General features: G+C 38.6%; 1 protein-coding gene across 3 annotated transcripts; it reads right to left on the bottom strand.

Moving 5' to 3' along the window:
• Positions 1–27,605: 27,605 nt before the first annotated feature.
• SLC5A7 (solute carrier family 5 member 7) lies at positions 27,606–49,752 on the bottom strand. 3 transcript variants are annotated; one of them, XM_072326622.1, is made up of 9 exons: positions 49,565–49,752; positions 48,453–48,675; positions 42,616–42,729; positions 39,516–39,671; positions 37,146–37,294; positions 33,037–33,180; positions 30,505–30,658; positions 29,830–30,047; positions 27,606–29,162 (listed from the first exon to the last, which is right to left on the bottom strand). In XM_072326622.1, exons 2-9 carry the CDS (start codon positions 48,628–48,630, stop codon positions 28,539–28,541), a joined length of 1,737 nt encoding a protein of 578 aa, XP_072182723.1. In that variant the 5' UTR covers positions 48,631–48,675; positions 49,565–49,752; the 3' UTR covers positions 27,606–28,538. The 3 variants fall into 3 exon arrangements, with proteins under 3 accessions (XP_072182723.1, XP_072182725.1, XP_072182724.1); XM_072326624.1 differs by having other exon boundaries at positions 48,453–48,672; positions 49,565–49,703; XM_072326623.1 differs by lacking the exon at positions 49,565–49,752 and adding an exon at positions 49,325–49,460.
• Positions 49,753–72,089: the final 22,337 nt, after the last annotated feature.

Here is a 72,089-nt window from a genome sequence, read left to right as displayed (position 1 = left end):
ACCTAAAAATTGTTTAGTCTAGAGGAGAGGAGGCTCAGGGGAGACCTTATTGCTCTCTACAAATCCCTGAAAGGAGGTTGTGGTAAGTTATGGGATTGGTCTCATCTTCAACGTAATTAGTGATAGGATAAGAGGGAATGGCCTCAAGTTGCACCAGGAGAGGATCAGGTTGGATGTTAGAAAAAGTTTGTCCTCAGAGTGGTGAGGCACTGGCACAGGCTGCTCAGGGAGGCAGTGAAGTCACTGTCCCGAGAGATGTTGAAGAAACATTTAGATGTGGTACTAAGGCACATGGTGCATTGGGCAACACTGGTGGTAGGTGGGTGATTGGACTAGATAATCTTAATGGTATTTTCCAGCCTAAATGACCCCATGATTCTAAGATAGACTAGCGTGATTAGAATAGGAGAAGAAAGTATTAACGATAGCTGTGGGACTGAAGCCAGGACTAGTACTCAAGGGATCTCAGTTCAGCTCCCAGCTATGATAATGCTTAGGAAGACTGCCTAAGATTTTGCCTACTGTGTAGTTCCTCATCATATCACTTCACACTGACACTGTCATATACAGCAGAACATTCCCTGGTCTGAAGGTTTTAACGCTCAGTGGAAGCCTTGGGTATCAACAGCAGTAAATACCCAGCTAAAAGAAAAAAATGTTTCTGTTTCTTGACATTCAGACCTTGATCATTCTATCTGCTGACCAAGACTGCCTTCTTCAGGGAGCCAAAGACTTTGGTTCTCCTGTCCAGTGAGGTCACACTAACATGAAACTGTGCAGTGAGTTTATGTTATACAAGCAAGGGACAACAGCTGTCTTCACAGACAAGAATCTAGAATTTAAGTTACAGAAGAAGGCCTTCTAGAAGCACAGGGCTTCTGCTAAAGACCATTAACTCTAATGAAAATGCACATTTTTCATTAGGCTCTAATAGCGTGCTGCAAAGTGGGGCAACTGCTGTGCAGTCTTTGTAGAAACAAATTGCTAATCAGTCAATAAAGACCTTTACCGTGCACTCCACTACAGCCAGCTTTTAAGCATTTTCAGCTACACGGAATTATTTTAACTCATTGAATTGCTAATCAGTGAAAAAGAAAATATGCTTAATTTATGGAGTATTCAACATGGCAATGCATAGTGAATTTTGCATCTTGAGTCCATTTTCTTAATGTTTATACAGGTTGCTTATCATTACTTTTATTAGCAGTATGGCTTTTTTTTTTTTTTATAGGGTTTGAAAAGTTTTTATTTTATACTGAAAGATGGTAATGAATAGAATCAATCATTCTTTTATAAATAGATATTATAATTCCATTACAAGTACACCATGCGCCCTAAATCTTAATGACAAGAGCTGCTGCTACTGGAGCACAAAATACTGCTGATCAGTGTTGAGCGAATTACTCACATACAAAATGTTTTCAGGATTAGAATTACCACATGTGTAAGTGTGTGTGTATATGGACACATCTATATATCATACTACATAGATGTTTGTGTTGTTGTTTGTTTGCTACTGCTAAAATTGTTTACTTTCTACTGAAGGTCTGACTCATCTGATTCACTCACGTAAATTTTATTAGGCACAGAAAACAGAACTGGATGGTGCTTTTCCCATCTAGAATATGAAACGGTTTCCACACACACACACACATATATATAGATATATATTTTGGAGGAGGAGGATAGAACAGAATGAGTCATTACTGAGTATGAATCAGTGATGCTTCACCATTTCATAGAATCATAGAATTGCTCAGGTTGGAAAAGACCTTAAAGATCAAGTCCAACCACAGCCTAACCATACTACCCTAACAAACCCCATTAAATCATGTCCCTGAGCACCACATCCAAACAGTTTTTAAGCACATCCAGGGATGGTGACTCAGCCACCTCCCTTGGGAGCCTGTTGCAGTGCTTAACAACCCTTTCTGTAAAGAAGTTTTTCCTGACATCCAACCTAAACGTACGTTGGTGCAACTTGAGGCCATTTACCCTCATCCTGTCACGTGTTACCAGTGAGAAGAGACCAACCCCATTCTCACTGTAAGCACCTTTCAGATATTGGAAGAGAGCAAATATGACATACTACATAACTGTATTTTTCGTGAAAGGAATATGAAGGAATTATTTACAACTAAGGTTAATCTTAAAGAAACACTGTGACTTTTTGAGGGAAGAAGTGAGGTTTCTAGTGCTGAATTTAAGGCAAATGTAGAGTTAAATGTCTGTGGCTTGGAAACTGAAGCTGGTTTGTGGAAAAATATATTAATTGTCCACAGATACTTGAATTTTTTCAAGATAAAGAATTAGTTTTATTCTAATCTTTTTGCCTTCAGATAGGCTTACATGAGAGAAAAATTGTGTAGGACATGGCAAAAACACTGAACATGAAGAATAACCCAGCAAGAAATCTTAGAACTCTGTATTTTCAAGGAAAGCTCTGAGCTGGATACATTTGATACTAAGGAAAAAGAAAAGCTACATATATATTTGGGATAAACTGATAAAATAATTACATCATTATGTCTACATAGCAACCTGATAAGCTTTAGAAATATTTGATTCTCCACATTATGATCATGTTTTATGTTGGTGTTTTGTATTGGATTAGACTATTCATTACAAAGACGTGTTCTACATGGTTCTCTGTAAAAGAGGGTATAAACTATAGAATAAACCAGATGGAGACCAAATTGCACAAGCTTGAGGGAAAATACTTTTAACTTTTTCTCTGTGAGACGTGACTGTATTTTGAAGTATTTGGGGAGTTTTTTATTACAGAATGATGGATGGCATTATTATGTTGGCTGGATGAATGCTATCAAATCAGTGTATCCAATATTTTCTGTTTAATTCGGCAGAGCTACAGGATGTATATTAACCCCATTTAGTAAAGGTGGATTCTATGACAGGCTTTTGGAAAAGAGTCTGACTTCTGAACACTGGCAGTGAAGTTAACCCTTCCATTTTGAGAAGCACACATGTCAAAAGGAATTGTGAAATATGCCCCCAGTTTTGAAATGAATGGTGAAAGCAGACTACTTAATGTATTAGGAGCCCTACCTGAGTTTAAGACTACAGGATAGCAAGGCAAGACAAAGTAAAAGCCTTGTACCTTCTGCTTCCTTGTTTTAAGGAGTCTGGAGAAGATTTACTAACACATGGTATTATAAACTAACTCCCTTTACCCTTCTTCGTCTTAGTCAAATTCAAGAGCAGCCTCAGCAAAAGGAAATCAGTCCAAGAAGAAACAAATCAGAGATTACTTTGACTCTTGCTGAGCCCCATTTAATGTGTTTAAGAACAGTATCTGCTTTAAATGACCCTTGGACCTCTCAGATCCATATTCTTTCAGTCAGCTTTGTGTGTCCATTGCAGTGGCTTTGTCCATTGGGACTGTAAATAAATTTAGTCTGATGAACTACAAATACCACATGTGAGGATGAGAGTTATCTTCATATCTTAAGCTAATACAAGCACACTTGTTTCAGCAAAAACATTTCCACCGACTTATTAGTTATAATCAAATCTTTCTGTTTTCCGAAATATGTTTACTAAAATGTAAACATGAGCTCAGTTTCATCATAATAACCTGTTCATAAAGACGGCTTGTTTTCACTTTAACTTTTCATCCTCTGAGTGGTTTTTTTTTGAGCTGTTGATCCTGAGGAGGTAGCACTATGTCTGTGCAATGAGTGATGTGTTGTGTTCAATGGAAGAAATAGGAGAATAACATTATAAGAAACAGTTGGAATTCCAGCCCTTGGAGATATGAGACTTAATGTGTTGAAGTTAACACTTACCTTATAGGAACAACTTCTCCCTCAACTGAATATGACAGAGACCTGAGGAACCTGACCAATAGCTATACGTCTTATGTCTCAATGCTGCAGAGAGACATTTGGAGCTCCCATGAGGCATTTTTTGTCTGCTGGACATGTGGAAGGTCTATGGTTCCCCTCAGCCATCTGGATTTCTCTATCTCAGTTTTCTTCATGGATTTTTGTTCTTCTGCCTAATAACACTCATGCTTCTTGGGTAACAAGTCTTGCTCTAGCTCTGGGCAGAACAAAAGGAAAATTAATTTACAGGTAAATGACTCCTGAAAGCAACTTTATCCAACAACAAGTGACATTATCTTGGGCAGTGTGCTCTCCAGGACTGCCCTTTGGGTTGCTTCTGTTGCCAGAGTCATTTGTTCAGGCTATAAGAAGCATCTCAAAATATCATCATATTATTCAAAATAGGGTTATTCAAAGAGGTAGGTATTGGTAAAGGTGTGCTAAAGCTTGTGTGCCCCCAGTGGCGCAGTGGTTAAAGCTGCTGCCTGTGGCACTGGAGGGCCCGGGTTCGAATCCCCCCCCTGTGGCGCAGTGGTAGAAGTGCCGCTTCGCTACACAGGGGGCTCGAAACCCGGGAGTTGGACTCGATGATCTCTAAGGTCCCTTCCAACTCGCACGATACTATGATACTATGATAAAGCTCTGAATGCATGTGATCGCATCTCCCAGTAATATAGTATGAACAAAAAGTTACTACTTAGCCCCTTGGAAGTGATACTAGCAGTTTAGATGAAAAGTCAAATTTTGCCTGGGAATATAGTTCTTTTTGTTTATTTGAGTCGGACATAAAAAAAAAAAAGCTCCAGTGTTTTACTTGCTCACAGATATGTGACAAGCATAAATTCAGTCATAGAAATGCAACTACTAGAAGACAGCTACCCTTCTGTACCTCATTCTTCCCATATGTCTCACCTGATGGAGATGCACTGTAGGGTCCACACTTTTCTCAGAGCTGATCATGTTATTGCTGGGAGCTTAGGCAAAACACATACCTGCCTTGATGATGCTCCTGTTCTTTGGAAACTTGTGGTCAGTGCAGCATCAAGCATTTTTTTCTGGGTGTCCTGGATGCATTATTGGTATACCCATCCTTATTGGCTCTGCGTCTGCTTCCACATTATCTCATGATCCCAGGGCAGCAATGAAATTATGACAATACAGAAGTTGTGCTTCTCTGGATTTTTGGAGTACAAGCACTCAAAATCCCAACCATTTTCTTCCCCTCAGGTGTCTTCTCTCCTCTGTGGGACAGGCAGTGCAAACAATAAACTAATGTCCTTTGAGGAGCTTTGTAGACTTCTAAAACAGCCTATTTAATCACAAAAATTGAGCACGACAACTTGCAGAGAAGATGTCCACTTCTATTAACAGGTACTGTGGTGTGGTAAAACACTGGCCCTGTCAATCCTGACATACCTAACAGAAAGCAGAGCTCCATGCTGTTATTACATCCAAATCACACCTGAAAATTTCCAGGACAATGCTTGAAAACGGGCACAGTTTCAGATGTCAGGAAAAGTATTTGAGCATGCCATGATCTCTCACATGCTTCTGTGAAATGCACAGATAAACTGCATAACAAATTAGTGAGCATACAATAGAGTGCATTAGTCTCTTGTGCCAGTATGTGTGTAGAAACAAGAGCTTGTACTGATAACTTTTGATACCAGCTTCTGGGCTGTTGCATCCCCCTGAATCATTTGAACACCAATAGGCTACACTTCTTGCCGAGAGCCTGGATAGTTGGAAAGCTGAGGAATGTTCTAGTCTGGAGTGAAGCTCATGGCTAAGATAGATAAAGAACCACAGCTGGAAGGGGCACATGGCAAACATGTACACTGTTAATTTATTCTCTAGTTTGTCCAGAAGGGTTTTGTTAAAACCTGAGAGACTGAGGGTTATTGGAGATACTTTCAACTTCAGTAAGAAGAAATAATTTAAAGAAGATGGAAGGCCTGGCAGACCACCATCTGGCTCTCCAAAACAGTGAGACAGCTTAAAGCCAAATCTCACAACCCTTAAGGGACACGCTGAAAACATGCTCTTTGGACTAAAATGAACAGCCCATTGCTCCCATGGCTATACACTGAAGTACATCTGAGTGAGGGCAAGAGGTCAGTTGTCTGTAATGGGACTCAGATGAGAGTATAACACAGCTCTTGCCTACCCAGAGCAATTTGTTTTTCTTTCCGTGGAAATATATGGTGGAGAGGAAGAAGGCTGCGTGCCTGTGTCTTATTCTTATAGATAGGCAGTGCTCAATAAGGGCACTGATAGCACAGTGCAGATGCTTGGAAGCATTCCCAAGCCCATTAGCTTAGAGATAGCCAATGGAAACAGAAGCTTAGATAATAACAATAATACACTTTAATGGCTTATTAAACTATTAGTTACTCATAGCAAAACATGAAACAAAATAACTAAATGAAAGATACATTTTATGATGAATATTATATACAGGAATAAAGATAAGTAACTATGGACGAGGTAGAATAACACTATCCAGATGCTGCCTTCCTAAGCACAGTAGTGAGCTCAGAGCTGGACTTCTATTGGAAATACACATGCATGCTTTCCTCCCAAGGGACCCTTCAAACCAATGGAAATAAAGATTATTGTTTCTCTCCTCTCCCCCAGCTCCCCCTCCCCCTCCCCCCCCCCCCCCCCCCCCTTTTTTTTTTTAAGCAATAAAGACAGTGTTGTTTCTTTGGCTCTTTTCAATCTGACCTTGGCTTTGAGAGCCAGTAAAATTTTAGGTGATAGTTTATGCATTTTTATTCCCAGTAAGCAAGCCATTAAAACTACTGTCTCCAATACAATTTACTGCTGGAATAATATATTTTTCCTGTCAGACTATGCAGCATAATATCAGACCTCCTTCATTTAACTCAGTAACACAAGGAAGAACTGAAGTGATTCACTGCAAGAAAACAACACTCTACATGTGTCAGGCAGTGATCTCTGTCTCCACAATAGAACTGTGCTTTTTTTTTTTTTTTTTTTCCAGTATCAGAGAAGTATCTGAAGCTATGCAGGTCCAACTTATATCTGCTTTCCCCCCTTCTTACTCTTATATTAGCCAAAGATCAATGTACACAACATCTAACTCTTTGTAGTTGGATGCAGTCACAGTTTCAGTCTCACTGCTTGCTTGACCTTCTGGCTTCTGGGGAAGTGAAAGTTCTCTGAACTATTGATGTCCTAAAGCAAAGCCAGCTTTAGCAAACTCTATCACATGTGATTCCCTCTAGTGAAAGGGAGGAGAGGATGGGCAAATTGAGGCTTAGATATCTGGGAGTCATTCATTGAGTCATGCCTTTCCATTATGGGTTTGCTTTACAAATTCAGAAAAGAGAGGAAGAAAGTCTGAAAGATGTTACACCGTATGGAGAGAAGAAACCACGATTTATTAAACTTTTAGGAAAAATAAACATTTGAGAAAACCCTGTGGCAATGCCTTCAAGAAGGCAGGGGCACAAGACTTTGCTGTCTAGCTTTGCCTGAAATTGAATTTTTCCACATGAAATTTCTGCACTGTGTTTTATTCCTCAAGTTGTAACAAAAATTGATGGGCAGAAGCAGAGGGGCTAGTGTGTGCTGTCTTCTTATTGTTTTACAGTTACCATGGCAGGATCTCACTCTCCTGGGTGACCTGAAATTGTGGAGCCATGAAAAAATGATATGTGAAATATATTTCTATTTAATTGAATCTGAAAGATGGAGTACTTGGAAAAGGTACGTTATTCCACAGCCCAAGGAAAAAGAAAAAGAAAGCACAAGGAAATCATGTGAAGAATGAGACTGGGGTCTACTTGACTTTTTAGGTCTAAATATTGAGGTGAGAGAATCATTGCCATTTTAACCTCTTCCAGTACTGGTGTTAGGTGTGTGCTCTCTCAGATTATTTGTCCTCAAGGGGAAGGAGAATTTAATCTTCAGGGCTCATTCCAAGCTCTCTAGAACTTCCTGTATTGTAGAGTTGTTTTTCAACAGTGTTTCTCTTCTTCTAGACTAAAATACTTACAGATGCTTATGTGTCAGTCAGAAAGCAATGCCTCCTATTTGTTTCTATGGAAACTACAACAGATATGAAGAGCACAATAACACTATTTGATAGAACAAATTCTCAGCACAAAACACTCTTTTGCAACACAGTCACCACTGCTTGGCCTCCATAAATGGTCACCAAATATTGATGAATGCCCATGGGTACCAGTTTTTCCACATGGTGGAATTCAGTGACACACCTTTGCTTCATCTGCACTTCTATATCTGACCCTGCTTTGTCAGAGTGCCCCTCTGCTGCCATTTGTCACAATGCAACAACATGTGATGGAATACTGATGGGAAGGTTCAGCCTTTACTGCCATACCACCATCATCTGCCTCTGACACTGTGGGCCAACATCTTAATACGGGAGGCATAATTTTAAGAGCACCCCGCATATATGTATACAGACATAGAAACACAGATAAAGTACTTGAAAGTAGACCCATTTCTGCAGTGGTGAGCAGCAGACTGTGATCTGTCTTGACATGAAAGAGATGCTGATCCTTCCCCTGCTGTAATCTAACACAGCAGTTAGTGGTATAGGGATTTTCTGAAAAGGAGGCTGCATTGAGGCTTCTTTTTTTCTCTTATTTTCCCTCCATGCCCTTCCTAGGATTAGTGAGTTTCTACCTATCAGCCTGTGCAAGGATCATTTGAGCTGTGCACACTGATGACTTACAGCAGAAAGCAACACTGTCATTCATCTGCTTGTTTGCCCCAAGTCCATTTTAAAAGCTAGTTTAAGATATGCTGTCTTGAACAGTTAATTAAATTCAGGAGGCTGTGCAATTTGCCCAGCAATATTTTAGGGAGGTCTGTTAACACTGGCTGTTGAAGGAATGGGCACATTTATAGAACATAAAGCAGGGATGAAGTCAGAACTAATTCAAGGTCCCTGGTGCATTATAACATGGTATATTGGATCGGCTAAAGGATATCAGTAACTCAGTCTGCAAAAGGTGGGTGGGACTACAAAGGTAATGGTCACATTTTTCTCAAAAAAGTGAGAGAAGGATGTATACCTTTCTCTAAGTAACAAAACTGTTACTCCTGGCACAGAACTGCAAAATAGGAAGGAATGAGGACAGCCACAGGGTTCATTTCATGAACCACTTTGAGAAGCTGAGGTTTCTCTCCCACCATCAGCTGGAGAATTTCTTTACCTCAGTGTCAGCTGTAATATCCTTATGCAGAATAGCAGAAGAGGAAAGGAATCATTTTCTTCTCAGAGAGTTATCTGCTGCTTATGATTCTCATACACCTTCTTAGTACTAAAATTACCTGAAATCTGCAGACTGATGGGGACTATCAGTAGCAGTAGAGGGCTTGGCTCTTCACGCAGAGAGGCCTTGTGCTTGTGACAGCTGATAGTGCATTCCCACTTACGTTTTTCCCTAATAGTTTTGAGGCACACATGCACTTCAGTTTTTACATGGCATACGCTGAGCCTGTAGAAACAGTGCTCCACTGTGAAGTTAGAACTTTCATTAAAGAAAATTTGAATAAATACTATAAAAATTGCCGGATATACCTAGGTACCAAATTAACTAAAATAAATACAAAACCAAAACTAAACTGTTCTGGAAAGAATTAAAAAAAAAAAAAATCCAAACTTTTTTTTTTCACAACTGAACAGGGAAAGTATTTAACTGGGTGGAGACAAAAGACAATACCTAATCAGTCTGCAGAATGCAGACTACTTGTAAGAATCTCACCTACTCAGCAGCTGTTCAGTAGGACCTGCCCTGGCCTGTTATGTTTCTTTTATTATCTTGAAAGTGATGGGCATATGAATCCAAGAGCTATTAAATCTCCTTTCCCAGAAGGTCCCCACATTACTTGATTACTTGATTCCAAGAAGGTTTCCTCTATGGCACAATAAATCAGTCTTTACTCTGCATATACTATTTTGTTTAATGTTTCCATTACTGGAATGTCTTCTATGTTATGGACTGTCCAGCACTGGTATGCTTAGTGTCCATCCACATCTTGAGAAATTTTATCTTTGGGTACAGACAAGAAATGAGAGGGATAACGGGGGTTATCCTCTAGCTTTCCTAGAGTTCACTTGCAACAATATGAAGATATGACAAAATTTATTTTCAAACCAAATATTCAGGTTTGACACTTGGATGCCCTGGTGTCACAGCCTTGATAACAAGGCAGAAATATTCACATTTCTTTAGGTTCTCAGTTTATGTGCCTGATTTAAATACCTGGATTGCAGGATTTCATTATTGAAATGAACATAAGTAAGTGATGTGAAATATATTATTTAAGCAGATAACATAGGAAGTACCATCACAGAATCATCGATTCATTAAGGTTAGAAACTGTTAAGAAGGTAGTCAGAGCATGCTTGTATTTTATTGATATTCAACAAAATAAACTACTTGTATATTTTTATAAGTCCTATTCCATCACCAGAAAAACAAAGCAGATATTCACAGTTATGAAAAAATGACCCTGAACATTTGCTTGAATAGCCAGGTATGAACACTGATAGCTCTATGTCCGTAGTGCTCTTCTGTACTTCTCTTTTATCTTCATTGATACTGGTGTTAAATGGGCGGTTTGGGGGAATCAAAACTGCAGAGCTGATTCATTACAGTGATTTCATACCTCAGGCAGCAATAGCTTGAATTTAAAGGCAATCTCCCCTCCTCCAAAGAATAACGCATACATGAAGACAGATCAATGTCCACATCTTCCATTTGCAATAATTCATTTAGTTACATTAATAAGAGCTATCTGTTCTATTTGTCAAATTGCATTACAGAACCCATTGAAGCTGAGGGAATTATCTTGTCTCCTACCCTAGTGCCTGGCTGCCAAATCAGTGGGGTGGAGGTTAAGATCAATTTTGCTATGGCTCATTTACTCCGGCTGTGCTGTTTTATTCCATTTAGTCCTAAGTAGGATGAAAGGAGACAAGCTGCAGCCAACCTGCTCTGTAGTAGAATATAGCCTTTAGCCCTCTAAGAGCTAGAGGTACAAGTAGCAGAGCCACAGATCATGAATTCTGGTCAAACAATTTTTTCTGAGTTGCTGGCTAGACTTCTGTACATGAAATCAGCTCCTGCAGCATCTTTGATAGCTCACATCATGAACATATAATTGAAATGGTCATCAAAGAAGCTGGAAAAGTAAGAGTGTAGGTTTAAAAAAAAATACAAAAACTTATTCACATGCAGCACTGCTAGAAATCCAAGCAGGCATAAAAAAGTCAGCTGGTGAATCAGACACAACAGCACTACTATTAAAGGTATTTTTGGCCTCTTCTTGTTTTTTCTCCTTGAAATAAATATGTATTCAAACAATGATATTGACATGCTCACTTGGTGTAGATTGCCCTCTCCCCTGCATTCTCTTGTTTTGTTTGTTTGTTTGAGCTAGCCTGACTTGTTTCTCTTCTTAGGCAGAGCCTAATTAGAAATAATACCATGCAGATGAAAACAAGATTGTGAAAAGCACAGAATGTTTTAGTTCTGTACATGTCACTTTACTGTAACTACAGAATACAGCCTAACCACCTATACAGGTGTCAGCATTAAGCAGGATGAAACTGGAAACCAGACAGAGAGGTTGTTGTCAAATATATCGCCAAATGTCATGTGCAATCACATTTCTTTTATTCCTTCCCTTGGCCTATAGGCTACACACAACTGGTGCTATGCATTGTAGGCCCAACACCATCCTCTGTTTTCTTCAGAAGACAGTTTTCTCTTTCCCAGCGTCAGTTATTAGGAATAAAGATTCCTTCCCCCATGTCTCTATTTAACAGTTACCCAGGTTTCCTGTACTGTCCCACAGATCTCATGGAGCAACTTTCTCATAGAGTGCTTGGGTTGCTGAGAAGAAATTAAAAAAGAGACAAAACAGTTCATGTCTCTGGAGCCCTTGGAGGAAGCACTCTTCAGATCTTTGAAAAACATTCAGCAGGATGCTCACAAAACAAGCCTCAAAACACATCCCATATGTGGAGATAGCCAGACTTGCAAGGAGAAAGAGGACACTTGAGACTTCTCAGATTAAAGCATAGAAACAGAGAATGTTCCAAGCTGGAAGGAACCCACAAAGATCATTAAGTCTGACTCCTAAAACAGTGGTTGTCACAGCTTTTGGTGAGATGCTTAACAGGAAGATGTCCCAGCATATTTTCAGCTTCATTTGTCTAAAAGTTTATATTTCCTAGGAAACAATAAGAAAAATAAAATATCTCTGTCTGATATGTTTTCTCCCACAAGAAGAACCACAGTGGAAACACTGTGTATTTACAATGCATGAGACCTGATGTCAGGCTGTGGTTTAGCAGATATTGTATTCCTGCATAGGAATAGCTAAATTTTTCAGATCAAACACTATCCATTTACATAGCTCCTGCTGAAGCACGTCAGGTTTTTGAAAGTCATGTTTGTGGTTAAGGACTGAATGGAACAACAATCTGTAAACCTTTCCTTGTTTGAACACTTTGCATTCTCAACCTTTACAGGAATGACTAGAAAACAAAATGTCACTCTGAGTAAATATGATCTCTGTCTTGCTCAGCCCTGCTTTGGTGAGTCCTACTCTGTGTTGCAGTAATCACGACATGAGATTTGTTGGATGTTAAGCCTGAAGAGAAACATAGCCATGTGATTCCTCTACCATTCACACCGCCTGTCCCCAGGCAGGTATTCAGGTTTTATAAGTGATGAGCTCGTTAAGATTTCTGCTTCTTAAAAGCCCCTCAGGGAGACATTTGTCTGTTTGCCATTTTCTATTTAAAGTCTGCCACTGCAGAAATTGTTGCAGTGTCCTCATTAAGCTATCAGTGTATTATCAACAGCTTGGATTTATATATGACACACACACCATCCTATGGATGATTAATATTAATGAATCATCTTTGGCAATCAAACAGAAATAATTATGAGGAATCTTTCAAGAGAAGAAGCCCCTTTGTTTGCATGAAGGTTTACCTGTTTTGACAAAATTACTCTTTCAGTTGTGGTTTTATGAAGTTTGCTTGCAAGCCAAAGGCACGTTGAGTCCAGTGTTTGCATGAGCAAATCATCCAAGAATCGAGGTTGTAAGGGGAGGAGACTTACTTAGAAGAATGAGCCCATGAGAATAAAGCAAATAACATCAGAAACCAGCAAGGAGAATGTCTACAATAAAGTATTCAGCAAGAAATTATTTTTAGGAGAAAACCAAAATAGCTTTTGGCTGCAAGAGAAGTTCTGGACACAGTTCTGCAATCACTTCAAACTAGTGCACAGGACATGAAAATGCCACGTGTATCTGCCTCTCTGTATTGCATTTTGACATCTAAACTGCCTGATTAGCACAGCATCCCATCCCAGATACTACTTCTAGCTGAATTTTTGTAAGAAATATAGACAGAAATCTAGTTTAAACAAACAGACAAGAATACCCACAAAAAAAAAAAACAAAAAAAACACACAACAAAAAACAAAACAACAACAAAACAACAAAACAACAACAACAAAAACAAAAACAAAAACAAAAACAACCCACCAAACAAAAACAAACTCCACAACCTCAATTTTCCTGTTATTATAATGTAGTACGTGTCCAGGACTTTTATGTTGTCTGAAAGCACTTTGAACTGGTAAGCTGCACCGTGTACAGCATCACACTGCAGCCTTAGAACAGGACAGTTGCTTAAAGTGACCAATAAATCCAGTAGTCTAAAGTGCCAGAAAAGGTAGATATAGGGACCAGTGATTGAGAAGGTTGTGGGAGTGCAACTTACCTCTTGATGTGAGTGAAGAACTCAACTGGCCTTAAAATGGCCATATCCAAATGTTGCTTGCCTTTTCTGTGTTGAAAGGACAGCCTGTAGAAAGGTAACTCTCATGATATCCACTGATAAGGAAACATAACCTGCAGGAGTTGGGAAAGCAGAAAAGAAAGGCCTGGCATTGTACCACAAATAAAACGTCTTTATGCAATGTAGAGACACACATCTTGGAACAGAGGGCCTGATACAAAGTATTCTGAATATCCTGTTTGGCAGTTCTGCAGATGTGCTTCAGAGAATCTTCTTCATCCTGATTTCTAACTACTTTTTCCATTGCCTGTGGTAACCAGTCCATTTCTGATGCCTGCAGAGTTGTTGTCATAGCTTAGGATATCTTTGATTAACTAGCCTAGAAAAACAAACAAACAAACAAACAAACAAACAAACAAACAGAGGTATTAAATGATTTTTCTTTTGACAAAATAATAAAGAGTATTTGGAAATATGCTTGAAGTTTCAGGTTGCCAAAAGCTCATGTGGCTGGGGCAAATATGCTTTGTCCACTCTTGACTTAGTTCTATTTTGTTACATGAACGTGATGTGAATGCATGTGCCGTGCCATCTATAAACATGTTGACAAGGGAGTGCTTTTAGAACACAGACCTATAAGGGTACAGGTTACTATGATACTGGTGTCACGCCACGACTTTGCGCTGAAAGCCTCCAGGCCTCTTTGTCCACTCAAGACATTGCAGCTACTGAGTAGTACCTTAACTACCTTTACTTGGTGCTTTACTCAAGCAGACATTCCAATCCAATCTTCATTAAATGTAAGATGACTGAAGTGTTTTAATTTCTTTCTGATCTATTTCAAATAGCACTGATTTGTTCAGGATTATTTTCAAATTGTTTTGCAAAAGCAAGCTTAACTTAAACCTGCCTGAGATATTAGATTCAGGTGGAGCTGGTTAATGTCAGAGTGGTAAGGCAAAAGCCTGGCTAAAATTAAAATAGCATACCCCAAAGCCCAGCAGTGTAATATGCCAGTTCTTTCAAGGCATAATAGGAAGAGAATAATGTGCACCAAATTTTATTTATTTGAAGCAAAACCTTCAGCATCTGAGGTTTCTCATTTCTGCTTGCACTGACCTTGCATTTGAGATTTTGAATACACCAAGCTCCGAATTGAAGGTGGTGATTTACACTTTACTCTCCCTCTTGATTTTACTTTGGTGTCCAGACAAAATGATTGACTTGCAAAGAATAACCATGGAGTTTTTGCTCTGAGAAGAATATCTTCATATTATCCATATCATTTTGGAAGAAGATATTCCAACTATGAAACAAAATCATAGAATCATAGAATGTCTTGGGTGGGAAGGGGCTTCAAGGATCATTGAGTTCCAACCTCCTGCCATAGCCAGGGTTACCATCTGCTAGATCAAGCACTAGATTGGATTGTCCAGGGCCCCATCCAACCCAGACTTGAACACCCCCAGGGATGGGGCATTCACAGCATCTCTGAGCAAACTCTTTAAGCATCTTACCACTCTCTCAGTGAAAAACATCCCCCAACATCTAATCTAAATCTCCCTTCCTTTAGTTTAAAACAATTCCCCCTTGTCCTATCACTATCTACCCATGTAAAAAGTTAATTTCCCTCCTGTTTATAAACTCCCTTTAAATACTGAAATGGTGCAATGAGGTTTCCCTGCAGCCTTCTCTTTTCAATGCTGAACAAGCCTGGTTCCCTCAACCTGTCTTCACAGGGGTGCTCCAGACCTTCATGACCCTTCTCTGTACCCTCAACAAAAGCTCCACATCTTTCCTGTGTTGGGAGTTTCAGACTTGGTCAAAGTAATTGTGTGTATTTACCCACAGTTTATTTACTGTGGAATTCCCGATAGTTATTTTGAATATGCCTTTGGAATTTCACTTATGGATATTGATATTTAGCTAATTTAAAAAATCTACAAGCATACGGCACTGAACTATGGATTGAGAAGGCTATGAATGAAATATTTTTCTTCTGTTATTATTAGCCAATATTTCAGATTATGCATTTAAGCTCTTTCTAAGGAGACTTAAAATGTTCTAATTGAGTTACTGCTCTGTATATGCACTTATATGTACTTACAAGCTTATGTGTACGTACACCACTTTTTCTGCATGGCTATGAGAACTGATTCAGTGTTTTGGAGATTACATTGCCAGTCATTTGCAAAACTTGGGTCAAGGTTTACAAAAAGAACATTAAGTTTTAGCCAGTTAGGAAGCTAATCTGGGAACCATGAGAAAAATGCTTTTGTACTCAGCTATTTATTTATTGATTTATTTTGGTAAAAATATTTGGCCCAGATTAGAGGACAAGTGAATATGTAAGTATATGTAAAATTACCTACATGCATATGAAAAATCCAATTAAATTACAGTTATGCACTGTGAAATTCAGGGAATGGATGTTTTTTAGCATGGGATTAGTGTTAATATATGATACATGATGCATATGTTTGACAAATTGTCAAAGAGGTTCTGTTACTTTGGGGATTCTTTAGTAATTGGCTTCAAAAAGATGTTAACTGTATTTGAAAGAGAGAATTCTGAATGTGCTGGCAATGACACTCAAGTAGTAATGAGATTAGGTGTACATAGTAAATGCTGAGATTTAGATAACAAAAGCACAAATAAATTTTAAAAGCAATAATCCAGCCCTTAAAACAGACTGGAGAAATGATCAACTGCAAAGGTCATTACCAGCTAATCCTACAAGATTCACATTTCATTAAAGAGAGGAACATTTCCAGCACAGATGCATAACACTGAATGTATGAGACTCTAAGATGCTTGTGGCTTCCCTGCCATAGACAGGAATTTTGGAAAAGGGAAGGCAGTTTATGTAAATTGAGATAGGGAGTTAAACAAAGTATTATCATATCAAATTAGCAATTATTATTTTAGTGCCAAATATAGTGTTTGACTAAAAGGGGGGATTCTTTGTACAGAAACATGACAGTTTTATAAGTATTCTACTACAGGAAATTCTTCTGTGTGTCTAATTGTTAACACCACATGGTATTCACAAAGTTATATAAAAGCTGCCAGACATTACTCACAACATGTAATAGCCAAAGAACACTTAGCATTTGAGTTACTATTTCTATGCTGTACCAGAGAAATGTCTGACAAAGCAGAGGTCTAGGAATGGATTTATTGTGTCCATCATTATTTATATTATGAGAGTGTGCAGGCATTCCAGACAAATGTAGGCCTCTGTAGGCACATTGTGGTCAGATAGGAAGAGATGTTGTTTGTGAGAGGTTAAGTCTGAACAAGATAGGTGAGTTGAGGAAAAGAAGGGACAAAGAGAGGTACACTGCCTTCCTTCTGGTCAAGAAGCAGATGAAGGACTGGTCATTGAGTTGAGCCCACTCCCCTTGCCTTCACCAGGAGCAATTAAGGCCAGCTGTTCTAGCTTCCCAGAACTAGAACAGTGGCATCAAACACCCGCTTTGCAAAGGTGTCCATGATGAAAACAGTTAGGAAGAGAATTTTGGATAAATCTGCCAGCTTTCCAGTCCCCTGTTACTGTAGGCACTGATATTGCCTCTCTGGTCCCATTGCTTCTGTTAGGTATATAAGACAGGATACTTGATAGGCATTTAGCCTAATCTGGAATTTATTATTTTATTTCTATAAGCTATAATATAAGATGAAGCTCATGAGTTGTGTACTTAGCTAGCTTTCCTTGGTCCTACCATTTTATCTGTCACAATTTTACACAGAGTCTCTTCTCTGGGTGTATGCGAATAAGTCTCCAGAAGAAGGACAATCCCTTTATGTTTATGGTGCTCTTCAGCACAGTGAAGAGGAAGAGTATGGACTTTGCAATAATGGTAAAAATCAACATATAAACACAGTGAAAAGTTGTGTAAACTATAGAAATGGGACAAATACACTTGTATAATAGCCCAGTGCAAATGCTTGTTATGGCAGAACAAATTACACAGAATCACACAGAATCACAGAATGGCCTGGGTTGGAAGGGACCTGAAGGATCATGAATCTCCAACCCCTCCACCTCAATCAAGGCCACCAACCTCCACATATAATACTAGACCAGGCTGCACAGGGACCCATCCAATCTGGCCTTGAACATCTTTAGTGACAGGGCATCCTCAACCTCTCTGGGCAGCCTCATCCAGCACCTCACCACTGTCACAGTGAATATATATGCATGATCAGAACCCTTCAATTTTCTGTCCTTAGTACATCCCGAGAGGACAAGTCTGAGACAGAAATTCTGTGTAGACTTGAAGGAAGTAACTTTCTTCCAAAGCTGTTGAAGCGCTCTCTAATGCTTCTTCTACTGTAATGCAAATCTATGCCAGTCCTTTTACAGATCCACAATTATAACCATGTACATACACCTGGTGGAACTGCATTTAGGAAATAAATTTCTTGATGTCTTAATGACTGTGAGCTGCAAAACTCCAGAACCTACTGTGAGTTTCTTCTCTACTCACACAAAACGTTTACATACAGGCCACAGCTATCTACTACATAGATGAGAAGAGTTGCAGCACAAGAACAGCTGATGTATCAATTACTGTTTTCATTTGTTGGAGTGTCTTGTTTTAGGAATCAAAGTTAGTTTGGTGTTAGTGCCTGTCATTATCCCCATCTTGCTCAAAGACTCCAGATACATACTGTTTAGTAAGACACAACATTTCCTTTTGCGTGGAGATTGTTTTATAGTACTCTTTTTTCTTGATACAGGCATTTATTACCTTCTGTTCTGTGTGACTAAGAACCATCCCAGCCCATGCATTTCAAATAGGCTGAAAAATCAGATGCTCTGCCCTAATAACATTTGTCACAATGGCTCATTGTGTGATTAATAATAATCTATCGCTAATGTGACTTTTATTTCTGAATATTCAATTGCAGTTTGTATTTTTTAATTGCATACCCACTATTTGTTTTCAGGACCGCTTTGGCATACGGTGACAGCAGAGATAGGACCATTAGCCTCAATTAATAAACTGAGTAATGGAGACACTCAGCATTGTTCTATTAATGCCATTTAGTGTCATGCTGTCAGATTCCTATTTCCTCTGCCATTTCTGTTCTTAACTGCAGATACCGTAATTGCTATGAGACTTCTGCATTTCTTGTGTGCTTATTTAGAAATGACAATGTTGTGAAATATGCCTGTTTACTGCTAGTTCCACCAGCCTCACTGAAAACCTTTTCAGGATTTCTTAGCTTGTTGTAGAACAACATAAATACAGGAGATGACACACTGAGAGGGAAATGGTTGAGAGGTACAACTTGAAATGCTTTACTAGGTTAGGTAAAAGAGAATGACATAAAAAATCCCTTAGACAAAGCCTTTCTTTTAGAACATAAAAGCTACAAAACTGATCTCATTTTTGTTTGAGCCTTGTCAATGATATGTTGTGTATCTGAATAGAAACTGCTTATGAATGAAAATTTGAGTTTAAAATTTAGATGCAAGCAATCATACAAGATGAATTAAGTGTACATTGTAGTCAGTTCACTAGGCATAGGGCTGAACAACTTGAGCCCAGATTTTCTATGTTTATACGTCATATCTACTTTGAAGTAGCTTTAATAGATTTAATATTCAAGAAGCTAACATTCGACAATCTCTGAAAAACGAGCTGTCTGAAAATGAATCAGTATTGAAATTCTGAGAGGTACTGCTCAGAGAGGAAGGTTCCATCTGTGTCTTTTAGCAGAAAAATACACTTCTTATGAAGATCTAGCTGGGAAGTATTGATAATGGTTGGACTAGATGATCTTCTAGGTCTTTTCCAACCTTAAAAATTCTGCGATTCTGTAATTCTGTGATCTATCTTATTTATTTTCATATTCAAATATTACACTGTGCTGCTAAAAAGATATTCCCACGATATTTTAAGAAATTTTGGTAAGAGAAATGCTCAAAGGTATTTCACCAAAAGCAGAAAAATATGTTTTAGATTCATGGAAAATATAAAGTTGTTTTTCAAATCCAAAATTTGGATGATTGTGTTTGGTCCTCAACATGGAGTCATTATATAGGTACCTGCTGTAACGAGTGCATGAACAACTATCAGACAGTGTGCAAATATCCTACAAATTAATGTGTAATTTAGAGGAATACCAGTCAACCCTTAGTAGAAACCCCTCCTGGATGACTAGGTCACTGAATGGATCACAAAATGATTATACTTCAGACTTCTCAGGTCTGAATATTTCCTTTTTTTCCACGATAGGTGATTCCACAAATTCTGCCTACCTGTGTGTTTTTTGTGTGGTGGCTACAATCCAGAGGCTCTATGAGATTATTTTTCAGACTTTTTATTGGCAGTTATCTTAAAAAATGATTGGGTTAAAATAATATCCCATTAGAAATAGGATTCATATCTCATTTTTCCTGTTAGTGTGGACTAATAAGCCAGAACCTAGTGTTCTGCACAGATTGAATAATACATTTTAATAGGCTACATTAAAACATGTGACATAGTAGCTGTCCTCTTGGGGTTATCTGCTTGCTTCTAGTTGCTGAAGTTTATCACCAATATGCAGTTATTGTTGTTTTAAGAGTATAATTAAAAAGCACATTTAACAATATCCTGCAGAACAGACAATAGATATTAAAGTACATCAGCTCTTCAAATATTAGTTTCCTCATGGACAGGATACAGGAATGAAGCAGAAAAACTTATTAGTTTCTTGCTTTGCTGGAACATCCTATTTTTTCAGTCACACAGAATAATAAAGTTTACATAGCTCTCCGGAATTCTAGCTCAGGCCAATTATTTTATTTCTGGCACTCACTTTGCCTCTCTATCATATTTCTGTCAAATCTGCTCTATGTGGAAGAATACAAACTGTGCAGGCTAGAAATCTTTTTTATAGCAAACTACTTGTATGCTGAGCAATTCAGCTTGCGCTTCCATGATGACAACAGTAACAGTAGATCAGTTCTAAGGTGAAAACATTATTGTGGAAGAAGGCAAATTAAGATACTCTGGTATCTTTCAAGGATACCAGCATATAGGAGGGAATAAAAAAAATCTTAAAGTTTGTTACAATAATATCATGTAGAACTGCTCAATACTGCATACAACTTAACCCAATACTATTTTTTAAGCCTATATATATATATATATATTGCTATTCTGTGAGATGTCATGATTTTTAAAAAAAGACATCTCTCTCCCATAACTGACCTTACATAGACTTCATGCAGGTTCACACTAAGAACACCCACTGTGGTGGTGAGGACAGACTAAATCACTGTATTGCTACAAAACCATAATCCAGAACAGCTCAAACATCATAGATAAGACAGAGGGAAGACCTTGAGACTAGTGGACAGCAGACACAATTTAGCTCCTTTAACCACAGCCATACTCCTGCTCACCTTCACAGGAGACTTTTGCAGTCATGACTGTAGCAATTACTGGCAGAGCTAACATAAAGTGGGCACCTCTGTTTTACATAGTCATGCTAAAATCATAGGAAGCTAGATAACTGGAACTGCCTCATTCCTTGAATTACATGCCCTGGATAATCCAACATTTTTGGGAGCATCTTTCCCTTTAAATCCTCTTAAAATGGTGTCCAACATTTTGATGGATGTGAACAGCTGAGTAACAAAAAGTGCAGTGCAGCACTCCACTCTTGGTTATTAATATACAGATAATAATTACATTCCATTAGTAAATTGGCTGGATGTATTCAAATCCAATACTTGCAATGAAATTTATTACTAGCTTGGCAAAATATGCCTCATCCATTTCCAAATTAGTAAGTGAATTTTAATGTTTCAGTCACAACCACAGAAAACTCTGAGAAAAATTAACAAGTGGCTAAAATTGATTTACTACTGCCATTTACACTGAAGGATAGTTAGCAACATCATCAGTAATTTACAAATGAAGTTTGCTTAGACTCCCAGCATGATGCATGTTAGGATCATGAGCAACATGGGATGTAGCCCAATAGCATATACAGGACCAGACCAACATTGCATAGGATTTGTGTTAGCACTACTGCCTTCAGTCTACAATATTCCAATGGTGAGACTGTTCCAGAAATATGCAATAATTAGATGATGAATTTGCTCCTAATTTCCATTCCAGGTTCATTCTTTGCTACTGTATACTCATTTGCCTTTGAATTAATATATTTTAGCATAAATATCTCCTCTCACAGCTCTTTGTATACAAAGATAATCTAATAACTCTCAGCTTTCAGTACAAGCTTTTCTGTCATCAGTTCTTTCATGATGTTGTATGTATGCATTAACTCAGAGCTGAAATAGCATCCTTTCTTGTCTGCACATTGATTGAAGAAGAAATCTATTACCCCTAGGGCCCAAAGTGCTTTGTTTTCTGCTATTATAACAGCCTTTTCCCCCCAGTCTCTAGCAGAGTTCAAATATTAGCATGATCATGCAGTTTGAAGTAGCATTTCATACACTAATAGTATTAAAAGGGTTTCCATCCACATTCAAGTTGAATTCCTTAGGCCGACATAACCTAGCACATAAATTCAGCAAAAGCTCTTTAAAAATCTCTTTCCATCTTGAGAACTACTCTATCATTCTTCCCTTAGAAGAGATCATTTCATCTTACAAGAGATCATCACATCTTGCTTCAGTGATTCAAATTCTTCTACCTCGTTACCCAGTTTTTCTGTGTTAGTCCACAAACAGCTTCATTGCTTCCTTCTGACCTTATATTTCCGAAATCAATTAAATATAGCCAACATGATCAATTCTTTCATCCATAGCAAAACTTTCTTTTTTCCCCTCTGCTGTTACCTTATTGTCTATTATAGCCTTACTCCGGACCACAGCCTCATGTACATCATTTCACCTGTTATTTATTAACATCAGTTTAGGAGATAAAATAGATCTCTCCCAGCCACAACAAAACCTTTGCAACCTAGATGGATGTTTCCATATCTGTTTTTCTATTCTTGGCTACAGAAGGTCAGTGCTCCAGGCAAATGTGTAAACCTTCCCCTGGGAATTATACTCTTCTGTAAGTGCTTCTTGAAGTCTAAATACCCCAAAGTCCTCTTCCTCACACCTGTTCCTGAGCCATCTGCTTGCTGTGATTGTATTCATGGCTTCAACCTCCTTCTCAAGGAGCAATGTGCAAGAAGTAGTGGGCCACAACTCACTAACATTCAGAGATCTGTATGGTCATTTCTAGGATGTGATCCATCTCATGCACTTGTGTGAGGTTAGTCATGCTTTGTAAGTTTCAGCTTTTCCTTTTGGCAGCCAAATAAAACCAAAGAACTCATCTCAGAAGTGGAGAACTGCTTGGTTTCTCTCTGAGGTTGTACACACATCATCAAACTGAATGTGCTTAGGCATGTTCTTGAGCAGATTAGCCCTTGATCTGTGCTTGGAGGCCTGTATGGGAGAACAATGCTGGTCTTGAGGAAAAAAAAGCAGGCTAGAGACCACCTAATGCCTGGGAACAATTCTAGGTATTGTTTCATGTATTAACATTGCTTGCCTTCTTTTAGCCTCTTCTAAGTTTATCCTATGTCTGATCTAATTCTTCTCCAACCTTTCCAAGGGAGAAATACTGTCCCAGGCAGAAGGACTTGGCATTCTGATGCACCCAGGTTCACTCTTTTCAAGTGGAAAACTACTCAGTATTTGTAGTCCTTTCAGTTCCTCTTGTGGGTTTCAAACTACACTTGGCAACTAAATAAGCTCTAAGGAGGTGGAGATCATACACTCCTTGTACCATGTAATTGCTTAGTGTTAACTGTAGTCAGTCCTTGTGCGGCTGCGGTGGAAAGTGACTGGTTCAATAAGCAGGGTTTTGCTGTGGTTCTGCTGTGGTTCTGGCCTGCACATGACATTAACCTATTTTGTCAAGTGCTGAATCATTAACTCTTCTGAAGAAATCACCACTGTTCCCTTACTTTAAGTTTCTTCTTGCCTTTTTGACTTGGCAGAATTAGGGAGTTGCTTTCATTCTGAGATACAAACTACAAAATATCAGGATACTTGTCTTCAAACTTGCTCTAGTTTTTTGAAGGTTCAAGTGGGATCCAAACCAAGAATTGCAAGGGAGACCAGAGCTCTTCATTCTCAGCGCAACCTCTGAGCTGTGTTACACTGAAAGTTCTATGCTGTACTTTGCTTCATGAGGGTCTCTGCCTCCTTTCCTTGTCCAGGAGCGGACAGCACTGCCTACATATTCTTATAAAGCAGCTAGGGGATAAATACACTGTATCTCTGGCATGTGTTGTTATAGTAACATTTACAATAGACACCCATTTGTGTCTTTGCATACTAAATTAAGCTTTTAGCAGGATTAAAGCAGGGCCTTCATTTTCAAGACAGCCAAAATTTTGATTTCTGAATAACAGCATTAACAAATGAAATGCCTAGGACAACTTTATGTTCCTTTTCAGTGTTCTTCCTTTTCATGAAGAACTCTCAAACCTTTGCTATAGTCTACACCCACGAACAGTGAAACCCAGATGCAGATCTAGGCACATGCATTCCTGCTCCTTTACCAGGAATTCCTGCTTCCTGTGGTCATCACCAACCCCGCAGCTCAAGCAACAGCTCGTATTCAGGACCCATCCTCCCATACTCCAGAATAATACCTGTGAGTCAAAGATGTCTCCCAAGAGGTCTATGGGAGGGAGTCTGGTTGGACTCCAACCCCATTTATGGATTTCCCTTGGGCTCCAGGTTCTCTGCTCTACTGTGAGGACTGTGAGGGTGAGGTGGAGATGATTAAAATAAAAGCTCTATTTTCAACATGAGGACCAAGCTGTGGGGAAGGGCTACATGGAGGCCTCCCAGCAGCCCTAATAACCCCCCCATGTGAGGGTCACCTCACTTCTGTCCATTTGATACAAAACCTCATTCAATGCTCAGTGATAATAAAATAAATGTCTTTATTTTTAATAGATGGACAAAACAGACCCAAAACTAGACAATATTTTCCTGAATTGCATGGGCACTATTGGAGACAATACAAATGAAGTTAAAACATATATATATCCATATTATGCTTCCTATCTGTTTTGTTAGTAGTAGTTTCAATATATCATTTCTGACACAGACAAAAATATACTTTTTTTACTTTTTTTTTTCTTTTTTTAACAACAGCCACAAATACTGCTCTGATTAATAGCAGACTTACAATAACATACTGTCTAATTGCACATGGTACTTGATCAAATATGCCTGAAGGGCAGAAGGAAAAATGAGTAACTTTTTCCCCCTATGATACTTATATTTGAAATACTAAATTATTGTACTATGAAAATAAAAGACTAAATCTGACTTTTACTTTATTTGATCCACTTAATGTTTACATTCAGTTCAGGTTCACAAAAGCATGTTATTTATAATACATATATCATCTTATATAGACAAATATAGATGAAATTGTAACTTTTTTTGACATATCAGCTATGTATTAACCTTGATTTTATGAATATATTTCATGCAAAGGAGGTAAAAAACCCTGTTGAATAGGTGCTATTCACAATTGTTAAGAATCAGAAAGTGAAATGCATGAACATGATACAAATATTTTATTCAGAAATCACTGGCTCAGAAACAATAACCGCTGTGTTTGAAGATGAGTTCTTTGCTTCACTGATCGTAGATCCAATTTAGTGCACACTACAGCTACCTACAAACTGCAAAAGTAGAGAAGGAACGTTTGATGATTCACATGAAAATAAAGCTTACTTTTGAAGAATCACATTGTTGGCATTTATCTTGTGGAAACAACTTGGTTGCATTCTGTTATCCTTTTTTCTGCAGCTGTCAATCACAGGTATGGCTATGGTTATATGATTAGATTCGTATAAATCTAATGGCAGGGCATTTGAACTAAGGCAAGAAAAATGGTAAATGGACATTACATGGGGTTGTCTTAGTTTGGCTTTCAGAATCATCCAATCAACTGCGAAGCTCACCACTGCAGCTACTGCAGCTGTTGTTGGATTCACACAAAGTAAAGCAGAGACTTTGCAAGTAGAAAGCAGAGATAATGTCACAATATGAACAGTCTTCAGTGTTTCTTCTCCCCTTTGCATGATAAAGCTTCCATGGTGCACTACTTGAAACAGTGCAATAACCTTGACATTTTCTCAGAGAAAAATGGAAAACTGTTGGAACAATCTTCTGCCAGGAAAACCAGTTACAGCAAAACAGGAAAATCACAGTTATGTCAGAAAAAATATTCAATAAGATAAACAGTATAAAACATTCTTGTAATACTGAAAACATCTGGGTTGAAGTTTTGGGGTAACATATTTTGATTGTTCATTTAGCTCTTTTCTGGGCATTTTAAAGGCCTTTATGTTTTTATGTCAATGAGGGGATACGAGGGAACCAAAACCTTGAAAGAGCCCAGCTGAATCCCTTTGCCCATTTCCTTCCCCCACTACTGGAAATTCTGAGATACGTAATGTAGAAATGCTGCTGGCCAATATGCAACTTCTCATAGTGAAATTCTCTCAACTCTGAGCCAAGACAGGAGTAAGAAAATTTTCAGGAATACTTACTTGGTAGATATGAATCAGGATCCCCTGATTTTATTTGGAACTGTAATGTAAAGCATTGATTGTGGAAGTGGGTAAAACTGTGACTTGGTATTCTCTCACAGAAACAGATTTGGGCTAGTGAATTTGGGACAGACATGGATAACAATTCAGCAGAGGCTCCATTCTCCCTTCTCTCTCTTCCATATGATCCCCTTCCACCTCTCTTTTCCATGGTTCAAGGAAAGATTATGGTGGGCTCGTGTCCAGTTTGCAAGGTCCTCAGCACTCTGAAGTCAGTTCATCAACAGATCATTCCCTCACTCGACAGAACTTTCTCTTCTTTTATTTGCTGTATTGACTCTTTTCAGATTTTGGTGCAGATCCTGATTTTGATTCCCTCCACCCAGTGCACACTCAATGCCTGTTTGTGGAGTAGTTCGCAGTATGCAGTTCAAATGCCTATCAGGAACTCAGATGTAGTATTATTTCTAATGCAGTGTATGGAGAAAAAAAAATAACATCTCTAAAATTAATTTTATCTACATACAGTATATATATATATATGCCATTAAAACTCCACAAAAGGAGCAAAAACATATCTAAGAATTCAACCTTGTGAAAGTTTATGTTAACACTGAATGTACAAGTTGATGGCTTCTTCCTTTAGCAGCAAAACCTACTCTTACACTTCATATCCTCCAGCATAGTTACTCCTGCTGTAAATTTAAAGAAGTAATTTTCACCAGTGATCAGCAACAGGAGAGTATCTGTATTTCAGCTGAATGTTCTGTGACATGTAGATATTAAAAAGAATTACTGGAGCATAACTCTTAGTAGTATAGAAATCTAGCTATTAGATCTCCCACTGTGAAAGGCACGTACCAATGAGGACAGACATAATCATCTTGGCTGTGGGCAAACAGAAACCAAATTGAATGCTCTCTGCTGGCCAGGCCGTAGTTAGATGAGGCTTAATCTTCCCTGCTTTGCTTCTAGCCAGCATTATCATGTATGAGTAGTCTCATTTGTGTCCGAATGCTGCTGGTGCCCCACAGGCACCATGCTGGCCCATGAGAGTGGCTGTCAGTGAAGGAATCCAGCACTTAGCTGAAGTCACTGCTATGCATTTTGCTACACTTGAGGGTTCAACTTTCAGGTTTCCTCCAAGCTGCTGCTGCTTCTGGAGGTAAATTCAGGCCTGCAAAGCTCTTCACCAAGCCTCTTTACTCATGGGAAATCAAATTTTTGAGAAAATGTAATTTTCCATGGAAAATCTACTCTTTTTTTTTTCCAGAGTAATCTCAGTATGTCCAAACCAAAAGACTTTTTGTTGTCTTTGAGAATATATTTTCTTAGTAAGTGAAATCTGGGTATTTTCCCCATTTGTATTTTTTTTAAAGCAGCCTTCTTGAGTCTCCAATGTTTCAGTATTTCTTCCATTGCTATGGTTGCTTGGTGTCAGACATTTTTTATGATAAATCAAGATAAGACTTCCTTCCACAACACTGCAAAGTTCTTTTTACTTACAAAGTTCAGACTTTTTTTTTTTTTTTTCCCACAAGTTGAGTTTCTCAACTCCAATTATTGCTTTAAATTTTTTATCCTCCTCCCTTGGTGACAGCCACTAAGCACAGGAAACAAGAAAATCTATAGTAATATATTTTGCTTAAAGGACATCTTGCATTAGGCATACCATTACTTTAACTGCTGATTTCATTTGAACTTCTTTTAAGAGTATAAGATGTTCCACACATCTACGAATAATTCTGCACATTTTGCTGTCTTATACAAATAATAATAAAATACTAGATTTGTATTCTTTGGAATAATTTATGAGAAGGAAAAATTCCAGAACAAAAACCTAGGGAAGTTATTCATCTGCCTTTGTGCAAGAATTTAGATCTTTAGAAATAAATCACTTACAGCTGTGACAATGTACTTTCACTTAATGCCAATAAAATGTTGGCTGGTAGTACTTCAGAGTGACTGTATTATAATCTCTTCATATAATGTCCTACCTAAATAGCTGTTGCACTTTTCTGCTACTTATATTTTCAATTGCGAATATATACTTTTTAATTACATAGTTTACAGTTGTGGATGGAAAGAACGGGATCTGAGTGCATCTTTTGGGAAACACTCTGTGATCTAATTCAACATGTTGGATAATAACAGGAAAGAGTTCTGCCCATGGATGCTCCTGCTTGTAGAAGCAATTAGAGATTGTGCAGTGGCATTTCATTCCTAAATTTTGCTTTTCTTTCCATAAAATGCCTCTTACTATTCTTCGTAGAATATTGTGTTTTGCATTGCTTTGTCTGTGGGTGCCACGCTTTTTAATTATCTTCAGTGTTGGACAGATCTGGACTTGAATCAACATAATTAAAGGCTTCCTTGTTTGTGAAAGTTGAGCTCAAAGTTAGACTGTGTCGCGGATTCACAGGTGCAAGTTCGTTTAATACAATATTGTCACTTTTTACAAGTGTTGCCTTGTCCATATGTTCTCTACTGTACCTCGCAACCACAGCATCAAGGAAATCCAGCTTTGGTGGCAAAGTCCCACTCTCAAATAAGTATTTGGCTAAGTAGGAGACTATAATGTTAGTAATGAAGGAAGTAAGCATTGCAAGTGTTTTAAATGGGAATCGCTGGACGTAGATATTATTTTCATCAGGATAGCAGCCAGGATAGTAGATCAAGGGCTGAAGGTAGAGGTATGGTTCTCCTCCAGTTATTCTGAGAACAAGGCCAAATAAGTATCCTGCAATGGCACCGTAGGTATTGGTTCCTTTAATAAATAGCACGCACAAGAGCTGAGGGAATATGATGATGTAAACAAGGTCAGAGCTGAGGTACCAGAGGCCGTACACTGATGATGCCAGCAGTGCCATTGCTGTTGCTGATGCTCCAAAGAGAAAAACAGTGATTCTCATGACCCATACGATTTCCCTGTCTGAGGCCTGCAAAACAAAAAAGTGCAGTGTTACGGTAGTATGTGTATGCCTTCGTTTATGAACACAGTCCGTTTAAGGCATGACATTGTAAAAGGGAATTTTGCATGACATTGCTATGGTTGCCATTCAAAAAGTCATTAACCTTTGTGCATATGGAAACATTTGATAATGTCAGAGAAAGAACAAGTTGTAGAAATAACTTTTGAAAATAAACACAATATAGATCAACCAGAAAAAAAACTTTCCGTGTCCATTTCTTTTCTTCTCCATTTCCTAAGAAAAATTATGACTTATGAGCCCATTCTTTACCTTTCTTGAGTGCCACATGATTTCCTAGTAAACCAGTAAGTTAGAATGATGCCTCATTTCATTAAGAATTTAAGTAAAACTTGTGGTTGCAACAATAATTAGGAGATATTTAGTATAAACTGCAATGCCATGGAAACACTTGAAATCTACCTTCCATCATCTTTTTCAACTATGTCATCAGTAACAACCATGAATAATTTTGACTTTCAAATTACTCAATACATTGTTAGCAAAGAAATGTTGTACTTCTTCTAGTCACAGGCATGGAGTAGATGTTTACTTTGAAATGGCAGCCTATGCTTTATCTAGTAAAAGTCTCTTGCTTAAATTTTCTCTAAAAGTAAAAATGGAAATATAATCTCACATTTTGCCGAAATGAGAGCTGGTAAATGTTCCGAGCAAACATAGAACTTGCTGATAAAATTGAAGAGTCAGCTGATGACATGACAGCAGCAGATACAGCACCGAGGCCAAAGAAGGAGATGTAGACTGGGCAAAGATACTGGAGCACAATTGGTAAAATCATATCCGCTTCTTTATTAGCAATGGGGTCAGGAAAACCATATTCAGTCTGGTTCCAGGCTGAAATATAGACAAAAGTGTGTTGTGAGTGACACTGTTAGTCACTCATTAACATTAGTAACATTAGTAGATGACCGTAGCTTGCTTTTAGTTCTCACTGCTCTAGTCTACTATCAGTAGGCAATACATCACACTAATCTCCCAGTACTGAGTTCATTCTGTCTGTTATGGTAGCTGGTGGGTGATCTTTCTGCTCTTGTCTCAAACCATATATTTTTTTCCCTTTCATTTTCTGCCCCTGTTCTTTTGAGGGTGGGGAGTGAGAGAGTAATGTAGTGGAGCTTATCTGTCATTTGTTGCCGAACCACACCAGTGGAGCAACCTCCCTTGGGAAAAACATGCCATAAAATTATTTTTCAGTGCAGCCTCCAGCTGATAAAGTCACGGGTTGATTAATGATGTCACTTGTCTAAGATTTTCACACATTTATTGTATTACTCATTTTTTAATGATTTACCGGTGGATGCTCCAATTGCGCCGATGAGTACTGCAGGAATAGCCATCACGATGCAGCCAAAAGCAGCCAGAAATGACAAAACTTGAGCATATGTGGCAGAAGATGAGGAAAGAACTCGCTGGAAATATGCTTGCCATGGGATCCCCCCAAATGTCTGCAAACACAATAAACAGTGTTCCATTACTGGGAGCTGACACCGGATTTCTTTGCTATTATCTAGAGAACACACAGAAGCATCACTGTTGCTCTTTCATTTACTGCTTATCAGTCAGTTAGTAACAGCTGTAGCTTCCATTCTCACAAGCAATGTTAGATCTTTGTAAACCCACTTTAATCCCACTCTTTCAGAGAAGTTACTCTCTGTACAGCTAGAACCAATGCTATGTAGTCTCTGTAATCCTAAGGCATTGGGAGCTCCGTGAATATTTGACAAAGCCTTACAAAAAGATACAGAATACTATTCACATAACTCATATTTGTGGAATTTGGCCTCCAGCATCCTCTTCCCCACAGAATTACATTAATTAGAATTGGAAAGTAAGATTTTATCTCCTTCTATGAATGCATATAATTATCTAAACAAGCAGCAAATTCTGTATGTATCCAACGTGAGAACATGAAAAATGATCCTCCCATTGTCTTAACTGATTACGATACCAATATAAATTATGGACAAAGTAGTAAGAGAATGTGGTTTTTTTTGGTTGTTGCTTTGATTTTTGATTTTTATTTTTATTTTTATTTTTTTTACTTTTTAATGGTGGCAACCCTTCTCTTGTTTTGTGGATGAAACAGTGAAGATGAGACTTAAAATTACACCCACAAAATATAACACAAAAGGCTATTATCAAAAGCTGAAAAAAACGTGCTAAAATCCTCTCTTCAGAGCAGGATTTGAGTAGGCTTCACTAAGTAAATAAGTGCCTATGGCTAAGTACAGTGGAAATAAAACAAAGCAAACTGCTCACTAAAAGTGCACAGTCCAGTTTAACATGCTAAATGAGGCAGGAGGTGTTTAGTCCTAAGAGTGTGTATACAGGTGTTCCATATATGCTTCATGCACACAAGAGACCAAATGAATTCTTCTCAAGCAACTCAGATTTTGGCATACTATTTATGAGTGCTTTCCTTTGCAGCCTTAATACCGTTATTTTAACAAAGCTTTCCAAGCACATGTACATTTCTTGAAATGTAATGAAACAAACATGATGAAAAGGAAATGTGTTACAATTTGGCAGCATCAGAGCTTTCCTCTGTTCATCAGCAGAAATTAAACCTTTAGACATATGGCACAGAATTCAGCCACGTGAGCTAGTGTCATACTTTGATTCTCTAAGAATCTCTAAGCAATTTTATTAGCTCTATTGTCAGAAAACTCTGAGGATTTTTGGCTGAGATTATTTAGGATAAAAAAACAGAGAGAAAGAAATCCCAAACTAGAATATGATAATAAAAGTGTTATAAAGTTGCTCAGGGACCCTGAGAATGGAAAATGTTAGCATGTGTTGCTAGACCTCCTAATGGAAAGCACTTAATAACCACCAATCCCATGTGTAATAAATGAGCATTAAATAATGAAACCCCTCAGTTCATTCTGGCATGGATGAATTCCTCCATCCATCTCTGCAAAGCTCTTTCTATATCACCTACACCTAAGGCATGTTTAATCATTTGTAAAATGTATTTATTGCCTTTCTTTGCCAAGAATGACATCACTTAAGTGTTAGACACACACTTTTAATTAATTTTAGCATAAGGCAAATCTTTCAGTCTGACAATATTTAAACAGTGTTCCTGGCAATGCTGATACTGACAGCTGTGTTACAGTATTCTACTGATACTTCTCTGAAATCATTCAAATGTTCAGAAATACAAGGGCTACAGAAAGTAACGTTATGATGTCAGCCCATTATATCAGAGGTGGACGTAGGTGGTATGTCAGTAGAGACTGAATCTTTCCACCAATATCCTGTTACATGTTGTTGCTGTGTGACAGATGGCTACAGAGGGGCACCTAACACAATGGCATCTGACATGGAAGTGTGTATGAAGCAAAAGCATGTCACCGAATTCCTCCACGTGGAATACATGGCACCCACTGACATTCATCAATGGTTTTATTTACAGAGAACAAACCATGGATATGAGCAGTGATGCTGTGGGTGGTGTGTTTCAGCAGTGACGATAGTGACAGTGAGTCAGCTCCACCGGTGCAGATTTTTAGGCAAGCTCTTGTTCACAGCCAGTGAAAATGTATAGCTGATACTGGTGACTGTGTTGAAAAAGAGTGTTTGTAGCTGAGAATTTGTTCTATCAAATAGTGTTATTGTGCTCTTCGTATCTGTTGCAGTTTCCACAGAAATAAATAGGATGCATTACTTTAAGAGTGATCTACATATTTAACAAGAACCAAGAAGATACAAGTTCTCTTGTTTCTGGAAACTCTAAACTACACTCTGCTTTTTCTAGCTGTTACAATAACACAGTGGGAGCGCTAAGGTGCTTCAGTCCTTAATACAAGCCATAACTTACCAGTAAAAGGAAATTGTCCAGCCAGGTGTAAATGTTAAGCGAGCCAATAGTTCCGAGCCAAGGCTCTTGGTGCACCTTGTGCACAGCTGTGTAACCAATGTCTGTCACTGCAGGATTGGACAATGCAAAGGGTACACTGATCCACTGTAATAAAAGAATAATAGTTTATGAGCATTGGTCTGTTTCTCTTCTTGTATGTTGCAGAACAAATGACAAGCTGACTTGCAGAATAGCCAAAACAAATGCCAGAATATCTCCAAACTCCAGAGAACACTGGATATTTTACCTTTTTCCTGGACAGCATGAGGGTGAGGACAAAATTTATCAGTGGAAGTTATACCACCCGGAGGAGAAACATATTTATACACATTCACTATATTTTCCCTTAACTCCACACATAGTCTTTACATCCTTTCTTGGACTACACTGTAGAGAAACATCTACATATAAACCTGCAATGCAAAAGCAACAGGATTTGTGAGTATACAGGAACAAGGCATCAAACCTGAAAGCTTGGGAATTTATTTCTAAATCAACAAAACATAAAATTTATGCTTCTGATGGGAAAAAAGGGCTGTGAGACTGACACCACTGCCCAGAGAAGCTGTGGTGCCCCATCTCTGAAGGTGATCAAGGCCAGGTTAGATGGGGCCCTGGGCAGCCTGAGTTGGTGGGGGGGTAGCCCTGCCCACAGCAGGGGTTGGAACTCAATGATCTTTAAGGTCTCTTCCAACCTAAGCCATTCTATGATTCTGTGATTCTATGAAACTGTATCATGGCAAGAGGGAGATGCTGCTGGATCATCTGTTGCTCCAGAATACTCCAGTGTATCACAATACCCAGTGTGTTACAGCACTTTTCTACCTTGAGAACAATTTTACTCCGAGCTCTTGGCTGTTTTCCCTCTCTATGTTTTTTATCTGAGCCAAAAAAATCAACTGTGAAACAGTTTCTGCCAGAGGATGGGTTTTCTTCACCAACACTCTTTTTGTGTGTTTGTTTTCCAGTTCATTTTTCAACTCATTAACTCTATGAGGAGAAACCTGGCACTTCCTAAGAAGAAAACCAAGCTTAGTAATCTAGGGAACAGACAACTGCAAGTACAGCACCCTGGAGCCTTCAGTGTTAGACAAAAATACGCAGATTACCAAAGCCCAAATGATCACATTTAAGTGCACAAAGGTGCAAGGAGGTGAAACTTCAAACATCTTCCTCTACTTTGTTGCACGATTATTGCATCAGTGTGTGTAGAAGACATGAATAATTGCTATGTTTTACAGCAAGTTGCTTATGAAGTTGTTTATCAAGTATGGATTCTCAGTTACATATTAAACTTTTCCAATTTAAGCACCTGGGAAGAGAATTTCCCTTTTCAGCGTTTGCTTAGGCTTTTCTGGAAATCTCAAACATGTCAAAGTGATGAGTTTATGAAGAGCTGTAGTTTGCACATACTCAGGTGTGATTTTAAGTGGGGAAAATTTCTAAAGGTCCATCTATAGCCTTCAAAACACAGCCCAGAATTTAACAGGGACTCAATTGCAAATATATTACTAGCTTTTGTAATCTATTCCAGCTCCTGACAGTGATATAGCTCTTTGTGATCCCAAGGACTACCACTATATTAGTAAACAGAACAAGTCTAGATATTTTCTCTGGCTCTGCAGATCACAGACAAGTCCTAACTTATATCCATACATCTAGACTTCCTTTTCCTGTCAAATAGAATAGCCTTGACCTGATCCTGGGAATTATCTGGGAAAGTACTGGCTGACATGGGCCAAAACAATGCCAGGACAGTACTGACAATCAAACAGAACAGATGATCTTGTATTTTTTACCTTGGCACTGTACGACTTGCTAACATGGATACAGTCTCAAATTCTCTCCTATTGTCCACTCTGAGCTGTTAATAATTGGAGTAGGAAACTCACTATTTTGAATGGAGCAAAAATAAAACAATGGCTTGTGGAAGTGAAACAGATTTTGGGGCCTTATGCTGTGAGTACAAGTTCAGGGAAGAAGTAAGAGGTATTAGAAGGCTCTGGAACTGATGGGATTGGAAACCAGAAAAAAACAAAAAGTACTCCTATATGACAGCAAAGAGTTCAGAATGAAGGATTAATAATACAGCTGTGATGAAGATACAGATATTGGGGACAGAGAACAGAGACAGGCAAAGAATGACTGGGCAAAATAAAGACAGAGGCTGGAGCTGAGAACTGAAACTGTGGATAGAGGAGAAGAGGGAAGGAAGGAGACTATCTGGGGTTGGAAGGGAAAAGCCAGGCAAGTTCATGGTTGACTAGACTGGAATAGGGTTTTTGAAGACATGAGGCATGACTGTGTCCAAAATGAAGAGCCAGCGCAGGGAGCAGTAGTGATTAGAACAAGTACCATGTCTCTGGTAAGGAAGAGACATTAAGAGTAGTGGGCAGTAATACTCTGTGCCTGTGGGTACACAAACTGCTCCAAAGTCTAGAGAGGAAGCTGGAACACCGAGCCTGTCACATCTTCTGCTGTGACACCTGCTGTGAAAGTATCCTATCTCATCTAAAATCCCTCACTTAAAGCATGACTGTTTAAGTGTTCTCTGAAGATTCTCATGACTCCTAAGGTTATCAATACAGTTCTTTCTACATGACAGCGTAACTATTTACTTTAAAAGGGAAATTACATAAAAAGCTCAACCTGGATTAAAGAACACTATTAAAACTACAGATCCAACCACTTAAAGGACCTCTATACAGCCTTTGTTTGTCTTCCCCTCCCTGTTCATGCCCACTTGAATCATGGGATCATGTTGTTATTCCCATAAAATGAGGGTCTGCAGTAGTGCACGAGTGATTTACTTTATTTGGGGAATTTCTGTAATGCACACCATCTGTGGAAACTGAATGGTTCACAAATGCTAACATGCACCTTAGGGAAGGAGACAGCATTTACCCCACTGTGCAGATGAAGAAAAGAAGTGTGAGAGAAGTTGTTCTGGAGTAACTTCTCATTGGAGGTGGCCAGCTGGAACTTGTATTTGCTTTTTCAGAGTATTTAGCACAATTCCCATGAAGTCAGTTACAAACGGGAATGCTTAGCACTTCTGCAAATAAGGTTGCAGGCCTCACAGTAGGACACCACAGAGTGAGGACTCACACGCGGTTAGCTAGTAGCCATCTGTGCAAGCTCTGACAGAAGCAGTTTCCCTAGGGCTGCATGAGAACTCTGGTGAAAACAGAGGTCCGCAAGGTGTCATTCAGCTCCAACACCTTGAGTCACCCCTTCTATTTCAGCCTGTCTCAGTTCTCTGCACACCTGTGACAATCTATTACTAGCACTGGCAAGCAAAAACAAGCAGCTTCTTTGACTGCACCCTTGTGATCTGACCCCTGTTGCACTGATGTTTTTCTGAGTAGAATTAATGAATAGCAGTAAGCAGGGGAAAGGCTACCCACTCTCATATAATTGATAACTGAATCATAACACCATATTCAAATGGCATGGTCATTTTTTGAGTCTCCCAGTCTCCAAGGTCACTGAAAGGAAATGGAGGAAAAACCCAGATGATGATTTAGAGCAGAAGGTTAACTAAGCTGCATAGGTGACATCTACAGAAAGGAGAAACTTGATCATACTGGATGTACAGGTCCAGTTCCAGTGTTTCTGGGCTGCTTTACTGACTGCTCTCTGCATCTGATGCCTCCTTCCAGTGCCTTTGCTACTACAGTCCTATGGACAGATAGTCAGTATTCTAAAGTCCTGTTCTGAATTAGATACACACTCAGAATGAAAAGTAAAAGAGTGCACTATCAGACTGGTAGGAAAAAAGCCAGGAATTGTGCCTCCTGTCAGCAGTATTGCCAAAGCATGGGTTGTATACTGATGCAAATACAGACCCTTTAAACCCATTTGTCTGTGAGTGGAGATGTTCCTTCTCCTCACTTTCAGAGAAGACACAGCACCAGAATTTCAGCTGGGCAATAGGTCTCTGCATTTGTCACTTGTCATAAAGCTCAAGGCAAAATTTTCAAGAAAGTGGAAAAATGCGGGAATACAAGAAAAGCTGTTCAGAACAGCAGCTGTGGAGTAAGATAAGCAGAAGAAAAAAGCCAACTTACCAGCCCAAGGAAGATGCAGAACAATTGAACTACATCAGTGTAGGCCACGGAATAAAGCCCGCCCACAAGAGTGTACAGAGTTGCAATCAGGGCAGAAATAATGACTGAAATATTGATATTAATGTCAATGATCACACTTATCGTGGCACCTATGGAAAAAAAACACCACAAAAACAACAGTATGTTAGTGTATGTCACACAGTGAGAAGGAACTGGATCCCATTGTCCAAGTCATTAATGAAGTTATTACACAGCATAGGACTCAGTACTGACCCCCAGAGTACTATGGTGGACAACTGGCCACCAGCTATACTCCACACTGTGGTCAAAGCCCTCTGTGCCCAGCAGGTTGCGCAGTTTTCATCTTCCCCCCTGCCCAATTAGTTTGTCTGTGCACATATTATAGGAGATGGCATCAAAAGGCTTGGTTGACCTACACATTACTTTAGTTTGTGTCTCACTGTCATCTTCCAAAGGTTTCCTCCAAGCAGATCCCAGACGACATCAAACTCTACTCTCCTGGAATCTGCTGCTGTAGTCCTGCTTTTTGCCGTGTTCCTTCCTCTCAGGCCTCTAAACTCTATCATCTTCTGAACTCTACAGCCAAGGTTGCCTCTGGCTTTTACATCCCTAATTAATTCTTCCTTGGTTGCATGTATTAGGCTCAGAAGAGCATCTCTCTTCATCATCTCCTTTAACTGGTCATAAAATTATCAGAGCACTCTAGAAACATCCCAAATTGATTGCATTCTGTGTTGTGCTTCCAACAGCTAGCAAGGTATTTCCATACTTCCCATAGACACACTAGCAATTTTAAATGACTGTAGACTTTTAACACATTGTTTTAAAAATTCATCTCCTTTCAGTTTGGAAAATTTGGATGAAATATATGAGAATAACTTTTAGTCCTTGCAGGTATGGCAGGTAGATATTCTTGAACACATGGGTGGAAAGTATTTGGCAGTACCGCCCAGAATAACATGGTACCTAAAAGTTGCAGAGAGCTGACAGGTAGCTTTTTGTTGTACAGTGAGCCCCCAACATTCTGGTATTTCAGGATTACAGGCTCAAAAATCCTGTACAAGATGGAAGTCCTGTCTTTCCCTTCTGCAGCCCTGCCAAGCCAGGAATCATGAGGAAGATCAACAAATGAAGAATGCATTTGTGAATATAGGTGTGCAAATCAGGAGTTGTAATATAAGTGTTTCTATTCACAGAACAGTTAAAACCAAAACTCTCTGTGATGTTTAAAGTCTTTCACCATCAGTGGTTAATATGAAGCTACAAGAAAGGCATTCACACCATTTGCTTTGAAATATCCCATTTAGCTTGTCCTCAATCAAAAAGAAAGTATATTCTAAATACTCAGAGAGTTCTTCAAGCTATTCAACTCCTATCACCTCAGCATGTAGTTTGTTCTTAGTCCTTTAAGGGTTTTGTGATGAAATTGTGGTAAACAAGCTCCCCATTGCTTTGCAGTTCATCAGAGCACAGTTGGAGAGTACCTTCAAAGTTTATTTTCTGTTTAAAATAGCTGTGCTAGAAAGCATTACCACATGCATGTTCACTATGAGTATGATTAGCTGGTAAAAAGCCAACTACTGGTGCTTCAGCTCAAGCACTTTCTTGGTTCTTGAAGGGATTGCTAAATTCCAAACTGAAATATAATTGAAAACCTTGGAAACAGACTTATTCTTCAGGACTGGATGAGTAACTGGGTGATTTTCTATTGAGTCAGAGCTCCACTAATTCTCTGCATCCTTTCTTGAATCCTAAATATTTTCTTTATTTTGTCAAGAAGAAAGCCGTGTCTTGAATAATACTTAAATGCATTTATCTGAACCTTGTTTTACCCCTATTACTCGTGCTATGGAAAACTGTTTATTTAGGCCTTCTTTATGTAAAGGATTATTTTGTTCAGATGCATTGACAATGACATTTCATATAATTCAGGGAAATTCTGACTGTCCCTTGTGGTCTCAGTGGTGTAAAAGAGAAACTGGGGCAGCTGTGACATAAAAGGGATACTTGCAATCACTCTCATCACCTTGTTACAGGAAATTCATGGCTCAATCTTTCCATGCTGTTTTGACAAGGAACCACTTAAGGATATATTTTCAAATGTATCAGTTCAAGGAAGAAGTCTGAATTTCTTTTAAAACATCTAGAAATGTCTTTCCATTACCAAAATAATCAAAAAGGTACCATTGTTGTGTACAACTACTGGTTACCATAGGTCTGAGACAATTGTCACACTCTGGACGGTTTGGCTAGGATGGCTAATATTTGAAGCCATTTTTTAATGCATTTCTGATTTTCTCAATCCCTTGCACCTATTTCAAGTTAATTTTCAAAATGATAATTCCTTACCTAAGGCAGAGAAGATGGCAGCGGCCCAAAACATTTCTCCCATTAAAGCTGGAATAAACAGGAGCCCTCCCATCCTTTTTCCATAAAGCTGCTGAAAAGGGTCTAGCATTGTCACATAGCCTTTGGATCGCATAGGTTTCGCAAAAAACAAACCACCTACAAAGGAAAGTAGCACAAGACACCAACTGTAGTGGAGTAATGCATTGACATTATGGGGTAAAACACTGATTGTCAACTAAAGGTACAAAAATATCAGTATGACTGTATTTTATTTCTTTTGAAGAAATTAATATGAGTAAAATGTTTGCTAGGAACTCTACTTTTACATCTAACCATAGAGTTATGTAAGCAAAATCACATCATTTATGCCTACAGCACACTAATGGAAAATCCCTTTGAATTTTATTTTTTTTGGTTCAGTTTATTTGATCTTCCACTATGGATGATGTCAGAGTTTTTCTAAATTTGGATCAGCCTTAGACAATGTCTTTTGTACCTAAGTCTGTTTGTACATAGAATAGAACCCAGCATGAGTATAGGTCTTATTTTTCACATAGAGCTGCACTAGATATAAAATGTCTGGGATTCTGGATCAGAAATATGGGTTCACATAAGGTATAGTGTGCACTCAGCAAAACTGATCCTTTCAGGACAGCTCAGATTTAGAATGTATGCTTAAATTAACCTTACTACACCTGCAGAATAGGTCTGTTTTTTTCTGGGCTCTGCAGGTGTCAGGTTCCCTGAACATTTGTCATACACTTATTTCTGTGCATGTTCAGGAGATTTGATGTAACACAGTCCTGCTTCCTGGCTCACATATGTACTATGTCGGTACGTAACTGTGAAGTCCCCACAGTTCTAACTTATTTCTAATATACAATCACCAAATTCTTTCTGCCTGGGGGGAAAAAAAGAAAAAGAAAAAATAAAAGAAAAAGGGATAAATTTCAGAAAAAATGAAATAGACACTCTACGGAGATCTGTGTAGTTGACATCAGCATGTCTACAGACAAGAAGACCTCTCTCACAATAACACTGCTGAAATGCAACACATAAGCTATGCTCAAAGACTAGAAAACCAGGGAGAGCCTAATAAAATCAACTGTGTAGTATATGGAGATCCTCAGGCTCTTCATCACAAGGGAATCTATTTATTGTAATGTACAGAAGATTTTCCAGGTATCTCTGTCTTGCCTTATATCACTGACATGTCTTCAATTCATTATGTTCCCTGAACAGAAAGCTCCATCTTACCAATCACAATTTATGCCCTTTATGTTATACTGTATTTAGATAGGTAGTTCAAATGCAAAGGCCTCCAGAATATTTTCTTCTGTTTTTGTGTTGTTCATGTATCCTATACCAATTCTATTTGTTACATCATCATTACAAAATGCAACTAAAGCAGGAAAAAAAAAAAGTCACTGGTAGCATATCTATTATGCTATTCAAACATCTGCCAAAGGTAATAGGAGATATTCCAGCCATTAGAACTTGAAAAATTAGAAAAAATATAGCAGAGTATTGAATTAGTAGGAAGGTTAAATTAATCTTAAATCTTTTCAGCCTGAAGCAATAATATTTCGTCTCTTATTCTGTTCTTGTATTTATATATATATTTAAAGGACAAACAACACCTCATCCCAAATCTGCATAAACATACCATGCATAAAGAAATGCTTTTCTTGTGGTGTTCTGAAGACAGATGTATGGTCACACAGCACAGACTTTCTTTTTCTCTGCAGAGGCCAATGTTTATCAGTTCAAGGAAGAAGTCTGGATTTCTTTATAAATAGCTGGAAATGAGGCGAGTAACTAACTCAGCCTCTGGTGGGCTATTGATTTGGGAGCATTCTACAATGGCTACAAACCTGGAAGATGCTTATGGCTATAATTCTAATGACCAGTTAATGACACAGATAGATCATAACCCTCGTGACCTGATAATGATATCAACTGATCTGCAGGCAGATCTACTATTACTGTTTTCCTTACAGGATTCAGAGTTCTCAGGGATGGGATTTACTGTTGGAACTAGAGTTGGCCTGCATACAACAGGGAGGAATACACAGAGTTTGGGATTGTTCTGCCTGGGAACAGAGGAGATCCAGGACAAGCCATAGTTACTAAGGGGAAACTGAGTTGTATAGAAGAAATAAAAGGTGCAAGAAAACCTGGAAAAGTAATCAAAAGGGGAAAAAAAAAAAAAAAAAAAAAAAAAGAATAGCACAGGCTAGCTGGGAGGAATGGAAGGAAAAGGCTCAAAATAGACCGAGAGGCTAAGTATTATAAAATATCTAGCAAACCAGCCATATTAATACAAGATGAAAAATACAGGATCATTTCTGGAAACATATCCTTTCTAAGCAGTTGCACCAGCATGTGCCTAGGGGCCATGATACGTTCAATTCCTGAAAGCATGCATTTGACAGCTTCATAGGGCATTCATCATCGTTCACAAGGCAATATTTCTATTGGGAGCTGCTTAATGCCACTGAAACATGACAAGATATTTTCCATTGCTGTTATTTTAAAGAAAGGGAAGAAGGTGTATGATTGAATTTTGGGAATTAGAGAACAGAGCATTTAGAATTACAGCACTGTCTGTATTTTACACACTGACCCTCGGTCTGGAAGTATTCAGTATTTTCATTTTTACCATGATTTTGAGTTTTGTACTACATATAAAAAGAAGTTTAGTTCAACTTTACAGCAACAAGCTGGTTCAGCACCAGACTTCATGCATGAAATCCAGAAACTAGTCTCTCAGTGGAAATTTCTAATGTTTAAGCAATTCTCCAACCTGCAAGGATATTTGCTGCATTTGAAGTCCAAGATTTAGACACTGTCAGAGAACATGGTAATATTTTGCAGATTATATAGGATCTTAAAAACAAAACATAACAAAACTCTGAATATATAAAACCTAGCAGAAACAGTTACAATAAACACACAACCAAAATTAAAAAACAACAAAAGCAACATTTTTTTTCTCAATGTAATTTCATCAAACCCAAGAAATGTCATTTCAGATGATGGTCTTGACATACATCAGAACTCCAAAATCAGAGAATATCACCTTTATTTCCTTGCTTACCTAAAACCAGACTAAGGGAATATCCGATAGGTGCCTGAGCCCAAGCTAGACCATAGCCTGGGACATACACAGCTTCTGCTGTCCCATTGATGTAACCTCCTCCAACCCATGTGGCTGAAAAAGAAGAGGCAGAAAAAGCCTTAATGCACACAGAGAATAAAATCTTCCACACTGAAGAACAAAACTGTCATCACTTATAATACTGCTATTTTCTACTCTGTATATTATACAATTACCAGACATAGCATCCTTTTATAGAAGGTAGTCCTAATCCAAAAAAAATTTGCAACTTAAGCATATGAAAGAGAAACCAGATGGACTCCGTACAACCAGTGAAAATGTGGGGCCTGAGTTCCCCTTTTTACATAGAATGAAACATAATAACTCATGAAACATGGTCATTTTCTTTGTTTGTTCAAATGAAAGTGAGAGGTAAAGTAGAGGCAAGGAAGAATAACCATATAATGATTAAGTCATCCCAGTTCAGAAAACTCAGAGTACTGAAATTCAACAAGAATTAAATGTAGGCATGTCCGTCTTGCAGTCTGCAGGCCACGTGCAGCCTGGTTCAACCCATCCTGCAGCCAAATCCTGCCCCACACCATTATGGTGGCAGCTCTGACCTGACAACTGCCCTGGCCCCATGAATAGGGAAATCATATAGATATCATCATCATATAGGTATTTGATGGCTTAGTGCTGCTACTTAAGTTCTAAAAACTGACTTCCGTATTTTTGCACTCCCTGCAGACATATACTAGAAGAGAGTTTTAATATCATTAATCTTTCTTATCACCTATATAAAAACCACCAGTATTTCCAAGATACTGAACTCAGATCCTCAGTGAATTCTCAGCCTTGAAGAAAAGTTTCTACATTTGAGAATTTTGGACCTTGAGCATGCCTGACCAAAAATGTCAAACATGGACTTTTTTTATGATTGAATCTGTAAAAATCATTGTAATAATGAATTATGTAATGAAGTTTATCACTTTGTTTGCAGATTCCATGCAGAACAGTCTTCTCAGATGTATAACGTGTGTGCCTCCAGTGGTGCAGTGGTATAAGTTGCTGCTTGCAACACCAGAGGCCCAGGGTTCAAATCCCCCCTGTGGCGTAAGTGGCAGAAATGCTGCTCTGCTACACAGAGGGCTCGAATCCCGGGAGTTGGACTCGATGATCTCTAAGGTCCCTTCCAACTCGCACGATACTGTGATACTGCGATACTGTGATAATGAGTGAGTTTTATGAAGCTGAGCCTGTGGTTTGAAGAATGGAAGGCAAGTCAGTACGTTTTTGCAAAGCCATTTTGATTTGCCTCAAAAGCCTTTGCGTTCTTACACAACATGCATAATTTAGGCTTCCTGTGTAAAAACTTACATTTGTAAGAAAGTTATTTTCCTTGCTGAGTATTCAGAGTTCTGTGTATAAAATAAACAAGTGGAGGTGGATACAAACAATAGAGATACAATTACATTTCCTAAAGAATTTCAACTTCAATCTTGCAGACTACTCTTCTACTTACATGTGATACACCTTAACTACTACAGGACAATATTTTTTAACATGATGTTAAATTACACAGTGGCTTTGAAATCAAAGATCTCTGGAAACTTGAGAATTGAAATTGTCCCCCATTCTGGATTTTGAAGGACAATAATGGACCATTCTGTTGTTGGAAATATCAAAATGGACTTGTACACAGGATGTGCCCGCAACAAAAGGAGTGCCACTATATACCCTGATATTAGTAGACCTTTCAGTACCGAGAATAACTGCACATTACAGAGATGAGTGATGACCACGTGGAACCACATGGGGAAGATGGGTGAACACTGATTCTTGGCAGAAAGAGCCAGGGATACAGAATGTATATAGAAGATCATCAGACATTTGGGATTTTTTGCATCTTAAAAATGCAAATGTAGTGAAGCAGGTGAAAATACAATACTTTGGTTACCAGAGTCCCTGTGCACCTGGGATGTGTGTTGCTTCTTGTTTCTCAAGCAGTAGATACTTACGGAATGTGTCATGATCACCTGCACACTGTAGCAGAAGTTGCTGAGTAAATATTTAGAAAGGTATTTGTATGTCTGTTTCCCTGGAAAAATTAGAAGCATGAATTCTGAATGAATGATACCCACTTCCAGGTAGGAAAAATCCCATAGGCAAGGACAGATAACTAGTAGAACTCCTGCTGTGGCACAAAAAGGCTTCAGTGGCTGGCACTGATTTGCCTGGGGTTGCCAGGTGTGGCTGTTCTCCATGGAGAACTTGAATGCTGTGTTTAGCTCCCTTATTTTTGTCTGGAAGTGACCAGGCCATTTCAATTCTTTGGGATGTGGTAGGGGCCATTGCCCTCCCCTGACAAGAACGATGCCCCATGGACAGGTATTGGTGAATAGGCTAGAGTGGAGGATTTAGCGCTCTTTTACAATTTCATTATTTGTTTTATTGTTCAGGAGTTCGAAAATTAGCTGCTGGTCAATTTTTGTACATACACAGCTCCAGAAAGTCTGCAAGGGATCCCAGAGCTTTAGAAAGGTATTACACAGCTTTTTGTTGGGGGGTTAAAGGATACCCTCTCTTCAGTAAATACATTTGAAAGAAAATAATGGGATATGGTAGGAAGGGATTTCATCCTTAGATATTAATTTTCTGATCCTCATTTTTTTAAACCACAATTTAAAGTTTAATTTTTTTTTATTCTTTCTCCCCCCCAGATCAGACAAAAGGAATATAAAATTTAATAATCTATAGAAACACTTGCGGTAATCCATTTTAATCCTCTCTTTCCCTTCCAAGTGAAGGACCCAAAAATGCTTCAAATAGAAATGTCCATTTAAAGCAAGTGCCCTAAAAATAATCAGACAAATACTTAGGATATGGAGTACAATTTGTTCCTAGTTCATACGAGGAGCATAAAAATACATTTCACAATTCTTTATATATCTCACTGTATATTAATAAGACAGATTTTTTTCTGATACTTCTTTGTAAATGATCCTTTGTCTAAACACACAAATCACTGAATCAGCTCATTGTGTTCTACAAAATGAAACTTCCAACCCAGGGATCACAAAACAAAAATCAGAATACTGATAGTATTGATAATACTGAAAATATTTATTTTATTTTTTGTGAAACAATACAAAGCTCCATCCAAATAAAATGAAAAATGATGCGCTTGCAAGTATTTCGATTACGTAATTTCAAATATTTCCTTTGAGGTTTAATCTCAACCACCAAAACTGGGATATATATCATAGATATCATTTCTTAAAATTGTCACCCCACATACTGAGGAATATTTATATGTAATTCAACATTTTATCTGTACTCGCAAAAAATTAATACATGAATTGAAGTCATTCCTACTGTGGCACTATGAGAGGAGTGCTGTTGCGGTCCATTGAAAATTCAAGATTTGCCCTCTTTTTTTCATAATTGCAGATACACTTGACCTTCAATAGGCTTCATGTTTAGGCATCCTAATAACAAGTTACTAAAACTGTTTGCTCAGGATCACAGTACCAATCCAAATTGCCCATACCTATCATTCATAAGGTGTACACTTATTTCAAAGCTTTTAAAAACAATTTAGAAATTCAACTAAATACTCACGAATCATGAATCTATCCTACGAAGTCATGAAGCTTACACTTTCAACTTGATTTTAAATTTGCAAGCTAAGTTCTGCCATCCTCCCCACCAAGCAGCCCTAGAAAACACAGCCAGTTTTGTAGCTAATACACAGGGAACACAGTAGAATTTGTCTCAAGCAAGAAAAACAGAATTGAGCCTTATCTCATAACCCAAAGTATTTCACATACATATAAATAATATCATTTCTAGGGATATTTTACAAATCTAGTTTTGCTTTGACAGGTAGGCTTTGCTTTTTAATTATTATTTAGACAACTGAAGTTGCAAAATATAAAGGGCATGTCTGAACAGCTATCTAGTGCTGAAGATGTTGTTGTGATGTGTGAAATCTAGAAACCATGAAAACATTCTGTAGAAGTTGCGGTGGATTTTGATCAGCTAACACTCACTCGCAATTGTTTTGTTCTGGTTTTACAAAAAGTGTATCCCAATCAACTTTTACTGAGACAAAAACTGAATTATTCCCTGGTTCTGTAGGCTTGTACACACAACTCCTACACTCCAGTTGCAGTGCCCTCAAAGAGAAAGTGGAATTGACTTGCTGTCTCAAACCATATCTGCAATATTTATGGAACGCAGAGGTGAGAAAGCTTGTATGGTATATTTATACCCCGTATGGTATAAAATCTGTGAGTGTTCTACCTGAGCAAAGACTTTGGGATCAGTCTGATATTCTACCACAGAAATGATATACTACGTCATCTTCAGAGGTGGCATGAAATGGGGTGGACGCGTGTGGGTGTGGATTCTGGCAGTTATAGAAATTGCCTGTAATAAAGGGAGCCCAAATTCAAGTCTCATCTCTTCTTTACCTTTTATGAAAGGTATTCCTGTAAAATGGGATGAAGGAGAACATATTTATGTCTTCTTCCACAGGCAAGGCAGTTGATCATAGCCACTTCTGTGGAGAAAATTGTTTCATCTCCTCTTTTCCAATGTAATGATTACAGCTTTGTGGCAAGCAGCATCTCCACAAAATATTCTGGTATCAGTGCCCTTGAAAACATTTAATTTAGCAGAAAACAGACAAACTAGCTCTTGTCATGAGTAGAATCTGGTTCTATCTGAAGTTTCAGTAGCTGATGGATACACAGAAAACGATGTACCATCATCATCTGATGTGCTCCAGTATGTTACAGCAAACTAGTAGAAGTAGAATATACACCTGGATCCAAACTTCAGTGACATTTACGAGCATCCTTTAGTAGCTACCTAAATATTCAACCTCTCAGTGAGCAAAATGACTCTGCAGGGATATGGAGAACAACACAGAATTCCTGGCCCAAATTTTTATGCATCTCCTCTATACTACATATTGAGAAACCAGACAGGAGAAAACAAAACAAAAATCATAAGTTGATGAATTCAATTTGGGAACTGAAAGCACTTTGCCAGAGCTTAATCTAGAATATAAGAAAAAACAATGAAGCATTTTTTAAATAGTATTATATTTCTTAAATAAAAACGGTAGGCCAATTCACTTCTTTTGTAATGTACTTTTGTTCTGATCCCAGACATTAACTTTGAGCTGAGATTTTGGGCGAACCTTTTGTTTACTCATCCAACTTATCTGGTTCGACTGGCTCTGAGAGTCAAATAGTACTGCTAAGAAAATTAGTGAACTTATTCTTCACTGATTATTTTCCTCCTGATCCTAATTTACACAGAAATGTATTATTTTGTCAAACTGCTGCAAAGGATGTTAAAGAATCCACAAAGTAAGTTGCAGAAATCAGTGGACTTGAGAGCTCAGATTTGCTCTTTTAGAGACTTATTCTGAACTGATGCTGCCTCCCTCCTCCTTGCTTGCTTTACTCAGACTTAGCAAAAATAACTCATGAACTTGGGTGGCTTTAACAACAGCAACAGTTATTTCAAAACTAGATTTCTTATTCTGTACAACTCCTATAGTTCTATTCCAAACATGTTTGACCTACAGATGATCATGAAAGGAGTGGATATGGAACCAATTCTGTCAAAAACTGTTGTTTTTATTTGGTGCTACACTTTGTTCACTAAACAATTTCAGCAGCAAGTGGAAAACAATGTATTTCCTCCATAATGTATAATTTAGCATGCAGATTATAGTTCTCTTTCATTCTGATGGAAAACTAACAAGCTATATGCTGGTTAGGGCTAAAAAAGAAGAGGAAAAAAGACCTTTTACATACCAGTCATTGTAAATCCACCAACAAGCAAGCCAATGTCTCTTCCGCCGACGATAATAGCTTCGCTGCGATCTCCATCGCTGCCGGTGTTCTTGGTTTTCCAAGCAGCCCATATTCCAACTGCCAGGATAGCCAGGTAAAACACAGCTATGGCCACCAGCCCCTCCACATGGAAAGGCATGTTGGAGTCCCGACTGGTTCTTTGATTGCTATTTCATTAAGGCTGCTGGAGAGAATGCAATATGTCTGCTTTTAGGAAAACTAGCAAGATGCTTTTCAGAACCAATCTACAAAGAAAACTCAGATTGTTGCTGAAAAGGCTGTTGTGGTGAATTTATTAAATGGGCATTTCAGATTTAAATGAAATTAAGTTTACACGCCAATTGAAATGCCCGTGGAGCAACAAGCAACAATTGCAACCTGTGATTACAATGGAAAGTGAATGATGTGGCTGAAAGCTATGCAATTCTTATAAATCAGTTCCTGAATAAGGAATTCATTGAGTTGCTGTGGTTAGAACTCTTCAGACAAGAAATAGCTTGGTACGTGGAATAGTAGAAAAGAGCTTGGCCATGTGGTCTGTTACAGAAGTCTCTATTTAGTCAGAATATGAGAACTCTGGAGAACTAACAAGAACAACAGCAAAAGGTATCTTTTAATGTTTTGGAATGCTGCATTTTTTCCACCCTCAGCCCCCTCCTGTATTTAAAAATCTCCACTTTCTCCTTAGTGACAGGCTTAATTTCCCAGCATTTTTTTCATCTGGAAAGCGCAAAAGCTGCCTCACGACACCAAACGCCAGCTCCCGACCCAACGCCGGGAACCCCTCCCGGGCGACCTCCCAGTCTACCCCGCACCTCCCTCCCGGCTCTCACCTCTCCTCTCCGCGCTCGCCGCCTCCCAGCAACTCCGCCAACAGCCGCCCGCCGCCTCGACGGCTCCGCGGGAGCCCCGCGCTCCATCCCACGGAGCCGCCCTACCTGCCGCTCACCGCGGAGCTCCTCGGGGCTCCGCCCGCCCCGCCCGGCTGCGCACCCCCTCCTCGCCTCCCTCTCCGCTCCCTCCCGCCGCGCCGTCGGGGAGCTGAGCCCGTTGTCCTGCGCCCGCCGCCCCACCTGGGTTCCGGCGCAGCTCTGCCCCGCAGTTCCCTGGGCACGGTCGTCCATCCCCAGGGCGGTGTCGGGGCTGAGCCCGGGCGCCGTGCCCCCACCCGGGGTCTGCCCGCAGGGGGTGGGGGTGAAGCGCAAAGGCGGCTCTTCCCCTATCGGTGCGCCTTGTGGTGAGGTTGCGACGGTGGGCTGGTGGATTAAAAAGAGGAAAATCCCTTTATAAAGGGGGAGGGTTGTGTGGGGTGAGAGGACCGTGTCCGTCAGAGATGGGGGGAGGAAGGGGGAAAGACGTCAGAGTGCTAGGGGACGTTGGGGGGAAGTAAGGATGACTCAAGGGAGAGTGATTGTCGTGTCATGGCAGGAAAACAGGGTTAGGAAGTAAAAGTGGGGAGAGAAGATAAAAGGGAATGAAGGGGAGAAAGGATGGAACAGGATCACATGAGTCCAAAGGAAGAGAGGAAGAAAGAACTGATCAGAAAAGGAGTGCTGAAAAAAGGGATGAATGAAAGGGAGAGAACAGAGAAAGGGAGAGGGAAGGTGTGCTCTGAGCTCTCACTGCCCCCCAGAACCCCATCCATGTCTCCCATAGGCCTGACACCAAGGCTGGTTTCCCCAGAACTGATCAGAACCTTTCCCACAGCTCCCTCCTGTACTGGGCTAAACATGCAGACAGGTTCCCACCTGCAGAGCTTCTAATTCTTGGGGCTCTCCCTTTTTGATGTGCCCATCATAAACTTGACCTGCAGACCAATATTAATACCAGCCTTTTTTTGAAAAGGTTCCTACGCTTTGCCTCTAAATGATGTTGGACAGTGGGCTTCTCAGAGCTGAGAATGGAGCTGCATGTGCAAAAAGGACCCGTGCATGCTGTTGCCTCAGTTTTTACTAAGGGAAGGTCCTGCTGAGCTGTATCAGTCACTATTAGCCCATAAGAGGTGGGCCCATAAGGGGTGGGCAACATGGGCTGCAGGTTCAAGCAGGATAGAAAAGTGAAAACAAAAAACCCATGGGAGTGTGAAGCTGAGACTGGTACAAGTCAGAATCAAGCAGACGGTATAGAAGTGTCTTAGAATCAGGAGGAAAACCATGATCTAGGATGATATGAGGACAGAGAGGCAGGGAGGTTGCAGTCCAGGAGGGCTCAGCCCCTAGCAAGGAAGGACACATGGGCTGGCCAAATCTGCTATTGGCCAGCCACCAGCCAGCAGAGAGCCTCTGCTGCCTACTGGCAGATTGATGAGTCTGTCATGCCAGCCAGCATGTCAGCCCATCCACTTAATATATACATTATGTGCAATCAATTATTATTGCATATCTGTAAAGTGCATAACAATGCTTTCAAATATCTGGGCTTGGTTGAAGAAGTCCAAATAAAGGTGACCAGTGAATTAAAAGCTATAAAATTTACTATTTTTGTCAGCCAATCATCGTGTGGACTGTTGAGTGACGCTACTGATGAATGTTTGCCTTGGGAGCCTGCAGTAAAAACTCTTATCAGTAAAAGACAACAGAGATGTGCTTCATACACAGGGGAGCATCATGGCACCTTCTCAACAGTACTCCCATCGTAATTATATATAGCACTAATAATAAGTAGAAGTCATAGACTTTGGAAACAATGTTGAGTGTCCCTGTTAGAAGCAAATAAATGAACTGCAGCAAGTAAAACATGTTAGAAAATTCTCAGGTGGTATAATGGATATTAAATTAAATTTACAGAAATAACTAATTACATTTTAGTCTGTTTTTATTCAACTGAATGCAGAGGAATGTGTGACAAAACAAAGTATGGAAAATTCTGGTGAAAACTGCTATCCGAAAGTCTTTCTTAGCACATTAAAAGAACTAACTAGCTTACTAACTAAAAATTAAATTGTTGTTTTAGCCTTCACTGAAGACTGGCAAAATTTCTGTTGTCCTCAGTGGCCCTAGTTGAACTCTGTTCTGGAATGGGGAAACAATATTTTTATTCATGTTCAAAACTTAAATAATTTAAGTGAATTACATTTGAATGAAATTCATTAAAATGAGTCCTGAAAAACTATTGATTTTGATTTGTTTAACCTCCTGGGACAGGTTTCTCACGTATTTTGAAAGGATGGCTTACAGCCTTCCACCCAGTGAAACCACTGCACTGACCAAGTTTTACCTTCCACTCCTATAATGACTTAATAAAAAATAAGTTACATCACAAATTTTCTCTCTCACAAAACACTCATCTAAGCTATAGGTTCCTTAAGCTGATATAGCTTTGGATTTTGAAGCTACCTTTGGATTTATCTGGGGAATACCAAGGCAATCATTTTATTGAGGTGTTACCATTATTTGGCTTAATAATTTAGTATTCCTTTTTTGCTCATCCATCGGTACCACTTCAGGCAGTTTTGTAGTTCTTTGTCTTGGGTAAAGACCTATGGGATCCCTGTGTGGATTATGTCAGTTGCACTCCATCAGCAACCTTCAACCACAGTAGGTGGCAAGGGGGTATGGTTGTAAACTGAGACAGGGGAGGTTTAGGTTAGATATTAGGAGGAAGTTTTTCACACAGAGGGTATGAACACTGGGACAGGTTGCTCAAGGAGGTTGTGGATGCCCCATCCCTGGAGGCATTCAAGGCCAGGCTGGATGTGGCTCTGGGCAGCCTGGTCTGGTGGTTGGGGACCCTGCACATAGCAGGGGGTTGAAACTGGATGATCTTTGAGGTCCTTTTCAACCAAGGCCATTCTATGATTCAGTGATTGTATGATTCTATGAACCACAGCCACATGCAATGTTCATGCCCTAGGGTGTGCACAAACGGGTTCCAGTAAATTTTACTGCTTTCGGGAAAAGATGTACCATGGTGCCAGTTACTTATTGCATCTACAAGAGAGATTCCACACTAGACTTGACCACATTTCCAAAGAGATTTTTTGTCTACTAGGGCTGAGATTGTCTTTTACAGGAAAAAGAATCAGGCAATCTGTTGGCAATTTGCCGCAGTTAAAATAGTCATTCTTCACTTGGACATTACTTTTTTATTTATTATGTATTATATATTTTTATTTATTATTTCCTCTTTTTAAGGAACTTATCTTGAAAATGCACTTTTTATTTTAAAAAATAGCCTTAAAACTTAATTTTCATAACTAAGAAAATTGTCCCAATTTATTCAGCTTGTATCACATTCAAGTTTATTTGTGTGTTGATTCGTGGCTTCCCATCACCATAACCTGCCCCTGCCCTATGGGAAAGCACTGCCTTGAACAGTGACAGCACTGGCCTTGATAACCCTGTAGAGCAATGCAGTCTGAGAACTGAGACCAGACGGGGTGGCAGAGAACACGTACTCTTTCATTTTGGTTAAGTTAGTTGAATGAATGTGCAGCACCGAAGAGTAACCTGATAAATACTGGTAAATAAAGGCTTTGTTTGTTTGTTTGTTTGTTTGCTTCCTTATAAGTCCAGCCTGCTGCAAGCTTCCAAGGTCTCATTCTGCACTGGGCTATCAATTTTACCTTATGTACCTGGTGAAACATGGATAAAGGGCTAGGTTTCACTTTAAAGAAACACAGTACAGACCTCGAAGTATTAAAGCTAAATTACTTGAATGCACTTGGGATTTACGTCACTAAAAGAAACTGGCCTCAAATCTCATTTATGTGTGTGTGTGTCATTTTTTTTTTTTTAATATTAAAATGAACGTTTATTTCAGTGACAGCTAAATTCTTTGCATATTTTTAAGGAAAGTGTATACAGAGGCGGGGTACCTAACAAGAAGCAGAAGGCTGAAGGTACAGATTCTCATTCAGGTTGTTTCAGAACACTATATTTCATCTCAAATTAGATGGCTTTTGCTTTCACTTTTTAAGCCAGCTGTGTCTTGTACGCTATTCTCCTTCATTTCTTTACACAGCTATTAGGGAATGCTCTTAGAAAACAACAGAAGTTTGCTTTCACGTACACTGTCATTTCTGAAGCAAGGATATTATAGTGTTTCTACAGATTTCCTAAGCCTGTATATACTTAAACTTGCTCTTGCTAATAGTAAAGAATTTTTGGTTTTCAGACATATGTCCATCACTAGGACTTAGCTTAGAAGAAGATGGATTTGACAAATATAAAGCCACCTGGTTAGAGCCAGGAAGGCTAATTGCCAATTGCCACCTTGATTTTTTTTTATTTTTTTTTTTTTTGTTTCTCAGTGCTTCTTGATTTCTTTCATAGGAATCAGAACATTAGGATATGTGAGCGACAGAAACCAAAGTCTAACTAGAGTGAACATTTATTATAAGAGATGTAGGACTAAGTCATGATGTAGAACCTGTACCTTAGAACAAATACCTATCTGGCTACATACACTTTTGAGGAAAAAATCTGTTTTCTGACAGATTTCTATGTTTAATGTGTACATGGTGCTGGGTGATATGTATGCCAGGGCCCTAAGGGATCTGGCTGATGTGGTTGCTGAGCCACTCCCCATCATATCTGAAAAGTGATGGTTATCAAGGTGAAGTCCCCAGAGACAGGAAAAAAAGGAAACATTTACAGGAAAGGGAGGAAGAAGGACTCAGGGAACTACGGATTGGTGAGCCTCACCTCAGTGCCTGAAAAGATCATGGAACAGATCCTCCAGGAAGACATGTTAAGGCACATGAAGGATGAGCAGGTGATCTGAGACAGCCAGCATAGCTTTATCAAAGGAAGATAGTGCCTAACCAATCTGGTGGCCTTCTATGATGGAGTGACAGCGCTGGTGGACAAGGGAAGGCAACTGATGTCATCTGCCTGGACTTCTGCAAGGCGTTTGACACAATCCCCCATCACTTCCTTCTCTCTAAATTGGAGAGATGTGGATTTGAAAGGCGGACTATTTGGTGGATAAAAAATTGACTGGAAGGTTGCAGCCAGGGGGTTGTTGTCAATGTCTCTAGGTCCAGGTGGAGACTGGTAATGAGTGGTGTCCCCCAAGAGTCTGTATTGGAACTGATATGCTTTAACATCTTAATCAGTGACATAGGATTGAGTGCACTCTCAGCAAGTTTGCTGATGACACCAAGCTGAGTGGTGCATTTGATACAGCAGAAGGAAGGGATGCCATCAAGAGGGACCTTGATAAACTCAAATGGTGGCCCCTTGTAAGAACCCGGTGAGGTTCAACAAAACAAAGTGCTATAGATTTTGCACTTGGGCTGAGATAGTCCCAGATATGTATACAAGCTGGAAGAACTCCTTGAGAACAGCCCAGCTGAGAAGAACTTAGGGGTCCTGGCTGATGGAAAACTTAACATGAATCAGCACATGTGCTTGCAGCCTGGAAGGCCAATGGTATTCTGGGCTCCATCAGAAGAGGGGTGGTCAGCAGGGCGAGGAAGTGATTGTCCCCCTATGCTGTGCCCTTGTGAGGCTCCAGCTGGAGTACTGCATCCAAGCCTGGGGCCCCAAAACAGAAGGGATGTGGGACATTTGGAGAGGGTCCAGAAGAATGCCAAGAAGGAACTGGGCTTGTTCAGCCTTGAAAAGAGAAGGCTAAGGGAAGATCTCATTGTGGCTTTCCAGTACTTAAAGTGAGTTTATAAACATGAGGAAAATCGACTTTTTACAAGGGTAAACAGTGACAGGACAAGGATGAATGGTCTTAAATTAGAAAGGGGGGGAGATTTAATTAGATGCTGGGGGAATTTTTTTACTGAGAGAGTGATGAGGTGCTAGAACATGTTTCCAGAGAGGCTGTGGATGCCCTGTCCCTGAAGGTGTTCAACTCCAGGTTGGATGGAGCCCTGGGCAGCCTGGTCTAGTACCAGATCTGGAGGTTTGTGGCCCTGCCTGTGTCAAGGGGGTTGGAACTTGACAATCCCTGGCATCCATTCCAACTGAAGTCATTCTATGACTCTATGATTCTGTGCTTCCATGATTCTATGATGTTGTAAATACAAGCTTTATAAGATTGGACAACAGAGGTGGTTTAAAAGGAAAAACAAACAAACAAACCAAGTCATTAGTTTTCTTAACTCCCTCATCTCCTCAAAAAACAACTAACCAACTAAAAAGAAAACAACCTCCCCCCCCCCTAAAACAAAACAAAAAAACAACCAAAAAACAAACATACAAAAAACAGAAAAACAAGTTTTTGGTAAAACTTTCCTGAGTGAGAAATATTTTACTACAGCTTGGTGTAAACCCTGTAATAAAAGCCTTCCTTGGACAGATGTTAGATAAATGGTTATGGTAAAATTATTCTATAAAAGGGCCTCACAATGATATTGTGGTTTGGGGAATAATTTGCATCTTACACTCCCCTGTGCAGTTTCTTTATTAACCATGGAGTCCCCAAAGAAATAATCCATCCGTTTGCTTAACAGCTCACCTGGAAAAACCACCTGGATAAGAACTCTTTTGGAAGATATTAACAGTCCCTTGTTACTTTGAGGGAAGATACAGATTCAGTGGCAGTTTTGAGCTTTCAGGATTCCAGGCAGTTAGAACACTGATATGATTCTTTTGATAATAAACTGGATAGAATGTTGAGGAAGTAGCTCTTCTTCCTACTGTCACAAATAATGCATGTGAAATACTATTTAATAGTGTGGCATAGTTTTTCAGTCTATGGTATATTAAAAAAAGAAAAAGAACTATAAAGTTAAGTACTTAAGAAAAGCGGAGTTAGGACTGTGTGAAATGTTAACCCAGTTCATTTGTCTTTATGATCACACACTGCATGATCATATACTACCTTTTCCTTGAGGTGCTTGTCTCACTGTTTCATTCTATCTTTCTTATTAGTCATGCGGCCTTATGTACTACACTTCATTCAAACTTCTCAAGGAAAACAAAACAGGAGACTTTCTCCAGGTGTTTCTTCAGTGCAGAATATCAGCACTTCACAAATTCAGGTCATTTTATCTGCATAACATACTAATGGGATGCATGGAATTTTTATACTGCTTTGTGTATTTAAGATACACCTCCAGTCAATTTCTGTTTCTCCTTTACTCCATGTTTATGCAAATCACAGAAGCAACTAAAACTGGTTTTCCTGAAATGCTGAAGACCAGAAAATCAATATTCCATCTAAGTCAGACATCTGGCATGAAAAATTAAGTCTGATTCCTGGCAAATTTTATGCAATTGTAATTAAGGCTTTCATTGTGAAAAAATTTAGGCAACCTAAACTAACCTGTCTTTTCAACACCTGTTGTAAAAAAGCTATAATTAAAATTTTGAAATGAAGAAAAAGGATTGAAAGAGCAAATAGAAAGTGTTCTTTTTTATTATTTTATTATTATTATTATTATTATTATTTTTCTCATTGTTTTACACCAACTGCATTGCATTATTGCTATTTTACTTTCGGGTAAATAAGAATCAATCAGATCTAAGATATACTCTGCCTTTTGATGAAGTGCTATATTTGAACTGTGCTGAGTATGTAATTAAAGTGAAGCAAGAGAGGATGTTGTATATTGTTATGATTATTTAATACTGATATTGCAGCAGTTCCCAGAAGCCAGTCACATCAAAGCTCCATTGTGGTAAGTGCTGTATAAACATGTTGCAACCCTGACACAGAAGCTACATCTTTTTCTTAGGGCTTTTCTGGACCATGGATCAGCATCAGTGAACTATATTATGAAAAAAAAAAATAAAATAAAATATCTGTAGCAAAATAAAAAAATATAATAAAAATTAGTGATTCTTAACATAGGATATAGTACAAAACAGATATTTGGCAAGCTACTTGGAGATAGTGCTTTGTCATTCTCTTTTTGCTTTTTTGAAAAAGGTCGTGAGGTATGACCAGCAAAGGGGAACAGACAGACCAAAGATCTAGCTTTCTTTGGTGTGCCTTGAACCAAGCAAGATCATGCTAGTTGAAATGCTTATTGGATTTGGGGGAAATCTATCTCTGAGCAGTAAATCTGTCTGAACAGAGAACTACCATTTATCAAGCTTGCAGCAAAAGGCCTTTGAACTGGTGGACAGTTGCATGGAAACACTCTCAGTTGGGATAGCACTTGTGTCATTTATAATTTGTGATTTATTGTATGTCAGTGACCAGCCACATATCTGAGAAGGCAAGAGGTATGCTTGCCTGGGTATTATGACCACAACAGAGACTTGTGTCCACTTGGAAAACAGAAATGCACGTATAAACCAAGGCTGAAAAAGAGCTCTTGGTAAACAGAAGGGTACAAGAGCTCTGCCCCAGCAAACAGGGTCACATAGTCAGGTGTGAACTGTTGCAGAAGCGGGTCACAGGTCTGCTCATCTGCCATAGGGAACGGTTTCGTAAACACATTTAAAGATATTTCTGGCTATATTATTATTCTTAAAATGTGCTGATGATCATAGAATCATAGAATCATGGAATCGCTCGGGTTGGAAAAGACCTTAAAGATCATCGAGTCCAACCACAACCTACCCATACTATCCTAACTTTAACTGCCCTCCACTAAATCATGCCCCTGAGCACCACATCCAAACAGTTCTTGAACACATCCAGGGATGGTGACTCAACCACCTCCCCAGGGAGCCTACTCCAGTGCTTAGCAACCCTGTAGTCCTAAGTTTGGCTATGAACTGAAAGGCACACAAGTAAAAAGATTTTTTTTTTTTTTTTTTTTTTTTTTTTTTTTTTTCAGTTGAAAGGAGTAGCAGATGAGTTTAAGTCACCTTTAGGTACTGTTTAAAATCTGCTGTATCGACTCAGTGCCAATCATGAGGGATGTGTGTTAATCTGAATTCAGATTTTCCACTATTAACTAGCTGATTTCCTTTGTTGTCTTGGCAAGAAATGTAGGATCTGAGAAAGGTTTTGAAGAGCATTAAGAGTTCAAATTTCAGTTTAGGCAGCTTCGTGTATGTGCGTATGTATGTGTTTGTGTGTGATAGAATGAAGATTATCTTTACAAAAGCAGTTTCAGGAAAATTTACAGAGAAGATATTCTTCAGTACCATCACTGAAATAAAACAACAGCTCAGTTTCATGCTGTTCCAACCTTTAATCAGTTTTGAGTCTTTAGGAAAACTGTGAAAAAATTTGGTAAAACCGAATCCCCTCATAGATCCATGTACACCACCTTCTATAAAGAAATCAGAAATCTGGCCAAATTCAGTGTAACCAAATACAGTAATGTTGCTGAGCACTGAATGAAACCACATGTAAATTGTATTTTGTCATCTACAATCTGAAGATATTACGTAAAATTTACTATTAACTATACTATTATTAATAGGTATGGTGCTTCTGGTTTTACTGAAGAGATATTTTGGAAAAGCCTGTGATCATTTTCTTTCTGTAATTTTGGCCAGGTGAGAACAGGCAAAATCATGGCAAGAAAGATCCCTTTGTTATTTCACCATGGGAATTTCCTTGAAAACATCTAGGGAGGGCATTGTGATCTACTACCAGTAACTGATCGTGAACAGCATAAAATCATTTTCTGTGGCACTGGGTCGGCTGATATATCAAAAATGTTCTGTTTGGTTTCAGTTTCTCTGCGCTCACGTGCACACATTTCAATGAAAGAATCAATGATGTCTTGAGAGAAAAAATGAAAAATATCGATTCTGTGAGGACTTTAGGATTACATAAATCAAACCTTCTTTTAACAACAATAGCTTTTGAGTAGTATGGCTGGAGTATCCACACAATATTAAGTTGTTTGCCTATGCCTGGGCAAAAGTAGAAAAAAGTTGAAACTAGTATCAGTTGATTTCAAAGTATTGAGAGGAAAAACGAGTATCAGATTTAAATTCCTTTTTAGTGGAACTCCTGCCAGAAAAAATTACAGATTTTCTCTATGATAGTTACAAAAAATAACTATTAAAATCTATAATTTCTTGGCTTTTTATATAAGGCATATGAAATGTGATTTAAACCAACATGTTTTGTTTCACACCAGAAGTGAAACATATGTTTAGTCGTAGACTGGTAGTGACCAAATAAATAGGCGTATCTCAGTGCCTGTTCATACTTCTAAAGCTATCAGAATAAATGAGAATTGTCTTGTGCAGTGGTTTAAAATATATTCTCTCTTGAAAGTTACCCTGTATATCTTTAAGCATCCATATTATTTTACTTTCTCCCTGCTCCTTTCCTTCAGGAAAATTAGTACACACACTTACTCACTGATATCTTAAAAAGCAAACACAATACAAAATATGTAAGCAAACAGGAGAATCAAAATAATAATCCTCATTGTAGAAGCTACTCACACTACCAGTGTGGCCAACCACCTGCATGCAACTACTCAGTCTTTTTCAGGATTCTGTTATCTAATTTATGACTGATCTATGAGAAATATAATTTGCTCTTTTAAATTAAATCATCTGGCAACAGAAAAATGGAAAATGTATCATTTCATTATTGGTAAGCCAGAAAACTTAAGATATCTGCTGGTAAAATGAAAACAGAAATTAATATGATTCTGATTTTCTCCCCTGTTAAGTCATCGTTCTCATCAGCTTCACCTGATAGCTGGCTTTACAAGCACCTCAACCACTACCAGGAATTTTTAAACAGTTTATAATTTATGTGGGAAAAGAATATCACAGTAGAATATCACATTCCCTTGAGGATTGTGAAGGAAATACAGTATTCAGAGTGTTTAGGAGTTTATAAAAATTATGTTTCACTATAAACTCAATAACAATTAGATATCATGAAGGATGCTCTATATTTACTTATAACTGTGAAATTAGTAACTGTGCACATGTGATGATAAGGTTTAGAAATTCATTACTTCTGGCCTGAAGTACTGTCTATTTGCAGTAAGGCAATATTTTATGGCCACAAATTATGACACCTGAGTGATCTCAAAATTTGCAGAAGTACATTGATTTATGTATTTTCTTCATTTGCTAATGCACATTCATAACTGCTGTCTACCAGAGTGCCATAACAGCGGTTGGAAGCTGACTGTAGAATTTTTGTATCTTTTAGAACAAGTTGGTTGGAATTCAGAGATTTAAAAACCAAACATCTTTCATTTCAACAATAGGAAAGAACAAAACAGGTTTTTCCTACAGGTAACTCTTGCTAATCAAGCTAATCTGGCAGATTTCAGTGGTTGCACTAATGGGTAGAATAAATTTTAACTGAGAACCTCAGTGACTTTGAAATTGGTAATACTTTCAATTGAAAGTTCTTAACCGTAGACAAAAATGACTTAGATTCTCTTGAGAATGCTTTATCAAAAAAGCAATTGTTTCTTTTGTTGTTTCTGTATTTCTCTGATCTAAGTATTAGTAATTTAAATGCAGCCAGAAAGCGTTTGGCGTACAAATCCATGTTGATAAAAGTCTGAATGTATCTTATAGCTTCTGTGTATCAGTAAGCATGTAATCTCAGCTCAAGGGGATTGCTCTAGTGTCTGACAGAATTATTACCACTGACTTTGTGGAATTTGGATCAGGATGTAAAAAAACCGAGGTGATTTAGAGAAAGAAAACTGAGTACTCAAATGCCATAGATTTATTACAGAGGTAGAGTATAAATGACAAAAATGATTCCACATTGCAAGGTAGAGATACTTGGTCAAAAAGCATCTAATCATTGCAAGAAAGATTTTGAAAGACGACGTTGGGATTAGAATGTCTAACACTAATCTTGTGATGCACCTTAGAAATTAGCAGGATAGGAACAAATATTGACCAAAGTACTTCTTTGCCTCCAGGTACTTTTTGGGACCTTCATGCTGTTTGCAAGACATTCTGGGGGTCTCTGTGTGTCTTCATGTAAAAAAAAGAAGCCCACTTCTTTGCCAGAATTGCTGTCAGGTACAATTCTTGATATATTTAAGGAGCATGTGACCTTTCAAAATCCTTCAGACCTAGGTCAGAACAACACAAGTAAGTAGGAAACTTGCATAAACTTGCTAAACATGTCCCTAGATCTGAAAGAAGCTTAGACCTCCTATTTAGAATATGTAATTGTTACTGAAGCACAGGTGCAACTGATGCTGTCATAACTACTTTGTCAGTTTTGAATAATCCATTTTTTAATTAGAATAATATTTTCTATTGCTTTATTTATGGAACAAAAATGTAAATAAATGAGTTCACACCTGTGAAACAATCCCTGTGGTATTAGTGTTTTCACACATTTGGGAAGAAAATGTAAATAGCATGAAAGATGGTTGTTTTCAATGATTTGTTTGTTGTTCATTGAACTTGAAGCTGAGAAAATGAGAAATTGAACTGAACTAGGTGACAATTCCATAGATGCATTTCACTTGGGGAATTCACTAAAAATGTGCTTTGGAGCATGATTTTGGAAAGAGCTCATAAATTAGCAGAGGTGAAAAATTAAAAAATAAAAAAGGAAAAGAAGCTATGCTCCATTACCCAGTACTCCAGCAGATTTATTGGGAAGTCATGCCTTCAGCTAGTGTTTTTATAACTTAAACAAATTGCAAGTAAACATCATATTTGTATGTGACTTTTCATAAAAGCAGTGTTTCAAAGTGATTCATTATTTATTACATGCTCTGTGGTATACAGGCTATTCATCCTGCAGTTCTTAGATGTAATGAGAACAAGGAAAAGACTTTGTGTGCTTTAGCAGAAGATAGAAAACCTGCAGCAGCTTTTCAGCGATATATATAAATAAGATTTTTACATACAAAACTCATAAAACTTATCTCAATAAAGGAAAGGTGCTTCTGAAATTCAGTAGGCCTTGCCGCTTGTCTCCTAACTCTGACTTACTGCTTCAGTATGGAGCTTTGAGTTTAAATACTGATTTTTAATGAACCTGCATAGAAGTATTAAAAATGCATTTTCAATCACAGTGTAATGTAATGATTTTGAACGGGACAATGTTTGTAACATGCCAGTGTTTTAGTTACTGCTGAGCAATGCTTACAAATCATCAAGATCTTTTCTGTTTCTCACATTGCCCAGTCAGAGAGTAGGCTGGGCACGCACAAAAATCTGTGAGGGGGGCAGATTACTCAATCTGATTGTTTTAGTTTCAGCTGGAAATGAATTGTTTTCTTCAGAGTGTTTGGTGTGATGCTATATTCTGGCTCTAAGAGAAAAACAGTGTTGATAACACGCTGACATTTATGGTTGCCTCCTAAGCAGTATTGTACAGTGCCAAGGCTGTTTCAGTTTTTCAGGAACAGGCTGGGTTGAAACAGCTGATCTAAACTGCCCAAAGGGATCTAAACTGCCCATGCTGTGTGACATCATGCAGAAGGAGTTTTGAAGGGGATGGGAGTGCATCTCTCTCTCTTCTGCTGTTCAGGGGCTATCTGGAAAGCAGTCAGGAGTTGGTTAGCAATCCCTTGTGCATCACTTGTTATATACATGTACATACATACACATATATATTTGTCTTAATTGTTCTCTATCTTAATAAGGAATTTCATTTTAACACATGAGTTGTACTTTGTTTGAGTCTCTCCCTCATCCCAGTGGGAAGGGGAGAAATGAGTGAACGAATGTGTCATGCTGAATCAACTGCTGGTTTAAACCACAATGCTGATTAAAGGAATGTTCTATACCATGCAACCTCATGCTCAGCAATAAAACTGGGAGAATGGAAGTTGAAGAAGGACATGATGACTGAGGAGAGGTGGACATTTGGAGTTATGCTGTTTATCTGTTATGCATGATGAAGCTCTGCTCTCCTGGAAATGGCTAAACACAAGCCTGTTGATGGGATACTGAATGAATTCTTTATTTTGCTTGTGTGTACAGCTTTTGCTTTACGTATTGAACCTATCCCAAAAAACAGGTTTTTTTCACATTTATCCTTCTGATTTTTTTCCCTATCCCACCGAGGAGGAGTGAGCTAATGGCTGTGTGGTGCTTACCAGGCTGTTGAGTTAAGTCACAACAAATAATCAGAAATATTAGTCTATGGAGGAAAGATGAAAGGCATGTATTTATGGAATTTTTTATTTTGTTGACTATTTTTTTGTTATGTGTAGACAAGTTCGTCTACAAGTGTTGTAATTCCAAGACATAAAAAAAAATAAAAAAATAAAAATGGTAGGAGGTTGTGCAGTAATAAAGAATTAGAATCATAGAATAACTCAGGTTGGAAAAGACCTTAAAGACCATTGAGTCCAACCATAACCTAACCTAGAATACTATACTCATTATTAAGCATCATGTTAATTATTAATTGTGGTATTTATTCCACAATATCATTGGATTAAAATAATAATAATAAAATAAAGCCTCTTATTTTTGCCTCGTCGTGTTTCCCTGCTTCAGTTTTCAGAAGCAGGCTTCCGAAGCGATCAGCACCATGGACAGAAACAGAACTGCCTTGTGCTCAAATGCCATCTGAGAAATCTGAATGTGCATGTATGGAAATCCGCTCCAGGGACTGATTACCGAAACAAATCTTAGCCTGCAGCATAGCACTGGGATCATATACCAGCTTCAGTCATCCAAATAATCCACTTGGTGTGAGCTAGCAGAGAAAGATTACTGTGAATGAAGATCTCCTGCGTCCTAAGACCTCAGAATACACACAGCAGTGAAAGCACAGACTGTATCTTTTGGTGTTTGATTTATTATTATTATTACTATTATTATTTTTTTCAGATAATGTCTGGTGTATAGGGAGCAATCTTTGAAAATGATCTTAGCAAGCAACATTAGTCACGATCAACTACTTGTTAAGTAACAACTATTAAGTTACTATGGCATACACAGCATGTCGCTGAACCACCAAGTTTCTGAGCAGCATAAGATGATAACGAGTCAAATTAACAGACCATGTTTTGTCTTCCCTCAGTTATTCTGCAGATGACATTGAGAGATGGAATAAAATCATTGGCAAAATAAATGTCAAAACAGTTGTGGCATATGATATTGTACTTGTTAAGAACAAACAGCCCCTCCCCCCCCCCCCCCCCTTCAAAAAAACAAAAACAAAAACAAAAACAAAACAAACAAACAAAAAAAACAACACCAAAACTCAGATTCAAGAATGACCTGAGAAATAGTCAAACTTTCCATTTGGCATCTTGAAAGTCCATGTCAAAAACAGGTACTGAAGTGGCAATAAATTTCCTGTGGTTTACTTTTGATCGTCTTGACCAAACAAGAAGCTTTTTCAACTAGCTTCAGACACCAACATAATAGACATTTTCATGTGAGCTAGTCACGCCAAACCGCCTTTATGGTCAGAGAAGTATGTATTCACATGAAGTGAAAAGGTTAGGTCACCTGAATCTGAAAACATCTGCTAAGGAGATAGTGAACTGCATTCTGATTCTTTCCAGTTAAAAAGAGACAGTAGGGTAACTGCTTCAGAAGTAAGTACATCCACTGCAGATGCCTTTTTTTTTTTTTTTTTTTTAACCAGACAGAGCCCTTGAACACTGACAGTAATCAATAACTTGATGAGCATCCATAAGTGCATATTATGTAACTGCAAGATATATTCTTAAAGAAAAGTCAGTTGTTTATTTACAGGTTTCTTAAATATTAGCCAAGCACCAGTCCAGTCATTTACAATTTGGTGCCCTACATGTTTTAAGGATAACCTATTGCTACTCAGGGAACTGAATACTTGCTATCTTTTAAACTCATGGAACTCATGTCTTACACTTATGGAACTCTGAGTATACAACATGTCTGAAGTCAGGGCAGGTGTGTAGGTGCCATGGTGGGTCACAGATAAAGAAGAAATCCCTGATCCCCAGTCAGACACACTTCCAATTTGCCTCTTGCTTTGATCCCATTTACTATCTGTCCAGACAAAAAACAGAAATAATATGTCTGGATAGATGATGTGAGGGATATGCCAATCCCTTACCCATTCATTGGACAGCAGGAGAGCTAAACAACAGCTTCTTGCCCTGGAACCCCAAACTGTGTCTCCTGAGCAGATATGTGATTTGGGCTACAATCCAACACATATCTAGCAGCAGAGTTCAAGAAGGCCCTCACTGCAGTCTATTTCATGCAAAACTGCTTATGGAGGAGTAATATTCAAATTGAAATAAAACCAAATTGCAGTAATTTCTCACTGATGTATGACCTCATAGGAATAACTAAATGCATGTAATCATGAAAACTGAGCATGTAATTCTGGAAAGACTGAGCAAAATCCCTGGCAGCAAAGGAATTATTTTATGCGAATCTGACATTGACTTTTCACCTTTCTGTCCCTCTTCCCTAATTTTCCCCCTTTTTCATCTGTCTTGAAAGGGCTACATGGAAAATGCAACTCACTGTTAAATGAGCTGAGAAAACAGGAAGAAAAGCGAAAAGGGCAAGATAATTTCACATGTATAAATGAGCAGAGAGAAAGGCAACAACAAGGCAATCAATTGAGCAAACAGAAGCTGTGACAGTTATGGAAGTTGTTATGTTTACATAGTTCTCAAAATCTGAGATGCAAACAATTTGGTAGGGAAGATATTAATCAAGATGGCTCAAATAAATTTACTTATAGAGTGACTTCTATCCAGGCCTATAAACCACTGAAATGATAACAAAAATAAAAATCCTTTTCCACAATGCACAATTTGTAGATCATAGCAGATTCCTATTTTCCCATCCAGTTACAGTTTTAGGCTAGCTCTTTCACAGTTCCTGGTTTCCATGCTTCCAAGTTGTTTGTGGTACTTCATTGTTACACACCATCTGAAGTTTCAGCTCTTCATATACAGCTTGGCGATGGTGAAGATATCAGAATGAAATTCTGGAGATGAAGTTCTGTGTTTGCTCGAGATGTGAACACACCCCCAGAAATAAAGTCTTTCATCCATCAAATGAAGATATCAGAAAGGAAGCAGTCAGTTTTTGAAGTAAGCATAAAAAGCTTAAAGTAAGTTCCTATTTGTATAAATATGTTTACACAGAGGTATTCCAAGAAGCCATTCAGTCTGTTTTCCATTCTAGTTCAACTTTTGACTTCTGAATTGGCAGGCATTTTCTGTTAATCAAAAATGTTCAAAGGAATTCAAGTGCTTCTCAGGTCTGGCTTCTTCAGAGATTGTTGGACATATGGATCTGTTCAAATTCAGTAGCAGGTGATCGTGTTCAGTATTCTTGAAAACTGTATTGATTAAATCAGTCTTTCATAATGGCTCTTTGATACAGGATGCCTAATATTCATAGGTTTCAAAATTTATGCACACTTTTAAGGTTTAATTCAACTCAGGAGACCATTTATTACAAACTGAAGATCCACAGAAGCAAGCAAATATTATGCTTAAAATTAAGAGTGTTGAATCACAGGAAAAATTATGGCCTTCCAGACCATGTTCTGCTAATTTTACTTATATCTCTTACAAAAAATATTAAGGTGATATTTTCCTGAAGACCTGAAAATGATTCAATAATTTCTCCATGAAATCTATTCCAAGGCTTGTTTGTACTGTTACAGATTATTTTCTAACGTCTAACAGTGATCTTTGTTTTGGATATTTAAACACATTACTGTCCACCACTCAAAAGGAGATTTTTTCTTCCCAAGACAAATTTTTATGTACTGTAAAATACATACTGATTTTCATTTATGTTTGTTTTCTTCATATTATGTTTGCTCATATGACTGTGGATAATTTTTTGTTTTTTTCTATTTTGTGGGTTGATATCTTCCTCAAAATGTTGTGCCCAAAGCAAAGTGTCATACTACAGTAGGGTTTCTACCAGAGATTAGTACATCGGGTAGATTACTTCCTATTTCAAAGGCTGTAATCTTATTTTAGTATTTGCCAAAGTGGTACTTGTCTTTTCACAGCTGTATCAAGTGCTTATATGACTTGCAGTTGTTGTATTATTTTAGTTCATTTTTGTTATTTTTTCAGTTTACCCTGGAACTGGTCAAGGTAGCCCAAAGAGAGCTAATGATAAGAACATTTCCTTCCAACATAATGAATTTTAAGCCTTTTGTACTTATTTTTTTTCTTTGCAGCCATAAAATGCTGTATTTGTATATGTATTTGCTGTACTTTCTACTAAATGATCAAGAATTATGTATATTAGTAGCACATATATGCATTTCAAAGAAAGCTACTTATTTATTTTTAGTAGATAGATGTTGTGATTCTAGATACAGTTTATAAGCCTTAAAGATAATACATATCTTAAAAGAAGTGAGTTAGGAGTAGCCTCATTTCAGCAGAAAAGAATATCAGAACAAGAGGATTTTTTTTTGGCTGAGAGCAAGAGCAGTGGAGTTGTGAGACATGAGAAAAGTGTTCTACATGTTGATAATTCACATGACACACAGAAGGTAGCTGGCAAAAATATGCTTGTTAAACATGAACAGTAAAGGTGCATTAATAATAGTAATTGCCAACTATGTTGAAAGTGGTTCTCTATTATGCAGTGTTAGAAACATTTTTTAGTCAAGCAGGCTAACAGAGTGATGTGGCACTAAGCCTCATTTTACAAGAGATCACAAAAAATGGATGTTATGATTGTTTGATCATACAGAAACATAAATATGGCCCATTTTGAAAACAGACTTCATTTCCTCTAAAATGGTTAAGAAATATTCTAACATGGTTAAGAAATATTTGATGATGCTCAAAATCTTTGAGATATCTTATTCTTCACAATGAAATTTGCTTTCTTCATTACAGTTAAACTGAGAATCAATAGAAACATGCATTAAGTTACATATCCAAGAATTGATTGTTGTGATCTGTTTAATTCCAGTTTAAGAGAGGATTATAAGGGAATGAATTTTACAACAAAAGAACCTTCACTTCTTAGTGAACAAGTTCTATGAATGGAAATGACCTTATGGACATTTAAGGAAGATGTTCTTATGAACTTTGAATGAAAAAAAGCTAATTGTAGAATCACTGAATATGCTGAGTTGGATATCTTTGCAGCCCTGCTTTGGATGCTTTAATAGTTAAAAGCCCTATTTGTACTGAGATACCTCAAACAGCACACACTACTCAATGTGAAGCCACACAGCACAGAGCAGAGCAGGACAGCCCAGTGGCAGCGCTGGGCCTGATGCGCCCCAGGGCACAGCTGGTCTTCCTGGCTACCTGAGCACGCTGCTGGTTCACATTCAACTTGTTTTTGACCAAAACTATCAAATCTGTTTCCAATGGGCCACTCTCCAGCATCTCATCTACCCTGCTTGTACATACGTCTACAGCTGTCCAACAGCAGGGGCAGAATGCAGCACTTTCTCTTGCTAAATTTTGTGCAGCTGGTGGTTGCTCAGACCTCTACATTGTCTAGATCACTTGGCAAGGCCTCTCAGCACCAGACAGAGTCAACAGCTCCTCCTAATTTAGTATTGTCAGCAAACTTACTCAAAACATCTTCTATTCCTACATCCAAATCATTTATGAAAACATTAAAGAGAAGGTTTCATTAATCTTCAAGTGCAAGAGCTTCAGTGCAATTTAGTACTTAACTTCCATTCCGTAAAGGAAGCTTACATTCAGACACTAGCATGCAACACACCCGCTCACATGGGTAATATTGTTTGTTTTCCATTTCTGTGATGGACGTACCAGTTAATATTAGCCATCGCCTCTGGGTAATGTCATATTTAGTAAGGAGTTAATGAACAATATTGCGGTGCAGATTTTAGAGCAGTTGTGACGGGAAAGAATTGCAGATCAATTTGAAAGTCTATTTTTTATTATTTTTTTTAAAATCACCTTTAATTCTTCAGCTTTTTAATATTTTCTCTCTCTCTCTCTCTCTTTTTTTTTTTTTTTTTTTTTTTTTTTTCTGAAGACATTTTATTCAGGAAACCTGAACACGCTCCCTTTAGCAACATGTTCAGCCAAGAAAATATGTGAAAATATATTTGTTGCATTAAAAAAAACAGATAAATATTCCCACATTTGCTTTGTAGGCGATAACACAGAGCAGCTGTACTGCAAAACCTCATGCTTTGCAGAACACAGTCCATCAGCAGAGACATGTGTTTTGGTTCATCTGAGAGAGAGAACTATAAATCACTGGCTGGTAATAAGCACTGTCTGGGAAAGCTCTGCTCAGCAACAGAAAGATGGAGGTGCAGAGGAGAGCTCAGTGGGAGAGCAGCTCCCTGTGTGCTTGTCACTCCTCACCTGTGCCCCATTCAGCCCCCATTTTACCTTCCCGTCCAGTCAGAGCAGATTCTCCCTTGCCCTAAACTGTGTATTGCACAGAGCAGCTCCCACCTCTCCAAGCAGAGATGTCTTTGCCATGCTTCACTTGCCTTTGTGCCATAGAGAAGTGCCATCTATCTCTTTCCTACTTTTTGCTTCTGTGAGCAAGCTGAAGTGACTTTAATTACTGATGCCATATTAGAGAGCTGCCCACCTGCTAACAGGTGTGATCTCTTCACCCCTTAAATCCTCCCTGCTTTCTGCTTGGGGACGTACAACACTCAGCATAAGTGGGAATGAGTTCTTAGGTATCACAAAAAGGTTTTCTAATGGAGGTCCAGACCTTGGAGGCAGTGTTTGATGCTGGATCTGACTGTATATCTGCTTTATATTTTAGGGATGTGCAAAGCTGCTAAAATAGCTTGATTAACTCCCAGCAGGGTAAATGGAGGTGCTTTCCAGAGTTCCACTAAGATAATTCAGCTTCTTCATTAGTTCCCCATGCTTCTGGAAAATGAAGTTTCTTTGTAGCAACATGATGATTGCTTTTTAGAAAGGCAAAGGTATTTTAGAAACCATTTATGTCTTCCTTTCCTTTTGTCTTTCTTCCACTTTCAGCTTCTTCTCACTTCTTTTTTCCAGGTATAAACCCTGTCTATCTAATCAGTCAATGCAATGCTATCTGGTTTTGCTTAATTTTTCTCTAGCTGATGTTTCTTACAAAAGGTGAGTTATAAACAAATACATTCACTCTCTTTTGTCTTATGCTTATAATAGAGAACTCGAGACTGGTCCACAAATACTGATGTTATAACATATTACCATGAAGCCTCTGGGATAATTCCATTTTATTTGCTTCCAGTATTGGCAGATGAAGTCCCACAGGGTGCAGCAATAAGGTACTAGAGACACTGGAGGCAAGCAGTGTAGATGCTATCAAAGAGCCCGTCATCCTACCACTGGATTGCAATTTTGAATCCCAACAGTTTTTTTATATGCTATGTTATTGGGAAGTGATATTGCAGCATGATGTTTGCAGAGGTCAGCTGTGCATTTATGGTGTTGATCCTATGGTCATGGCAGGTTTGTTACTGAGGAACACATCACTGCATGCTGCCATATCTCAAACTCTTTCAGGATTAGAAAAAGAAAGGGACACTTGAATGGTAGAGTGACTCCAAACCTTTTGTGTGAGAAAAGACACTTGAGACTAGTAAAAACTGCAGCTGAGCATGCAGTGTCTGTGGGAGCATGAAAAGCCCAGGCTTAGTTAAGGCAGCTCGTGCAGTTTGGGGAAGGGGAGCTGCATGTGTCATACAGCAATAACCTCTGAGAGAGCCCCGGGGAGAGAAAGCATTCCTCTCCTCAGCATTTGGTGAAAACAGGGAGGCCTTCCCATGAGTGAGTGCAAGGGGTCACTAGAGGGAAGTCCATGCTTTAATTCCCTTGCCAGAAATCACAAGATAGCCTGATATAACTTTTATTCATTGGTTCACTCAAAGGAGAGAAGAGGAGGGATATTGTTTGCAATCCCACTATGGACTTGTTATTTAGAAGATGTGCTGAGAGAAATAGATTCTGTTCTTCAGGTTATTAAGCCCTTTATTCTCTCTGTTACTGGGATAACAAGATTGTATAGACATGCTTTATTATATCTTTCCAATGGCGTGATCAGGATTGTGGTATATTAAGATTGTACAGCTTCTCCTGTAGGCAGCTCTTCTTGCTTTTACTATAGCCATTTCTAAATGGAAAGTATACAACAAATTTTTGGCTGCTCTGTGGAAATATGAAATTTAGAACATAGTTAACATAACGGACAGTGCACACAGCACATTATTAGTAAAGAGAAATTAATCTAGACCTGATTATGACTATCCTTTAATTTATCCATGGATAGAGATGTGTCCTTGACTAAACAAGAACATTAGAAGTTACTACCAGTCTTGTGACTTTAAAAGGATAAGGATAGCCCATGAATACATTAGTATAAACCTTTTATTTCATCAATATTCATCACTTGGCAATTGACATTGCATAGCATCACTGTAATGGGACAAGATTGCCCACACACTTGGAAGTTTACAATCCAGAGATTTTGCCATTTCCCCACATGCGACATACACAGGCATGAGCTGCAAGGGATGCTACAAAAACATATGCTTTATCCAATGAATGTTTCTTTCTAGGACACAGAGTGCAGCATCTCTTGTACTGGCCCCTTCAATACAAGAAAGACCTGAATGTACTGTTGAGATGATAACATAGGATGACTGAGATGATGAAGGGACTAGAACACCTCTGCTATGAGGAGGGTCTGGAAGTACTGGGACTATAAATACCTGAGGGCAAGATGCTCAGATGATACAGACTTTTAGTGGTGCCTAGTGAAAGGACAAGGGGACATGGGTGCATATTGGAACACAGGAGGCTCCCTCTGAATACCAGGAACACTTCTGAGCTGTGCAGGTGATGGAGCACTGTCATAGGCTACCCAGAGG

Source organism: Excalfactoria chinensis, chromosome 1 (assembly GCF_039878825.1).
Source record: "Excalfactoria chinensis isolate bCotChi1 chromosome 1, bCotChi1.hap2, whole genome shotgun sequence".
NCBI classification, from domain to species: domain Eukaryota; kingdom Metazoa; phylum Chordata; class Aves; order Galliformes; family Phasianidae; genus Excalfactoria; species Excalfactoria chinensis.
Note: the sequence above shows the minus strand (reverse complement) of the source record. Positions and strands in the feature narration are given on the sequence as shown.

Bases quoted from the DNA above. Each gene is read 5' to 3' on its own strand.
- SLC5A7 (XM_072326622.1), bottom strand. From the start codon at position 48,630: ATGCCTTTCCATGTGGAGGGGCTGGTGGCCATAGCTGTGTTTTACCTG. The intron at 37,295-39,515 runs GTAAGGAATTAT...TTTTTTCCATAG, and splicing joins TGCCATCTTCTCTGCCTTAG to GTGCCACGATAAGTGTGATC. The intron at 30,659-33,036 runs GTAAGTTATGGC...TTGTGTTTGCAG, and splicing joins TGGACAATTTCCTTTTACTG to ACATTTGGGGGGATCCCATG.